Genomic DNA, 72,089 nt, shown 5'->3' with positions numbered 1-72,089 from the left:
CGATAGCAATCCACAGAAGAAAAGCAGTAGCAACAGTTTGTGGTGGAGTGGTGTTTGGTGATTGCTTGATTTCACAAGGGGAGGGAAGTTGCCTTTTCCGGCGACCCTTTTGGGTTCCTTTCCTGTCGTTGGTCAGCAGCAAACCAACGGAGCAACAATAGCTACAGTCGATGGTGGAGTGATGGTGCTACACGATCTGTAGGAGGCAAAGAAGGCTGCAATCGCCGACAAAAAGTCGTCGACCCTAGGCTTCTTCTTCGTTAATTTCATAGACGAGAGAGAAAAAGAAAGCAGTGAGGGAGTGATAGTTCATCGATGTACAAGGTCGATAGGCTGCCCTTCTTTTTATTTCTGGTCATCGACGGTTGTATATAATAAAATAAATTAGGTTAAGAGTGAAGGCTAGCAAGATTATAGGGATTATTTTTGGAAGTTATTAAACAAATGACTAAATTACCTTTATTTATTTATTTAATTATTTAATTTTTTATTTAATTTTGATTGGCCCACATTTATGCATACGATAACACAATACTTAGTTTAAACAAATGAACCTAACTATATATATATATATATATATATATATATATATATATATATATATATATATATATATATATATATATATATATATAATACTAAAGTTTGTTACATTCTAAGAAAGCATAGGGTGCTTCGAGTTTCAATAACCACTAATGGAGTCTATGAACTTAAATTACTTATTATAATAACAAGACAAAATTGCAAAAATGGTCCCTGTTGTATGCATTTTTTGGGGGTTTTGGTCCAAACCACGAGTTTTTTTGGCTTCGTGGTCCTTTTAGACTGGTTTGTTTGCGAAAATAGTCCTTGTAGTTAACTCCAGTTAAAAACAATCCGTTAACCCCCTCATGTGCCTTCCACATGAGGGGTATTTCTGTCTTTTTACTTCTAGGGACCATTTTTGCATAAGAAAATGGAACAAAATATGAATCCAACTTACATTACAATCAAGGTCAACTGAAAACCATCAAATGATTTAAAAGTTGGATGCTGAGAAGAATGTAAATTCAGTTGGAATGCACACAAACAACATAGCTAAAAACAAACAACACTATTTTATAAGCTTGTGCAGTAGTTGTGGTTGATACAAAGTAAAGAATGCTATAAGTAAAGAAACATAGGGTTTTAGTGATTCTTTCTTCATCGGAAGTTTGGTAAATTACAAAGAATATTGTTTCCCCAATTGTTCCTCCAAGGCCAACCAAAGCAGTTTTCCATGATCTGCTTGTCTTCTCACTTTTCATGGCTCCATATGACAATGAACAAAAATAGAGATACTTTCAAAGCTAATGCCTCTAAATGCCACTTCTTCAGATCAATGGGTCATAGATTTCATTGAGAATTCTACTTTACTCCTATTTAGGTGAGATTCCATCTAAGATACTCAGCATACACATAAAAGTATACAATCAAGTCCAAACTAAAATATACCTCAGAATCACTAATCTGATATCGTGCGTTTGATACAGACTACCTCCTCCTTGAATCAACATTTGGAAAAGCCTAGTAGTACCACCAGCATTAGAATGAGTACCATCATTACGCCTTGACACAGACCTCCCACGCCTTTAAGACGAAGGTGTTGCAGAACTAATCTCAGCTTGTTGCACGACTCTAATTGTACCACCAACATTAGAAGCAGTATCATCGTTATGCCTTGACACACCTTCCACCCCTTTGAGACGAACCCAGTACATGACTAATCTCAAACTTCACACGAACAGGCCGGCTGCTTCTACTACTTCCACTCTCATCATCTACCTCATATTTGTTATCCTTCCCCGAGAAAAACTCAATTGCTAGATCATTAAGACTAATTTCCGGGAAATCTGAACCCCTCACGGTGTTAACAAACTTGCGCCTCGGAGTAGGAATGTCACACCCCCAAACCAAGGATGGCGGAAACGTCCGGGGGTGGAGGATTTCATGTGTAGTATCATAACAACAATGATGAAAGTAAGCACAACCAACATATATATAATTGAAAGAGTTACATCATTGTATGAATTACATGTTTCAAAATCAATTACAATATGTTAAAAAAAACATGAAACGTTTGACGCCTTAACGTCCCATCCTCAAAATCCACTTGATTTCCTGTTTAGTGATTTCCTGAGAATACAAGTTGTTTGAAAAAGTGTCAACACAATGGTTGGTGAGTTCATAAGTTTTTGTATATAATTATGAAAAAGATTGTCTCGTAATTATATAGTTGTTCCAGAAAAATCCAATATTTTCCTTAAAATGAATATTGTAGTCTTGTATCCAAAGACTGAAACGTATGAGTAATCTTCCTTATTTACAGAAAATAACGTGAGTTTATTTCAATATAAACGCGTATGATATTAATGAAATTCTCGTAAATTCTTAAGTTTGTTAATACTTTTTGTGAGTTATTATAACCATACTATGACCTAGGTGGCCTGAAAACGACGTTCTTCGGGCGTCGTAGAACTGAAATGACACTTGTCACCATAGACCTGCCGGTCTAGCTGTTGCAAGCAGCTCTGGTGTGGGTTTGTCAAGCCCAATATAGATCTATATACAACTATCACGCTCTCCCTCCAGGAGACTCTGGTTACAATACAGGACTTATGATTTATGCGAAGCGAATGTCTCACAAAGTTATTAACGAATTTACACTTAACATAATGAAAGTTTCCCTTTTGTATAAATGTACCCTTCTGAAATGTATGCATTTGGAAATGTATCATAAACTATACCTATTATAGTTTATCAAAACAAGGGTAGTAATAGCAAAGTACGTAAACTATACTTAACATAGTTTAATAAAATGTTTGTGTGTAATGGGTATACTTCAATAATAACACTTTGTTTAATCTATGCTTTATCTAGTAAAAATCCATTTGTTAACTGGTGTATATCTAGATACTAACACAAGAATGTCATATATTGCAATAACACATAAACACATAATAATATACACCTTGCTCAACATGTTACAAGGTGAAATGAAATTGCTAGTGCTTTTCTGATTATAACATTTTCTGTAACTGTTATTAGAAAATTTGTAGAAAAATCATAAAATGTCCAAATCAAGTTCTGCAACTTCTGAGAGTTTTTAAAATGAGTCTAGTTTGTTCATAAATTTTTCCATAAATTTTAGTGACCTCTAACTTGTGTGAATAAGTCCATATTCACAGATTGGTCCGGATTGGTGTTTGAAATAATAGACAGTTTTGTAAAAATCACCATAAATTTTAGAAAAATCGTATCGAGATGTGCAAGTATTCATTTTAAAGCTAAGAACTAGTACTACTTACATCTAAAACAGTTTTGAAAACAAAAATGTTTAAGTTGTCCAAAACAGTCCGTGAATGGAGCCCAACTTTTCTGATGAAAGCTGTTAGAAAAATTTAGTTATGTTCTTGGTGTTTTAATTTGTATTCCCCCCCCCCCCCCCCCCCCTAAAAACTTGATAAAACATGTTCTTGGAGCCCAACTTCCGTTTTTGGGCTGTTTTCGTCAAATTCGAGGGTCGGAATGCCCCGAGTGATTATAGAAAGTTGAGAGAGATTTCGAGAGAGATTTGGGAGAGATTTGACATTCTTGGAGAGATTTCTCATACAAAGAGATATTTGGGAGAGATTTCACATACTTAGAGAGATTTGGGAGAGATTTGACATTCTTGGAGAGATTTCTCATACAAAGAGATATTTGGGAGAGATTTCACATACTTAGAAAGATTTGGGAGAGATTTGACATTCTTGGAGAGATTTCTCATACAAAGAGATATTTGGGAGAGATTTCACATACTTAGAGAGATTTGGGAGAGATTCTCGATAAGAAGAGATAGAGTGAAAACGATTGAGAGCGTTTTCGTGTGTGACGAATGTGAGCGTCCGGCTACGCAATGCAAGGTCCGTAAACCCCGTTATGCCATGTTTTGGGATCTTACACACTCCCGATGAGTATGCAACATTGTTTTATTGTTCTTGTTCATTGTTTAGCACTAAGGTTAAAGAAATTTAAACACACGAACTTTCCAAGTGATGTTTTCTCATTAAGATAGTGAGTTATACAGAAATTATATAATACAAACCCTATTATACAAGGTTTAATTGAGTTGACCGGTTTGACTCGTTGACTTTGTCCGGCTTAGACTTGACCCAAATTTGACTATTGTCACAAGGAAGAACACCCAAATCAATCTCTGTTGGAATCGGTCGTGAGAATCTACTAAGTTGGGGAAGAAGCTAGAAATAAAAAATGGTACATAAAAGGGGTTTTATTTTTTCTTAGTCCCTAGAGATAAAAAGACAAAAATACCCTCACATGGAAGGCACATGAGGGGGTTAACCGATTGTTTTTAACGGGAGTTAACTATAGGGACCATTTTCACAAACAAACCAGTCCAAAAGGACCACGAAGCCAAAAAACTCGTGGTTTGGACCAAAACCCAAGAAAAATGTATACCACAGGGACCATTTTTGCAATTTTGTCTAATAACAATTACTACTAAACTATCGTTGAAACTTCTTACGTGCAAGCTTGGAAATTCAACTAATCTATTTTGGTTGTGACTCACAACATAATTAATATATGAAAATACCTAAGATAAATTTTCAAAGGGTTATTTACATCAAATATGTAAAACTTTTTGTAATCCTTAAAGCTTATGGATCAAGACTTAGGGGCTGTTTGTTTTTTTTGTGAAGAGCTGCGCAACCACTTTTGTCTTTTCCGCGCAGACATATGCCCTCGCAGAGTGTTTGTTTTTTGGAAGTGCGCAGATCAAAAAACGTCTGCGCGAGGTCTTCCTGGCGCAGACATGAGTCACTGTCTTCAAAGGTCTTCAGACCTCATTTTAACAAAAAAAAAAAAAAAAGACCACCCGTTTTTTTTCTTTCTCTTTTTGCTGAAAATGCATTTTTAATCTTTATGACATGAAATTAAGTTTGAAAAATTAATTTATTTCAACAGCTGCAGACGTTAAAAACAAACAGTCTTCTTATTGCAGACTGCAGACATTTGGTCCACCTCTTCTGCCGCAGAGGCTTACAGATGTGGTCCGCGGACTGCAGACATTTTGACTTCAAAAAAACAAACAATACCTTAGACTTCTCTAAAACAGTGAAAAGACACAAATACTATAACGTGATAGTTAAATATGATCTTGAGACTAATTTCAAATCATTACTTGTGACACCAATAAATATTACCATATTAGATCAAATGCAAGAGAAAAGTTTTAGGCTTAGGCCAAGTTGTTTTTCATAATTCGACCCTCTACCTCACGTTTAAATCATACAATTCTCTCATTGTATGCACAATTAAAAACAAAGAAAAGAGAAAAAGGAATAGACTTCCTTGATATAGTAGTGATGAGATCGAATTTTGAACTTGAAGAATCGCAACTCTTGAAAAGCTGATTTCTATGCCGAAAATTGGCATTTGAATCCTTGCAGGAAACACAACTTGAAACTTCGAACATATTATGCCCTTTGAGAAACACGTGTTGCGTGTATTGACACATACGTCGTGCAAAACGATGATTGGCTAACGAGTTGCGTTAAGGAGCAACAATATGTCGCAAATAGGAGTAAGACGCGTCACACGTATCACCTAGACGCGGCGCGTAATATCGGATGAGATTTTTTATTCGCAAAATAAAACCGACTCGACTCGTGTTGATCATGTGCACGTCTTTTCTCTCCAATAAGTTTCTCCCTTCTGCTCCTACTTGGAAAGTTACCCCACACGTCTTTAACGACAAAGCCCTTTTTAAAAATCCACCAAAATGCTCGAAGATCTCATGATTTTTAACATGCAAAATAAATTGTCGAACGTTTCAATCTTTGAAAGTTAAATTTTTTGCAAAAAATCTAAACAAACAAAAAGAGCAAATTATAAGGTAAACAAATATCTAACCAAACAATGTTAGAAATAAAAGTATAAAACACATCAAACATAAAAGAAAATACAAAGTCTTTAACCAAACCAAACCAAATCAAAATAAAAGATAGCAAATTGAAGGCCAAATCACTCATCATCAGATAAGTCATGAACTCTTGATGGTCTCGCTCCTGGATGTCCAGCTGGAGAAATGGATATGGTGTCGTGAACGGTGAACTCCTCGCAATCAAAGAATGAAGAAATGAATCTCCAATCTATTGCATATTACTCCCCAACGAATCAATCTGTTTCTCTCTGCATCCTATCTATCCTTGCTAAATAATTAAAAAACCTAATTATTTTTTTATATGTAGATAATAGGGAAAATATCGATAATAGCCAAAAAAATAGGGGGTAATTTCAAAATTTAGATATGAAAATAGACATTTCCGGGTATAGAAATGCATTCCGCGAAGCTACCTTCGCGGAATCTACTGTAGCTCCGCGGAATGGCAAAATCATAATTAAATCAACGTAAAAAAAAAAAAAAAAAAAAAAAAAAAAAAAAAAAAAAAAAAAAAAAAAAAAACCCTTAAGATCCATTCGGCGGAGCTACAGTAGATTCCGCGGAATCTACTGTAGCTCCGCAGAATGGATCTTAAGTTTTTTTTTTTTTAACGTTGATCTAATAACGATTTTGCCATTCCGTGGAGTTCCGCGGAGGTAACTCCACGGAATGCATGTTTATACTCGGAAATGTCCATTTTCATGTCTAAATTTTGAAATTACCCCCTATTTTTTGGCTATTGCTGGTATTTTCCCTAGATAATATTGTTATAATAAATATATTTTTAATTTATAAAAGCAAGATTCTATAAAAACACCCACGTGGAAAGAAATATGATCGTCATTTATAGAAAACGGTTAGATTTATTTCCAATTAAGACAACCTGGAAAGAATGATGGAGGTCATTTATAAAAAAATGACCGTTATAAAAATGTTCCTTTTATAGAAATAACTTATATATCAAGGGCTATTCTGCAACTTGTCCTCTATAAAGAGAGAAGTAGATCGTTGACGCATAACACATTACTACTTCGCAAACCCTAGCTGAAATATCCATTATTGGCGTCTCTTTATGTTCTAACTCATGCTTTCCTTCGCGATTTCTTGGTGTATAGTTTTGCTTAATTTCTGAATCTTGTTTTCTAGTCCAGTTGTTTTCGTGTTTCTTTGTGATTTCTCTTTTATTCGGTTAAATTCAATGAATTTTATTAATTTAGCTACGGATTTATTGAATCCTCTTTGATTTGATGAATTGATTTCATCTTTACCTAGCGTAGTTTCGGAATCGTATTTGTAGCTCGGGAATTTCTGTTGATTCCTTTTGTTTATGTTGTTATTCATGCTCCCGTTCATAGATCTGGCCATAGTTGACTAAGCTTTTCATAGATCTGGTCTTATAGTTGACTTTATCTTCTAATTAACTAGCAGTGAGGATTCTATTTGTAATTTCTTCCTCTTTTTTTTTTTTCTCTCTCTCTCTCTTAATTTAGAGAGGTTTTGATGAACAATTTTCGGCTCTCACTGAGATTAGTTTATCGTTTTGATTTAGTCAATTGTAAGTAATGGCTGTAATCCTTTTGTGTTTCTGAAAACGGAGAGAGTTTATATCGGTGTATGAATTTGGAGAAGAGGGAAAGGATGATCTGTAAGTAATGTGTGGAATGGGTGGTTTGGAAAGAATGGAATTAAGCTTCTCCTCTTTCCAATTCCACCCATGCCGCTTATTACTTGTGGATTCTTCCCTTTCCCTTGACATTCACTTGGATTTCTCTGTTTCATCACAAGAAACGATGCCCACTTGATTTGGTTTAAGTTTCGCGATCTTGAAGAAGGTATTCATCATTTCCTTATTCATTATTTTCTAAATCATTTTCTTACATAATTTCATACAGTGGATTCAAGGTTGAATCTTTTGACTTCAATCCAGATTTGAGACAGGATTTCCTCCTTTGATTGTTATTAATAAGAATATGATATGATGTTGAGTCATCCATTTTTGGGATTTTGCAAATCAAATCAGGAATCTGAGGAGGGAAGGGGAAGTGTTCAAGAAGAAAGGTTTGCAATGTGAATAATCCACATCTTGATGAATCTTTGTTCACAATTGTTTTAAGAGGATGCAAGACTATTTTTATTAGCAAACGGGTCACAACCCACTTTTTTATTATTAATAATACTTTCACTCTAATTCATATACATAACCAACCACTATCTAATTTTAATCATTTATCAGTAACCTAACACACTCACACATTTATCAGATCAGTAGGTAGAGTTAACCTAGAAACCAAACGATTATGATAGTTAGGTTTAGAACTCACCCTTACATAAAAAAGACCACTTGTTCTCTCACATAGAAACATAAACTTCAATGTGATTTTGAAAAAGATCAACATAATTTTCTTTCTTAAGACCTCTACCTAATCCCTTATAAATTTGAAGACAAAAACTTTAAAAAACTATAAAGCATGAATAGTTTAATTCAAAAAATAGAAAAAAAAAACAAAAATATCCAGAAAAATATATTGTTTTTGTTCCTTTTTTTTATACACCATTTTGACCGGTTATTTTCCGGCCAATAGCGAAGGACATTATGAATGCCTTAAACTTGTTTTTTATATTTGCAAAAATTTGAACATCCTTAAAACATCAGATCTACCTCCATTCCAGCAAAATACTAGCATATGGCTACATGGAATAACATACAAGAAATCGGTGAGGTTCCAAATTGAAAATCTAGAAATTAAAGCCCTAGAAATCAAAAATCAAAGCTGAAGAACAATTTCTGAAACCCTAGGTTCGTGTATCTAGAACGATTTCTGAAAATTGAAAACCCTAGGTTTGTGTATCTTGTTCTTGGATTGAAAATCCGGAAATCGGTGGGAACCGGTCTTGATTCTCTTTTTGTGTACCTTCGATTCTCAAAGATGATGAACAGCTTGAACTCAAAGCTGCCACGGAAGTTGTTTGAAGGGTTTCGCTGTCCATCATCTTCAACATCTAAGAACCACAACAATCGGACCACCCTTTTCAGCCTTCGCCATCTTGGAACACCCTCGATCTTATACCACCTCACAACACAAAAACCCATTTAAGCCCCATCGCACCTCCACCTTTGCCTTCACCTAAGAACCACCACCTCGCCACCTTTATATCACCACCCTACCGAAAACAAACCCTCATCACCTCTACCGATTTTTAGAGAGAAAGGAAGAAGATAGAAACTTGAGTTGCCTTTGTTTGTCTTAGAATCCGGCCGAATCAAAAGGAGATGAAAACATATAGGGCGCAAGTTTAATTTGGTATTTTAATAACTATGGGGCTAAAGTTTAATTTCAAGTGGACTTAAGTTTCATCATATTTGTTCATCAGAAATCATTTTAGAAATCGTTCATCAGAAATCGTTTCGGAAACCGAAAAATTCATGTTTTGTCGGAGAGTCGTCGGAAATCTGCAATAGCAGGTTGCAATGACTTTTATAAATACTTACAACAAGTTCAATGGTAAATAGTATACCAAAAAAAATAAACAAAAACCAAAGTTGATTACCCTGATAGGTTATTTTCCTATTATTGTATCATAAGAAGCTTTAACCTATACTTATAGATTAGGACATTGCTCCTAACCAACAATATAAAGAAATAAGAAGCTTTAACCTATACAAATAGATTAGGAAGAACTAGGTTAACATTTTTTAATTATAACATTGCTCCTAACCAACAATATGAAGAAATGGAAACGGAAACGACAAGTAATTTTGTTAACATAGAAATAAATTATAAAGAAGATTTTTTTTTTTTTTTTCAAAAGAACTAAATATGAAATTAAGTAAAGAACTTTTGCAACTAGAAGATCATATGTTTTTAAACAAACAGATCAATGAATATGAATATCTCAAATATAATAATATTGGAAATATTGTTTTAGCATAATATATTAGAACGTATGAAAGTTCAAATAATTCAGATGTAGGTTATCAAAGAATTAGTAGATTAAGAAGACCCTAGTTATTATTCTCTATGAAGTACCTCATTTTAATAAACACGAGGTGGTTGATACTTTTTATTGCAATGTTTTTTTTCAAAAACACCCTATACTATTGCATTAGAAAATTCTAACTATAATATATCAAGAGTAATCATTAGAACAACCGATAATGTTTAATCAGTATATTTTAAATCTTAAAAGTTACAACATATGATCCTTTAAATTGGACAACTGTTAAATATGTATGAAAAATTACTTTAATTGAAAATTGGACAAATGTTAAAGATGAGATAATGACTTAAAAGAGTAATATATTATTCGATTTGTACACACTTGGTCATTGATTTTTTTCGTCTACATTTACCCCTTTCAACTTGTTAAACTGTGCATATTTAGTCCTTATGACCGGTCACTCAAGGTTAGCTGGGAAATATGACTTAATAGGGTAATATATTTCTCATTTTGTACACATTTAGTCCTTAATATTTTTGTACATATTTAGTCCTTAATATTTTTTTGTTTCAAAATAAGTCATTTTTGTTTTTGTACACATTCAATACTTATGAATGTTTTCTTTGAGTTTTTCTCACGCCATCTTACATGTGTAACGTCTCATTTTCACAAAAAAAAAATCATTATTAAATAAAGCAAAACTCCTTAATTATAAATCCATTATTAAGAAAAAAAATGTTTATTCCAAAATACATTTATCGAAACTCAAAGTAATATAATTAAAGCAGAATCCTCAATATTGTTGATGAGTGTGTACAGTCATGCATTCTTCTTTGTGACCAACGATAGAACCTGAAAACATAAACAACTGGGTAAGCACACAGTTTAGTGAGTTTCCCCAAAATACTCGATACAACAAACATATTATCATGCATAACAGACCCACACTCATCATATTAGAATACCTTGGCCCAATCAGTCATCGGATTGGAACGTCAACATGCAACAGGTCAAATCAGTAATTAGACTGGAATACCCAGGGTTTGTTGGCATGCCACTTTAACCCAACCGCTCTTCTCGAGTCTCCGTGCCTATAGCTTATAGTCGGACCACACTAGGTATCTTGGCCTACAACATATAGCAAGACCACCTCAACCTATCCCACCACCATATGACTATCCCACATAAGATGTCATGAGAAAAACCTAAAAAAATCATTAATAAGTACTAAATGAATACAAAAATAAAAATGACTTATTTTGCAATATATATATATATATATATATATATATATATATATATATATATATATATATATATATATATATAACCCTATTAAGTCATTTTTACCGGCTAACCTGGAGTAGTCGGTCATAAGGACTAAATGTGTACAGTTTAACAAGTTGAAGGGGTAAATGTGGACGGAAAAATATATTATCCTTTTAAGTCATTATCCCGTTAAAGATATATGAAAAAAATACTATAATTGAAAATTATTATAGATATTTTCAAGACTTAGAATGGGAGGAAATGTATTAATATTTAGAGACATTTCTAAGAGAAATTGTGAAAACAATGTAGGAACATATAAGTTGAAACAACTAGAAAAATATATAATAAGCTTGGAAGTTTAGGTATCAACATGGGAAGCGTATAATATACTAAGATAGAACATCTTGAAGAATATAATAAGCTAGGAAACCCACATGAAGTTTCTCAAATTTTAATCAATAATCACAAAGACAGACACATTATTTTCTAAATTTACTGTAAACCAGTGAAAAGACCTATGTGTGTATTTTTTTTTTAGATTTGTTGCTATTTTTTGTTGTTTACTCTAATGATATAGAACATGTTTGAAGGAAGTGTTTTTTTTTTTTTTTTTTTTTTAACTCTTTGATGATTTTCATAAACTTACATTTTCAGCTTAATTTACTATGATATTGTTTAAAGTGCAGTAGTGTTTAAACTTACATTTTCAACATAATTGAGCATTCATCAAAATATCGCCTCTCAAAAGGCTTGCCTACATCAAAACAAACTTCATATCTAAATAATTTAATTTATAAACAACGTTGTTTTTAAAGATTTTACTGTTAATAATAAAACATCTTTCATTCCTTCGCCCTTTTCTTTTAGTAGAACCCATATATTCAATCCCCTCCATTTCTAATTCTATTCTCACCTCTAACCACCAATAACTCCTTATCCCTCTCCTTCTCTAGCTCTGAAATCATGTATATTACCTTCACAAGTTGGATACAATACATAAGTGTTACATGGAGCAGAAAATACAACATCTACTTTTAAACTCATCAATTTCACTACACAATATTAAAATTAACACCTTGATAGTTGTTAGCGAGCCGTAAATGGAAGCGAGTGTATTATTAATGGGTCGGGATCAAGAAATCATTATAATTATCATCTTCAATGGGCCATACATCTACAATTCTTGTTTGCTAGTGATTCTGATCCGTATCTAACTTTCATATCCATCTTCGTATTTGGCCAAGTGATAATCTTCGTTCTTTCTTGGCTCCCCGATTACAATCTGCACTTAAAATGAAATCGATAGATAAGAATACTTTTACACATGTTGAGTCCTAATACAAACTAAGCGAACTAGTATAGTCCACATATATATATATATATATATATATATATATATATATATATATATATATATATATATATATATATATATATATATATATATATATATATATATATATATATATATATATATAGGACAAAATAGAAATAATACATCAGGTAATAGTGTTGCTTATAAGGCTGATCTTATCATCGTATGACCTTAGTTAGGGGTCTCATGAATAAAATATCTTACGTGAATTCACATTTCACATCTTCACTTTATTTGCCACTTTTGATTATGTATTTAGGTTGTTTGCAAGTTTGATGACTCTTTTAGCTAGTTGATAAGTGTATGATTCTTATTTTAACCAACATAGATTTCATATATAATGCAACCATGCTTTTCATAATGAAACCATGCTTTCTTCCATTTTCTGATAATGAAATTAAGAATCCAAAAAGATGAGATAATTTTACATCCACACCAAGTTTTTCATTCTCCACCTATCTGAGAACTTGATTTTGCACTTGCAATATGTGACATCCTCATTTTCACGGCCAGAAAAGACCGATTTTGGTTATGTTTTGTTTAAAAATCAGAGTAATGTTTTAAATAAAAGTGTTGCGAAATTTGTCACAAAACAAAATATGATAAAGATTTATCAAAATCATTTCCGTAGAAATGTATTTCATTTAAAAAGACTCGGGATGTCATCTTCGATACAGATCATAAGCATAAACAATACAACATAGGCCTTACTACATTATTCCATATTTACAGGCCTAAAATCCATTAATCTCTCATCCCAATACATCACATTTATGCTCATGCGCCACTACCTGTAATACAAGAAACTAAGTGGGTCAGGCTTGGGAGCCTGGTGAGCACATAGGGTTTTCAACCCACAATAAATAAGTTATTAGCTTTATCAAACCAAACAAACCCGATTACCCGTTCCCGTTATCCTCAATTTACGTCCCTAAAACATCTAACACAAGGACCTAGTCTAAGGACTATCATCGGGATGGAAACTACTGCTAAGGGGATTCCTCAACAATAAATGGCCTTAAGGCAACCATGTTGGGGATGGAGTACATCTGGTGAGCACACAGTTCAAATAAACACACAGTTCAAATAAACACCTACAGGTTGCGAGCCTGCTAGTGTTCCACTGGACTGTCTAGAATAGTCTGTGGTCGTCATCTATACTCCGCTAGATGACTAGATCATCAATAACATCTATAACGAGGCCTCTCATTATTTTATTTTGTCACACAGCAACTATTACATCTACCCATGTTTTACCCAACACATTTTGTAGATATAAAATAAATATACAGTTTAAATCATTGAAAACATGTATAAAACGTTCATCCAGCATAGATAGCAAGTATTCAGATAATATGCACACATAGCACACAATTTATATAAAATACTTCATATCTATGTGTAAGCTGAAAGTAACTATGCACTCACTTGATTAGGTGGTGACTCGGTACTTGAACAACACTTCGTTATATCAAAACAATTTTTCCTTGACCAAAACCTAGTATTAATACCACTAGAGTTTAGTTTTAACGTTAGTTGCGACCAATTAATAGTCTAGCTATTATTACTATTATATAAGCGTTAAATAACACTCAATATAACTCATAATAATAGCCCAAATAATTATTTTAAGGTCCTAATAATGTTACTATAATTAAATAAAATCTATATTAAATATAGTATAGGCGTAACTCACTTACAGCGGGTTTTTATTAAAAACCGGGCTTCGCTGGAGCAACGTTCCCGAGCCGAAAACTTTTCTTCTCGGAGCCGTCGGGCGCTCCGGGGCTTTCTTCTCGTGATAGGGAGGTTCCCTAGACTTGGGAGGGGTTTAGGGAGGTTAGAGAGAAGTTAGAGAGAGAAATAAAGGTTTGAAGGTGTGAGGAAATTATAAAGAGTTCATCTCTTATTTATAGGAATTGTATAGTAAAGTAGTCTCCAAGCTTCGTCCGTCACTTTTGCATATGAGCTCCGTTTTTTTCTGTCTTTTTACCGTTGAGTTCCTATTAATGAGACCTTCAACTTTCATTTAGACCTCGTTGGCTAATTCTCATTCTATCTCGGATTTACAAAACTGTATCGAATTCGCCGCGCTCGAAAAGTAGAGACTAAGCTTCGTCCATAACTTTCGCATACGAGCTCCGTTTTTGTCTGTCTTTTTACCGTTGAGTTCCTATTAATGAGATCTTAAACTCTCATTTAGACCTCGTTGGCTAATTCTCATTCTATCTCGGATTTACAAAACTGTATCGAATTCGCCGCGCTCGAAAAGTAGGGACTAAGCTTCGTCCACATCTTTCGCATACCAGCTCCGTTTCCGACTGTCTTTTTATCGTTTAACTCCTATTAACGATATCTTCATTTATCGTTTAGATTACTTTGGCTCAAAATCGACCAATCTAAAATTCAGATTTCGGGCTGTGCACTGCTATGCTAAATCTTAGAAAAACCATAACTTCTTCATACGAAGTCAGATTTGAATGTTCTTTTTATGCACACTATCGGTTTAACATATACTACGACTTTTATTTAGATCGCTAAGGCTAAATCTCGCTCTATCGTAAATTCACTATTTACGCCTCCCGGTATCGTGTCGATTCCGTCGCAAAACTTCGACGAGTCATAACTTTTTCGTTGTAACTCGGATTTCGATGCTATTTATATGTACAGAAACCTTGTAACATATACTAAAACTTGGTTGAGATTATTTATTCTTAATAATCTTTTGTCGAAAAGTCGTTTTCGACCCCTATTGCCTCTAAATTGACTAGCCCGGATCTACGGGCGTTACACAATACTAGTGAATAAATAACCAACATAAGTTATTAATATGTATGGTAAACCTTCATTGAGATTTGAGGTTTACCTATGCAAGGAAAAATAAAGCTTAGTATTGACTTTGGGGTTATTTCGTTGACAACCTGTTTTATAATGAAACTCACAATCATAATCCTTCACCACATCCAACCACCGACGTTGCCTCATATTCAGATTCGGCTGATCCATCAAGTACCTTAGGATCTTGTGATCGATATAAATAGTACAACGTTAAGGGCGAAAACCATAGCTCCCGCTCCAAATCATGTGTCGGATAATTCCCCTCACGAGGCTTCAACTGCATCGAAGCATAAGCACTAGCGCGACCCCTCTGCATCAAAACCACACCCAATCCCGTGATAGACGCATCACAATAAAAAACAAAATCCTCAACAACCTTCAACAGGGTCTGAATCGGTGCCTCTCACAATCTCTGTCTCAAGGTCTCGAATGCTACTTGCTGCTCAAGTCCCCAACGAAAAGTGGCAGTCTTCTTTGTTAGTCGAGTCAGAGGAACCGCTATCTTGGACAAATCCAAAATGAATCTCCGGTAATAACCTGCCAACCCTTGGAAACTCCGAATCTCAGATGGAGACCTCGGAACCTCCCACCTCATCACGACGTCGACCTTGTCCGGATCGACCAGAATACCATTCTAGTCGACAAGGTGCCCCTGGAACTGCACTTCGTGCAACCAGAACTCACACTTGGAGAAATTCGCATACGGTCTCTCCCTCCTTATGGTCTCTAACACCTCCCTTAAGTGCTCCTTATGCAGCTCCTGAGTCTTGGAATAGACCAAGATGTCTTCGATGAATACAATCACAGACCGATCCAACATCGTTCGACACATGTGGTTCATGAGATCCATGAACGCGGCTGGAGCACTAGTGATCCCAAAGGGAATCACCACGAACTCGTAACGATCATAACGAGTCTGGAAGGCCGTCTTTTGCACATTGCCCTCTCTGAACCTCATCTGATGATAACCCAAACGGAGATCAATCTTGGAAAACCAAGATAAACCCTGAAGTTGGTCAAACAAATCACCAATCCTCGGGAGTGGATAATGGTTCTTTGTCAATGGCTTATTCATGTAGCACCTGGTTCCTGGTACGTAAAAATTTATCTTAGTAATTGTCATTTTAGCCTTGGACTCGGCGAGTTGTAGGTCCGACTCGCCGAGTAGGGACACGGTCCGGGGGCACGTTTAAGTTGGCAACTCGGCGAGTCCATATTCTGGACTCGGCGAGTCCATATTCTGGACTCGGCGAGTCACCGCTGTCTGTTGAAACCCTAAATTTCAAGGGTTTTCACCCTATTTAAACACTCATTTCCACCCCAACCTTGCCCCCATTCACCCTCAGAGCTCCCAACATTGTCTTTGCCCTTTTCCTTGTGAGATTGAAGTGTTTTGGGTGTGTTCTTGAAGTTTTTTTGAGGAGAAAGAGGAGTAGATCAAGAAGAGGAGAAGGAGGCCAAGCATTTTTGTGACATCTCAATGTTTTCCTTGAGGTATAGCTCGTTTCCCCTCTTTTTTCGAGCTTGTAGTCCCTAATAGCTTCATGAAAGTCCTTTTTGAGCCATTCTTCAAGCTTGTTTGTGCTTGGTGGGTTGTAATAAGTTGTTAGCCTTTAGATCTAGGCATGATTCAGTCCCTGGAGCTTGGATCTATTGCCTTTATGGAGTCATATTGCATGAAAGTCCTAGATCTACCCCTTTTGGTACACTTTGAGCCCTAAAACCTTCATTGGTGATTATCTACACGTAAAGTTGGAAACTTTACGTGTAAACCAGGCCCTAGGAACCCAGATCTATGAATGGCATGGACTGGATTCAAGCAAAATCGCGTGTATAGTTTTTTCATGAGGCAGACTCGGCGAGTCGTTCATCTGACTCGGCGAGTCGGGTCGCGAGTCCCCGGGTTGTTCCCCTTTTTGTGTTGCGAGTTGGAGTGGTGAGTCATAGGGTATGACTCAGTGGGTTGGAAGTCAGACTCACTCATGAAGTCACTCGGCGAGTCATTGCAACGACTCGGCGAGTTCACGGCAATCTCCTTGTCCCAAGAACAACTCGGCGAGTCACAGCTTAGAGTGTTCTTCAGATGAAGATGAACTCGGCGAGTTGTTCATACAACTCGGTGAGTAGGATGAAGGACTATTGGCCTTGGGTATAGAAGGAAGACTCGTCGAGTCTACGCTTAACTCGACGAGTAGAGACGAACTTATGGTCAGACTAAAGGAAAGGAACTCGACGAGTTGGATAGCCAACTCAGCGAGTCTGGTCAACTGGCAGTTGACTGTGACTTGACTCATGACTTGTTAAGGGTAAATGGACAATTTACCCTGAGGGCGGTTAGCGGTAATTGATTAATTGTTTGGTGGGAATTACAGTCGGAGGATTTCCGAAGCAGCAGCAGACAGACCTTTCCCACACATATCAGTAGCTACTTCGAGGTGAGTTACCTTCCAGTAGCGGTGGGTCTAAGGCCACAATGTCGGCCCACCAGTAGGAAATGTATGATAGATGATTGTCTTTGTGATATCATCTAGGGTTGCTACTACTTGATATGTTATATGCTAGCATGATATGTTACATATGATAATAATAGAGTTCGATTGTTAGGACCGAAGGGTAGTCAGACACCCCAGATACGTCTGACAGTATATGATGATATGTTTGCACGCTGGCTTTTTACGTTATATGCGATAGAGGTAGTAGGAGGGGACTAGTCCCCGAGTTCGGTTGTTAGGACCGAAGGGTAGTTCAGGCACCCCAGATATGTCTGATAATATGTTATGTTATGATATATGTGATAGTAGCAGTAGGGGGTGAAATAGTCCCCGAGGTTCGGTCATCAGGACCGAAGGGTAGTCAGCACCCCAGAACGGCGTGACATGGGTAGTCAGCACCCCAGAATGGCTTGACACGGGTAGGTCGGCACCCCAGAATGGCCGTACCGGGTAGGTCGGGCACCCCAGAAATGCCCGACAATATGTATGATATGTGATTGTATGATATGCGGTACGATGGGGGAACTCATTAAGCTTCGTGCTTACAGTTTTCAGTTTTGGTTTCAGGTACCTCTTCTTCGAAGGGGAAGGAGCTGGCGCGGTAGCAGCCCATCACACACATGTTTCGTATTCTGCATTATGAGACCTTCCTGGGGATTTGTACTCTGACATTTTTATGTTATTGAAATGTTTTTCCAGACATGCGATATCTTTATAAAATTTTATGACCAGTAAACGTTTTATTCGAATGTTTTGCTAAATATATGTTTTCAAAAATGAAATTTTTGGCTCGTATTTTGGGGTGTTACAATTCAGCTCCCAGTAGTCAATACACATCCAATGAGACCCATCCTTCTTTTTCACAAACATGATCGACGCTCCCTAAGGAGAACTACGTGGTCAAATGAACCCTTTTTCTAACAGCTCCTGCAGGTGTGTAGACAACTTCTGCATCTTTGGTGAAGGTAACCGATATGGTGCTTTGGATATTGGAGCCACGCCAGGAACCAAGTCAATCTGGAACTCCACCTGCCTTTCCGGAGGCACTCCAAGCAAATCCTCCGGAAATACATCTGGGTACTCCCGCACAATCAGCACATCATCTACAGTCGCCTTACCCTTCTCCCAGGTATCCATAACATAGGCGACAAAACCGGAACAACCCTGATGAAGATAACGTCTGGCCTTAGCGGCTGAGCATAGGACCGGTCCGCGCTGAGCGACCTCTCCATGGACCACCAACTACCCCTCCCTCTTGGGGTCCGAACACGCACCATATGATGCTCACAATCAATCACCACCCCATTGGGGCTCAACGAATTCATCCCCACTATAACCTTGTTCTCGTGTAAAGGAATGGGAGTCAAGTGGATCGGATACTGCTCGCTGAACATCTCCAAAACACAATCTCGATGAACCCTCGATGCCCAGACTGATCGATCATTCGCAACGTCAACCTCTAATGGACAATCCATCTCCCTCAGAGCTCCGCCAAAACTTTTGCTGGGTCAAGAGATACAAAAGATCGGGTAGCCCCCGAATCAAACAATATCAAAGCATATATACCATTTACAAGGAACGATCCTAAAACAAAACACACAAATATAAGCAGAGAAATCAATGTAAATAAAGAGTTAAGGAGAAGATACATACTCTTCATCACATCTGGTGCAACACGTGCCTCCTTGGCAGTCAGTTGAAAAGCCATGCTCCTCACAACAGGCGCATCCGACTTTCCCTGGTGGCCATCAGTAATCCATAGGGTCGCTGGAGCAGGTGCTGCTACTGGTCCTCCTAATGCTAAACTCAAAAAATTGGCCTTCTCGTGTCCCTTCTGATTGCAATGGAAGCAAATCAGATCTGGTGTTTGGGTGGTGATGATAAGAACAGTGCAATCCTTGCTAAAGTGCCCCGTCTTGGCACACTTGTAGCAGCCCGAACCACCCGCCCTGCAAACCCATCATGCGACTTGCCGCGTTTGCCATAGCAGCTCCGATCCTGCTGGCCCTTCAACCTAGAGTCGAAACCCTTGGGTTTCTTTGCTGCAACCCTTGGGTTTCTTCGCCGAAACCCAACCGCCTGCCTATGCCCCACCTTCCTCTTCCCTATGTGCTCCAAATCAATCTCTCGTTTCCGCGCCCTGGATATCATGTCATCCAAATTCGGGCAGGCAAAAAAACTAATGAACTCCCTAATGTTGGATCTCAGCATATAATGATATCGGGTCTTCCTCATCTCCTCATCAGCTGAATGCTGGGTTACCAACAAAGCCATCTCCCTGAAACTGGTAGATATCTCCTTCACAGTCTTAGTCGTCTGCCTCATGGCAAGAAATTCCCTAGTTAACTGTTGTACCTCAACCGCTCATGCAAACTCAGCTTGAAACCTGTTCACAAAATCTGGCTAGTTCATTGCCTTAATGATTGGGGCTCCCAAAGTATAGCCGACCTCCTCCCACCAATCTCGGGCTCGCTTCCTCAAATATCCTGCAGCGAACCTCATCTTCGACCCCTCGGGGCAGAAGCTTGTCATCTAAGCACACTCAATGTCAACTATCCAATGCCTGGTTGCGATGGGGTCCTTCACCCTAAAGAAATTTGGTTCCCTGCATCCCCTGAAATCCTTGAAGGAGAGAGTGTGGGCTCCATATTGGCTAACGGCCAGATCGGCCCTGAAGATCCGAAGGCAATCCTCCATCAGCTCAATGATACCCTCCTTGATTGACCAAAACATCATCGGGGTCGCATCAAGGATGCCTCTAGTAACCTTAGATGTAATTAACTTGTGTATCCTCTTGTGAATTGGTTTGGTGCTCGTGCCTGAAGTAGATCCTCATCCTGAACCCCCTGCTCCATGACGTGTCACCGCCATACTGAAACATAACCACACAAAAAATTAGCAAACACACAAGAAGGTTCACACTCTTGAGTTCCCGAGATTCATTGTGGTCTTCCTAGTCTCGGGTTTAAATCATGTGCTTTTAGTATTACGGGCCCAATACTAACTTCCACGCCTATAATACCTTCCTCAAGGACTACCCCAACTCCTCTAAGTCTCTCTCCCTAACTAGTATATTCCTCATACTATAAGGCGTCCTATGCACCAAAACAATCTCTCAGGGACTTCCTAGGGCTCCCTTCCCCAACCCTTCTCTGCTATCAGCTGTAGAAGGAACTTCCTCTAATACCACCTAACTACTACCTTAACACAACTACTTACTACCAGTAATAGGTAATTCTTCGAATGACAGGTCCCACAATACAACGGTTGGACTCAAACAAGAGCTGCGTAATAGATTTAAACCTATCCTTCTAAAATTATCCAATCATAATAATATGTAATCCAACACATTCATCCACTAGTTACTTAGTACCAACAGAATTTCCGAAAGCACAAAGCATGCATCATTCAAGCATCAAACAATTAAACTTAGAACATAACATATACATGTCATCCTAACAAGTAACTGATATGATACTGGCATGTGAATCTAAAAGCTCAAACATATAGGCACATAAATATATCTATCCTAGCATTCTATCATGCAATTTTGAACAGATCCTTAGCCCCTAATCTAGCATGCAATTCTCATATCATAACATAAAACGTATAACATGTATGGGTATTTTGGGAAGATTTACTTGAGCTCGGCTGATTGCACGCATCACACCCTTTTTCTTTTATTAAAATCCTTTCATTAAAAATGATTCTTTTTATGGAAAATTTACCAAACCCTAGATTTGAGTCTAGGAACATCTGAGTGTATGCATGAATCCCTCAAACCAAGGCTCTATACCAACTTGTAACATCCCAAAGATACAAATAAAATTTTGTTTTTAAATTCATTCGAAACATACGATACTTTATTAAAACAGTCAAAAGTGTATCAGAGCAACATGTTATTAGAGTACAAATTCCAAAATCTCAAAATGCGGAAATCATAGGGTGATACGGTGCGATCAAGTCGGACCCTTCCCCTTCAAACTGGAAGTACCTGAAAGATAAACTGAAAACTATAAGAACAAAGCTTAGTGAGTTCCCCCAAAATACCTTATATCATACAAACATTCAGCCAAACATATTTGGGTGCTTGAAATCCCCTTCATTCTATTTCAACCGGATACTGTCAAGCATATATGGGTGCTTGCAGTCCCCTTCGGTCTATTTCAACCATATATTGTCAAGCATATCTAGGTGCTTGTCATCCCCTTCGGTCTATTTCAACAGGATATTGTGTCTATTTCACCCTTACCACTACCATATATTAACAAAACAAAGAATCACATAGTCATCAAGAAAACACGGGGATAACCGATAGTTGTCAAAAAGTCAACCATCATACTAAAACATAACCTAGTGGGTCGACATTGGTGCCTTCGACCCACAAAATACAGTGAAGGAAACTCACCTCAGACTGAAGGTATCAAATCACACTCAGTGGATAACTTGCAAAATCCTCTCACTAAGTCACAAGTATAAAACCCTAACTAGAAATAGTCCAACCCCTAATTCTTGACTTAAGGCAAAAAGGGTTTCTTCACCCTTGCCTCATTGGGCCTCCCTCCCACCAAGGCCCAAATCCATACAAGTCCAAAAAGGCATCCAAGCCCAACAACAAGGCCTTTAAGGCCCAATATAGCCCAAGAGAACCCGACATGGCATAAGGCCCAAAAGTGTCTTACTACAACAGGTGGGCCTGAGGACCAATCCTAAACAAGCCAAAAGCCCAATAAGACTCGAGCCCAAAAGTCTCCTAAGTCCACAAACTGCGTACATGCGGCGTACATGGCTCATATGCCCGACATACACTGATGATCCGTAATCGGGGCACTGGCCCAGTACGCACAATGTACTCTACAGTACGCCTGGCGTACTGGTCAATCAACCCAAAATTGCACCCATGTTTTAATCCATTAAGCTCTAACGTCCAAAACTTAGATCCAAGTTCATAATGGTGTCTTGAGCCATAAAGTTGCAAACTTTATGCTCTTGCATGCCTTATTGGACTCAAACCATGAATTAAGCCCTTGAACTTTCTTAGGTGGTCACTAACACATGATGGTTGAGCCTTAACCTTCAAGATATGATTTTTATGACTTAATGCACTCCCAAGAGTCCAAAAGGACAACTCAAATGGCCTGGAGTAGCCCATACTCCAAAAGACCAAGTTATGGGACCAAAAGATGCTAAAATCTTCCCTAAACCTAGATCTAAGCTTAAAATGAACAAGTTTCAGACTTTATACCTTCAATAGGCTAGAAATGATGCACAAACTCTGGATCTGCAAGCTCTTTCTTCTCCTTTGCTTCTCCTCAAGCTTCATTCTTCTTCAAAACCACAAAAGAACACCCAAACACTCAGTGCACTCAAGATGGATCGGGTTTTGAGATTAGCACTAAAAGGTAATGGAGGCTGAAAGGGTGATGCACTTGAAGGACTTAAGGATCTTAAATAGGGTGCAAACCCTAAAAATTAGGATTTGCCCCTGGCTTGAGTATGCCCACCGTACGTCGGGATCATCCCGATGATGTGCATGCAAGGAGTACGTCGTGCGTACCTAAAGTACGCCCAAAGTACTCATGAACCCTTCACCACGTTTTAATTGAATTAAAAAGAATAATAGATTAATTTCATACCTGGCGACTCGGGCACTACAATCTATTTTGTTCGTTCGAGAGTCTTGAGCCTTAATTTCAATATATTTCCAAATATTGCTAAGGGCAACATCTTTTGGAGGCTTCCTTAACAAAATAAAAATAGTACCACATAACACTCGTATCGACACTTTGTCAAAAGGTTTGTTTGTTTCCTTGTATTTGTGGATGGTTTCGTTTGTTGTATTTATTCCCTATGTTTTTCTATTGGGGATTAGACTTTTTTTTTTGTTCTAATTAGGTTGTTTTGGTTTTCTAGAAAATGACCAATGAGCTTTTTATTCATAGGCGAGGAGTCCTTTTATATTAATTTTTTAAAAATAAAATTTTATTGGAGGTTCCTTTTTTTAATAAAAAAATAAACATAATCAACATAGTTTATTATTTATAAATGTTGGTGATTTGTGTCACCAATATCATTTAAGTGTAATTAGATGAATTTGTTGACAAATGTGATCTTATCAAATATTAAACAAGGGCAGTGTGAGTGCATACTTTTTTGAGTTTGTCTTGATCTAAAGCATAATGTTATTTAGGTGTGAAGCCTCTGAACCATGAGGATCCAGGGGCATCACCCTTGGATGCGGAGTCTAAGGGTTAGCAACCCCTAGTGGGGTCCAAGGGGCAAAGTCGCTGGCTGGGGTCAAGTTGAAATTTTGAATTTGTTAATTTTGACTCGGGTTTTGGCCCTAATGTTAAACCCGGTTTAGTGACAACTTTTTTTTGTGGTGATTTGTAATTGTCTATATGACAGTTTTATGACAAGGAGCTAAGATCCTGATTTTGGTCATTTTGTATTTGGTACATAAATCATAACTTCTCTTCATTCACCGTTCTTGAAACTTGAAACCTTACTAAGTTTTATCTGATTTTAAATTTCGATTGTATCATCGAAATACTTTAATCTGAAAGTGCAATGACGAATCTTAGTAATCCAAACCATTGAAACCCCGACTTTCTGACAACAAACCAAGAAAAGAATGACAACTACCACACATACATCACGAAGAACGATAATGTAACATCACAAAAATTTCAACAAATTTAAACTTTTCAAAACAACCCATTTACTAATAAAAGTGTTTACAAAACCACTATTCCCAAAACATGATTTAAAATTAGAATCTCCCAAGATCTAATCAGTAGTAAAACCAAGGATGTGTACAGGCGCGCCTTCGCGTTGCCACAACCGTCTGAAGCGCCTGAAACGATAAACTAAAACTGTAAGAAAAAAGCTTAGTGAGTGCCCCCAAAGTACCACCACATACACATAACAAGCAAACAAGATGTCAGGTCTGATCATCCTCGTGATGGAATACCCCAGACAGAATGCCAATATACAATGGGTCCACAACCTATCGAGGTTGGATTACCCCCGACCCACAACCTATCGAGGTTGGAATGCCGATACATACTGGGTCCACAACCTATCGAGGTTGGATTACCCACGACCCACAACCTTTCGAGGTTTGAATGCCCATACATTATTGGTCCAATCAACCATCGGGTTGGAATACCTCAGGCCCCTCAACCATCGGGTTGGAATGCCAATCTACAACGGGTCCTATCATCCTCAGGATGGATTACCCTGTGGCCCATTCAACCATCGGGTTGGTACCCCCCCCCCTCGGCCTGTTGGCTTATGCACAAAGTAGTAAAGCCTCAGCAACTGACCAAATATGTGCATATAGAACAGATATCACGTAACAGTCTATAGCGAGTTAGACAGATCTACTGATCACTAACCATATCATCGTCCTATATACTATGATATTGATCTAACATATCACTACAGCACAATAGCATACATAACAAGATATCAAATCTAAAGGGTCGGCCTTGGTACCTTCGACCCATAAGTACATTGAGGAAAACTCACCTCGCAACCGGACAAAAGCTGATGAGGTCCCGACTCCGAATCCTAACTCTCAAACCAACACCTACTCCAACCAAAATACCAAACATAATCAAACTCCCCAAAATACCCTCAAGGTCCAACTTGGTCAACCTTGGTCAAATTCAAAGTCAAATGGTCAAGGTCCAAAAGTCAATATCTCTTCCTAACAGAGTACACCCTGTGTACCAAGAGAGTACACCCGACGTATTCTGATGTTGACCAAAAGTGTGGCGCTAACCGCGTGCGCACAACATACCACCAGGTACGCCCAACGTACGTAGCCCAGTCCCAAAACTCCATTAAGAGCTTATTCCATGAAGTTCTTACATCCAAAACTCATATCCAAGCCAAAAACGATGCCCTAAGTCATAAAGTTTCCAACTTTATGAATTTGCATGGCTATAAAGTGCTTAATGTCAAGAACCCTAAGTTCTTAACCCAAGAAGACATCACAACTCTTGTATGAAAGGGATAAAAGGGATAAAAGGGCCAAGATCACATTTTTAAAGTTCATAATAGCTTTATAATGGATAAAGTTTCCAACTTTATCCATTAGAATAGTCCCAACAAACAAGATCTAGTCTTTAAGTCTCAAAAGGATCCAAAACTTCATCTTTTTCAAGTTAATCCATTAACTACAAGTCTCCAACTTTTAGATCTGAATCAAAATGATGTTATATGGATAAAGTTTCTAACTTTATCCATAATAAGGTCACATAATTTAAAGATCTAAACTTTATGCACTAAAATGACCAAAAGCTCATAACATCCAAAACTATTTAGATCTAACAAATGCATCATCAAGATTCAAACTTTATACTTGTAGAAGATAAATCAAGGTGAACAAAGTCCAGATCTACAAGTTCCAATGCAACTGACACTTCTCCAAGGTGAACTATGCATACTCCAAAGCACTAAAAACACCTTCTTGTAACATTTTGTTTATTTAATAAATAAATAGATAAAATTGATGAACGAATAGTCGCACTAAATCCATATTATTTAGTGGATTGTTGGTTTTGGGGAGCTGAATGTTATAAATTAGATTATTCGAGGGTTAAAGTGTAATTTCGGGACTTGTTTCGCAAAGGATTTTAGAAGTCAGGGGTGTTTGGTATTATTGGGACTTAATATGTAAGGATTTAAGGAGGCAGGGATTGATTGGTAACATTTTTGACTTGATTTGGTAAGGTTTTTAGAAGGCGGGGTTAAAAGGGTAAATTATGGCCTTGTTTTGAAAGAAAAAGGGAGACTGAGGGGCCATTCCTACCATTATGGCAACAAGTTATAGGACACGGGTATATAATCCTAACACCACCGGTAAACCCTTATCCTAAGGAACCCCTCTCCAGCCGCCAACCTCTTTTCCTCCACTTCCAGCCACCACCACTGGTGTTAGGATCGGAATATCACTGAGTCGAGTAACCCGTTTCGCCGTCGGAGAACCACCAGGCGGGAGTTGTGTCGTTGTTCTGCCATCAAAACACCACCATTACTATGTCGCCTGACGTTGTGTGTAGTCGGAAAACCACCGGATGTGTCGTTGTCGCCTTTCCTACCATGGCTGCTTGACCGGGAAACAAAAGAAGCCACCGTTGTTGTCTGTCGTCATTGTTTATGTTGTGGCTGAAGAGGAAGATCGATGTTGGGATGTCGAGAGTGAGGAGGGGCAGGCCATTGCTGCCGTTAGCTGATGCTGTTGCTAGCTGTTTCGCTCACCGCCATCGCTGCCCACCACATGTGGGTGTGGGTTGGTTTTCGAGTAAGAAGCAAGTGTATGTCTCTTAGGATTCTGTGTTTGTTGTGTATGGTGTACTATCTAGCCAAAGTTCACGGAAAAGTCACAGCCACCACCATGAGGTGGTAGTTGCCACCATATACCATCACTGGCCACCACAAGGGTGGTTGTGTGTGTGTTTTTATTAGTGTGTGTGTGTGTGTTTTTATTAGTGTGTGTGTGTGTTTGTGTTTTTATTTGTGTGTGTCTATTATTATTAGTGTGGTATTATTTGGATTGTGTTGTAAGTTGTAATTGTGTCGGATTAATCAATAGAAAAACTCATAACCACCATCGTGAGGTGGTGGCTGCCGCCACTAACCGCCGTGTTGGTTGGCGGTGGCCTCGTCTGTGTTTTGACTTATTTGGGATGCTTGGACAAAATGGGCCTGATGAAACCCTAGTGGGCCCAATGAAACCCTAATGGGCCCAATGAAGCCCTAATTGACCTAAAAGCCCAACCATGTGACTAATGGGCTAGTATTGGGTTGGAAACCCTAATTAGGATTTGGAAAACCCTAATGCCATGAAACCCAAATTTTGGGATTTATCGGGATCGCACAGGAATTGTGTATTAAACTTAAAATATTAATTAATAATCATGTGCAAATTAACCAAAGGCAATATTGGAATTAATGGGTTAAGTCCTTAATAGATTAAGTCCTTAATAGGTTAAGTAGGAACACTTAACCCTAATTGTCATTTCATGTGAAAACCCTAATTTTCACTTGGGCCTTGAGTTGGGCCTTTCTTTTGGGCTTTGGTGATTAGGTTACTGATGGGCTAGCCAAGGACAAGTAAATGGACTAAAATAATTAGATGGGCTGTAGGATAAGGCCCATTGGAAATGCTAGGGCCCAGTTTGGAAAATTGGGCCATAATTGGGCCTTTATGATTATGAGATATTGGACTATTGGAATGCCAAGTATTTAGACTAGAATAGGTGATCAGGCCTTAAGGTAAGGCCTATGTGAAGGGTTGGACCCAATTTGGAAAATTGGGCCATATGTTGGGTTTTGGCCCATTACTTGACTATTGGGCCTTTGGAGTGTGAGTTGGACCTTGGGCTTGGAACCCAATTATTAATTGGGTATTGTTTGATGTTGGCAGTTCGGGAATTTGTCAACCAGCAGCTGGAGTTTCATATGCGGGACTTCAGCAGTGCCAGGTGAGTCTCCTCACCATACTAATGGGTCGAAGGTACCAAGTTCGACCCATTTTGTATTATGTGGTACACTAGTTGATGTAGTGATATGTGGTATGTCAGTTAGTTATATGCTATATGCTATGTTGTTTATTTATGTGATATTTGCATGAAAGACCATGGGGGGAGCCCATGACACTTGGATGTAAGACCATGTGGGGGAGCCCATGACTTTTCAGGTAAAGACCATGGAGGCAGCCCATGTCACTTGGATGTATGACCATGTGGGGGAGCCCACGGCTTTTCAGGTAAAGACCATGGGGGAGCCCATGACACTTGGATGTAAGACCATGTGGGGGAGCCCATGGCTGTCTTGCAGGGAAAGACCATGGGGGAGCCCATGACACTTAAGTGTAAGACCATGTGGGGGAGCCCATGGCATCCTTATGCAGGGATATATGGTAGAGATAACTTGTATAGCTAATATAATATCATGTGGTATATGGTAGAGATAACTTTTACATCTAATGTGATATGTGTTATGTGGTAGAGATAACTTTTATAGCTAATATGTGTTATGTGGATTGTATGGGGGGTATGCTCTGGGGAACTCACTAAGCTTTGTGCTTATGGTTTACAATTTTGGTTTCAGGTATCATCGATTTGAAAAAGGAGGGTTCGGATTGATCGCAGTGCACATACCTATGATTTCCGCAATTAATGATTTTGGGATAAACTCTGATAAATGTTTTACTTAATGATGATTTGAAATGTTTGAAATAAATGGTATCAATATTTTAGCTATATTAAAAATGAAAATTTTACCATTGATTTTTGGGTTGTTACACTTCTTTTAGCACACAAGGCTCAACTAAGGTTAGGGTTTCATGGAAGGGGTGTTGGATGGGTGGAGGCTGAGAATGGAGTGGGTTTGGGGGAGTTAAGGAGTTTAAATATGGCTCAAACCACGAAAATAGGGTTTGAGCACTGATTGCGTACGACCAACGTATTCAGGGTGCCTCAGTACGCCCATCGTACGCCCCTCCGTACGCCCAACGTACTCAGCATAACCCAAAATTGACTAAACTTCAAACGAGCATAACTTCTTCGTTCTAACTCTGATTTTGACGTTCTTTATATCCACGGAAAGGTAATGAGAAATTCTACACTTCTTTCAACTCATCATTGCCTTAAAACTTTCCTAACAAAAAATCCAAAATTTATAAAAGCCCAAACCGACACTTTACCGAAATACCCCTTGGCGCCAAAACACGGACCAAACTCTCGGATCATCCAAATTATACCCACACCCAAATGAGTTTAAATATCTTTTTCTCGAAGACCCTAAACCTGATGATACTCGGTCTTCGCATCACCACCCCACATAAAAAAACGATTCAGAATTAACATTGCACATTAATACAATAGTGTAAATGTGTAATTCATACATCATTCCTTGTATTTTAAGGAAAAAATATTTTATGGGTCAATGATACCCTCTAATATGTCTTTAATTTGAACCCATTTTTGCTTCCCAACTACTTTTATTTTAGCTTTTCACCTTTTCATTTTTTCCTTGTCTCGCCTGCAATATAAACGTTTTTTTTAAACGGTAAAGTGTACATATACAAATTACAAATTAAATAATACTTCTCTCTTCTCTAAGATGAATAAGAGACAGATCTAGACCAAATTTCGTTGTTGTTTTTTTGTTTTTTTTTGTTTTTTTTTTTATTTTTTTTTTTAAGTTCTTGCATTATGAAAGTAGATATGAAGAATATTTATTTTGAAACACATATTCAAATAAATTTATAAAAATAATGTGTATTCTGGTAAAAACATTATATTCACCACTATGAAACATAAGTACATAACCCATTTTAAAAGGATAATAATATAAAAATACTCCTACCTTCTTATTTATCAAAAAAAGGCATAGTAGTTTATGATCTTATTTTACATATTTAAAGTTAAAAGTTAAAATAAAATTTATTAAATAATTATTTACATATAAAAATTACAGCTTTATGTCAGCTACCAACAAATTCAACAAATATAATTTAACAAAAAAATCATCTTGCAAATTGTCAAATATAGGCTCATAATAATATTTTATTTTAGTTTAAACTTTAAATGGTACTAGAAATGTATTAATATTCCTTCGAAAATTCCGCTAAATCGTTGTGAAATGGTTTATTGTAAAAATGCTTAGTAGTTTATTATCATAGGTATCTTTTTTTTTTCTTCATCAAGAACCAACAAGATAGAATATATAAAGCTTCTATATAATAAAAACAGAGTTTACATAACAACTTATTTAAAATCATATGTAAAATTATTTTTAAGTTAAAAATATCATATTATCACGGTAAATAACTAAATATATTGGTATGAAAATGAAATATGATATACACATCATGCATTAGAAGTTGTACACTCTACACAAACATAATACTTCGGTTCCTCTCCCTTCAAACGCGTTTTTGACTGACATTGCCTATAAAAGGCCTCCAAACCCCAGATGAAACCCGTGTGGTTTATAAAGCAAAATACACGATGTTAATTTTCTAGGGTTCCATCTTCGTTTCCGCCTATCAAATGATCGGAAAACGTTTTCCGATGAGTGTTCTTTCGATTTCTACCTCCTTTTATGGTATATTCTGTAGAAGATGGGTTTAAGGGAAAGGGAATAAGGTTCGTTGGAGCTGTTGGAAGTGGGTATCTCGGAAGAAATCATGAGCAGATCTATTCGGATAACGATTTGAAACCATCAATCGGATCTATTTTCTTCCGAGACCACCCATTCCAATGTCTCCCCCGGACTATCTCCCCCTCCCTTCTTATCCTTTTGTTCGACTGTTTGAAATTTGTTCTTGAAGAACAAAAATGGTGAGTATGACGTTAGTTTCCACGCTTGTTTATTGGCTGTGATGATTTTCATTCGATTTAGAATCGCTTTGTACGTCATTAAAATCTTAAGTAAAGGTTTTAGAAGGTGTTCGTTTGATGATTTATGGAGACTATGGATCTGATATTTTTCATAAATATTTGTTCGATTTCGGTTTTATTTCATAAAATTTGGTCCTATTTGTATGTTTTTTTATAGATGATCAGTGACCATTGTAAATCATTGTTGTGAGGCATATATGGACTGTTTTAATTTTGATTCTTGAAGCTTCAAACACAACTGAATCATTGGTAACAACTCATGTGCTTCCGATCTGTTTTTGCTCCTCATATTAAGAGGTTTCCGATGAACCTAAAACTGTGTTGCGGGAGGCTATCTTGGGGGACCATGGATTGTATACGAATGTAGAAGAAACTTTAAATGCATTTGGTCAATGCATATGTGTTAATTGTATGGATATTCATGCATTGAGTCGTTATTGCCACCACCCTAATGGCCTCTTACGATTTACTAGCGGGGTCGACGGCATGAGTGGACACATTATTGACATTTCAAAGCCAACTTCCATAGGGCATGAAACCGTATTACATGAAGGGATGGCTTTGGATGCTGTGTTGCTTGATTATGTTTTCAAAGCGCCTATCACGACCGTCAAAAGTATCTCTCATAGTTGTCGTATGGCTTTCTCCCAAGCGCTGCAATCAGCTCTTAACAAGGTGGTCGCGCACCCCGAATCTGTTGAATCATGGGTTAGGCTGTTGTTGCTCCCCCGATGTACTTTGTAGGTGTTTAGGCCTACGAACAGACAAGAGCGTAGGTCTGGGAACAAGAAATCGTCCCAAAATCATTGTAATATTGAATTCTTTAGCTACATTGGGGAAAAAGAGCGGTATTGTCACATTAAATGAAAATATGTTCGACAATGCAAGTCTTGGCTCATCGCTCCAAAGCGTTGATCAGTTACGGGATGGCAGAACGAAGGGCAACACCAACGTTCGACAATGTCTTCGTAAGGTTGCTGATGAGCATTTTACAGCAGCAGTGAAAGTGTTGTGCTCCTCTGGTGTTGCTTCACATGACATGGACACTATCAAAGCATTAGAGGCTAAACATCCATACAAGCCACCCCCATCCATTCCGAGCACCATTTATTCTGAGCCTCCCCTTATAGCAGATATTGATAATGTCCTTGCTTGTATTAAATCGTTTCCTAAAGGAACTTCTTGCTGGAGAGACGGTTTGAGAGCTCTAACATATTTTGGATGCTCTATGTTAGGAAGGATCTGCTATAGCCACATATCTCCTACATGCCATAACCGCAGTGGTTAACCTGTGGTTAGGAGGAAGATGTCCATCATGTCTGGCGGAATTTGTGGCGTCTGCACCTCTTACTCTGCTTCTAAAACCTGACAATGGAATCCGTCCTATTGTCGTGGGCACTATATGGAGGCGTTTGGTCTCAAAGGTTGCTATGAAAGGAGTTGGTAAAGAAATGACGCAATACCTTAACGACTTTCAATTTGGAGTATGTGTGTCGGGTGGTGTGCTGAAGCTTTACTTCATAGTGTTAATAGGGTGTTGAGTGCACGACATGATGACAGATCTTTTGCAATGCTTACTGTGGATTTCTCAAATGCCTTTAATTTATTAGATAGATCTGCCTTACTTCACGAGGTCAGGATGAGGTGGCCTTCCATTTCCTTATGGGTCGAATTCTTATATGGCCATGCAGCAAGGTTGTATTTGGGAGATAAGCATATTTGGTCCACTACTGGGGTCCAGCAAGGTGACCCTTTGGGACCACTTCTTTTTGCTCTTGTACTGCACCCACTTATACATCAAATTCGAGACAATTGTAAGCTTCTTCTTCATGCTTGGTACCTTGATGACGGGACAGTCATTGGAGATTCAGAGGAGATGGCTAGAGTATTGGACATCATTAGGGTGGCAGGCCCAGAATTGGGGCTTGAGCTGAATATCAAGAAAACTGAGCTATTTTGGCCTTCATGCGATGGTAGAAAGCTTCGTTCAGGTTTATTCCCTGGAGACATTGGCCGACCGTCAGTGGGGGTGAAGCTTCTTGGGGGAGATGTTAGTAGAGACGTGAGTTTTATTAGCGGGTTAGCCATGAAGAGGGCTGCCAAGGTTGTTGATTTGATGCGCCTTCTACCACAGTTACATGACCCCCAAAGTGAGCTTCTTTTGCTTCGATCTTGCATGGGCATCGCCAAATTTTTCTTTGGTCTGAGAACGTGCCAACCCTCTCACATGGAAGAGGCTGCTCTGTGTGATAGATGGTTACGTGAGTCGATTGGAGATATTGTGGTTTGTGGGGGTCCATTCTTTGGGGACCTTTAATGGCGATTGGCTTCGTTACCAATTAAATTTGGTGGTATGGGGTTGTACTCAGTAGTAGAGGCTTCCTCATATGCTTTTGTTGCCTCACGGGCTCAATCATGGGTGTTACAAGACCACATCTTACGAAATAGCGGCATATGTGGTATGGATTCAGATTATGTTTGTGCTTTGGCGTGTCTTCATGATACGATTCCGGGCCTTGACTTCAGCGGTTTCACTAATAAGGACACTGCCCCTCCAAAAGCCCAACATTCATTGGCGAGTGCCCTTTTTAGTAAAATTGTTCAAGACATAGAAGTTCACTTCGACATGACGATTAGACAGAAAGTTATTTTTGAGTGTCTAAGGGCCCCACATGCTCAGGATTTTTTTTATGAGTATTCCTATTGACGGTCTTGGCCAGCATATGTCGCCAGTGGAGTATCGTGCCATCCTCAAGTATCGCCTTATGAGTTATGATCCCTTTATTTCCGGCTGACGAGACTTGCCCTGTTTGTTGTAAGGCGTGTTTGGACTCGTTTGGGGAGCATGCAGTTCATTGTAAAGAGCTCCCGGGTTTCAAGTACCGACACGATCTGGTTAGAGATGTTCTTTTTGACATATTTAGACGCGCTGGGGTTTCTGCCAAGAAAGAGGCACATGTGAACTTTCTGACTGACCCATTGGAAGGAAGATCAACACTTAGACCAGCTGATGTTTTAGTATTTGGATGGGCTGGAGGAAAACATGCATGCATGGATCTAACAGGGGGGTCTCCTCTCTTGTGGGCTTCGGGAGTGAAGTTTTCACAGTGGGGCAAGCTGCTTTAAAAGCTGCATCGAGCAAAGTGTCATAACATAAGAAAGCGTGCATGGAAAATCAACACACGTTTATACCCTTTGCATTTGATACTTTCGGTTTCCTTGCGCCAGAAGCTGTGGAGCTACTCAATAGAGTCCAACGGGTCATGTATTGTAATGTTATGACTCCAAGATCTATAGATGTTGTTTTTAAAAGAATTAGTTTTGTCATCCAAAAAGGGGTTGCGGCACAGCTTGTTGCTCGTTTACCCGCTACGTCTATGTAATTTTCAAGTAAAAACATTACAATGGATGTTTATTTAAAAAAAAATCTTGACTAGTGCTTATTATTTGCGTTCTTAGAATCCCATACTTTTCATTCACTCCCATTAAGAAATCATACAAACATTCATTTTCTCGTATTATGTTAGATTACTTTTATGATGTCGCATGTATCCTTGATGGGAACAAACCAGTGTTGGAGTGATTGAACAAATTTCATCACATATGCTTAGAGTTTTGTGTGGTAGGCCGATACCTTCATGTCTCCTTTTTAAATTGTGGTTACTCTTCTTCTGAGTTCGTATGCTCTTGGGGCACTCTCTTTTTCGAATCCTTGCTTCAAGTTGTACTTGATTTCCTTTTCCATAACGTCCGCTAACTAGCCACCCTCGAACCATTGCATTGCATTGCTTGCAACCGATGGCTTCTTTAGATTCTTCTTCTGGCATGGAGAGAAAACGTCGCTTAACATGTTGCTAAAGTTTAGCTCCTGATGATCGGTCAGCGTGAGGAAATAAGGTGACAACATATCGATGGGTTTTTCCATAACGCAAGTGATTGAGAGTTTTTTACCGACTAAAATCCTAAATGTGTAAACTTACAATAAAGTCATCTTTTATCTAAAGTAGATGGAATTAGATATGCCTTTGGTGCTGTTTTTTTTTTTTTTTGGGGTTATTTGAAGGTGTATTAAATAAGAAACCATCGATATGCCTTTGGTGCTGTTTTTTGGGGTTATTTGAAAGTGTATTAAATAAGAAACCATCGACAGTTTTTCAAATTTGAGAAGTTGATTACTTTAGCGACACCAATTGTCTCCAAGGTTTATGTTATTTACTTGTGAAAAATGTTTGTATGATGTTGTAAATAACATAAACCGTGCACATTCATGTAAAAATGAAGATTGGAAGCTACATAGCAATAAAAACATTTAACAATTTAATCACCAAAAAATAAAATGCCCCCACAACCAACATAGCGGAGGATGGAAAATCATAAGGTGTCACAAGAGCAAGGAAGTTGATGCAGGGGCAATTACTTCCAAAACCAATTAAAATCACAAACCGATTTAAAATTTGAACAAATTAACATCACCTTCATATCATAACTTAGGGTACCTTTATTTTTTACTTCTAAAATCAATTAAAACCACAAACCAAAGTCATGTAAGATTATGATCATATTTTCCCAACAATTACACAGTCATACAGGGACCATTTTTGCAATTATGTCCTTTTTTTTAATTTTATAATAGTGGAAATTGGTTCCCATGTAGAAAAAGCAATTTCAAATAAATTAGAACAAAACAATTCATCAAAAACTATTTATTTAGGATGCCTTTTACAAATAACTTGTTGTCTATTTTGATGATATCCTAATCTACAACAAAAACTTTCATAATTAAAATGAATTTTGTACAATTATCATATAATGGAGTATGAAACCAATCAACCACTAGCCAGTCTCTCATATCCAAAAGAATCAACAAATTAGCTAATTTACAATCATATTTAATGCTCACAATCTTGATGTTTCATAGCATATGTGTTGGGTTATGAGCAATACATCAATCTTATGGTGTACATGCAAACCCTAATGCTTGGATCTAGTTTTTTTAGTTGTACATGCAATAATTATCCAAAGCTTGCAAACCCAAATCTAGCATACAACAAAAATCCAAATCAACATAAATAAACTAGTTAGAATGTTACCTTTAATTGTTGTTTGAAGATCTTGAGCTTTTGAGAACCTTAGCACCTCAAATGTTGTGTCTCTAATAGATCACAAACACCAAAGCAAGTGGGAGAAACTTAGAGAGAGAGGGGGGGAGGTAATTTTGGCTCTTGGAACTCTTCTTAGGGTTGGTGTATCCGAAATCTTGAAGCCTAGGGACCCTTTTTATAGGTGAGGAATTAAGGTTTCAATCAAAGTCCTCATCCTGTTGCTTAGGCTCTAAGCAGCCCACAAGAACCTTCCAGAATCAAGCCCTTGGATAAAATCTTATAGGCTATCCATAAGGATTTCGTCCACCCTATCTTTAGGGGTTCCCTAGTCCACTTTGCAATTATCTAATAATTACAAGTTCAGTCCCTTTAACTTAGTTAACCTCTTTTGACCACAAAATTAATTCTAAATTAATTGCTGACAAATGTTATTTAATTAATATGATTTCTCCTTTAATATATTATTCATATAATATATTAATAAACCATAATAACCTCTTTCTTTATTATTCATCCATTCAAGTTGCTTTGGTGAAGACAATCCAAAAGGACTATGCTACAACCGGGTCACGCACATACCAAATATAGTTATGGGTTTAGACACTAATCCAACAATTTGAATATTCAATTTTTTTCTTTTATTTATTTTTATAATTAATGTGAAATAAATAATGTACCTTGTAAAATTACGTTCCAAGATCCTTATCTTGATTGAAGTCTAACATGAAATTAGTCAACTTTTTTAGAATCGGCAATAGCTTCCTCCAATGTCATCTTGCCTTTCCTTGACCAATTTTGACCCATTTACAAAAAATGGGTGAATCAGTTTCCAAAACAGTCGACAAAATGGGTTTTCTGCGTCAACACCGAATGTCACTTGAAAATCTTGAGGAAAGAAACTGAAAACCCTAAACTATATATATATATATATATATACACACACACACACACACACACACACACACACACACACAGAGAAACAGAGGTTGCTGAATGAAATGAGTAATGACTTCAAGTTGTGTATCTTCTTGGCAGAAGAAACATGGGAATGAGGAGTTTTCAATTTTGTTCCATGGCTATAAATTTTTTTTGTTGACGTGACAGGTTTATTGAAACAATGTGTAACCTCAGATATGACAAAGACCATTGCTTCGAGCTTTTGTATCAGACAACTCCAAACATTTCAAACGATGAAAGTCTACCACTTTTTACAAATATATAAAAAATTGAAAGCCAAGCAAAAAAGTTACCTGGTAACGGATGATGGAATAAGAAACGCGTTTTTGTGAGATAAAGTCCAAGCACCGGGTATTAGAATTCTTGTTACCTCTTGAAATTCATCTGCAATAGAAAACCAAAGAGAACGAGATACAGATACAAACAGTAATTACATATACAAAACAAAGATATGAAAATGTTTTTTTGCTTCAAATCTTAATAATGGTATAAGTATATTAAACTTTGCTTTAAATATTGAGAAGGGCATTAAAAACTGTTGAAAAAGGTATAAAAGAACTTGATTTTTGTTCTAAATCTTGGAAAATCAACGGACTTGATTTTTTTGTTTAAATAGTGAATAGATGTTTACCTGTACTTTTTGTTATCTCTGTCTATTTCTACTGTCTCTTGCATGGACTGCATATATAGTTAAAGGAAGCAAAAAAAAAAAAATATTAAAAAGTCTAATTGAAAGTGTATTCTATGTTAGAGTGTTCGTTAAGTTAAACACCCACAAGAACTTTAAGATTCTTTAGGACATTGAACTAAAATAAAACCCATTTACCAAAACGAAATTTGATCTATTAAGTAACTTTTAATCTACCCTCTTCCTCTCTAATAAGAATTAAAATATATTAACTAATCTTGAATTGAACTTCAAAATATGTCTTTGTATCTCACATAAAACAATCATCCTTTAAACTATTTGATTTGGTTGCAATGTTGGCTAAAGGCTGCCAGCAGACACAAATAGACCTGACAATTGTAACACCGTAAAAATTAAAACAATTTTTCACTTTTGAAAAAACATTTTTAATTAAACAATTCGTTCACAAAACGTCATAACATCAAGTTTTCAAATCACAATGTCTCCCAAGATCAAAATACATCCAATTCCCATATGTGTGTACGAATCAAGCCGGCGCCTTCCCGTGGTCATCACTGGTACCTGAAACACATAACACTGAACACTGTAAGCATAAGCTTAGTGAGTTTCGCCAAAATACCACAATAATCACATAATAGCCACTCGACGCTGTAACTTTGTTGACCCCCTGGTCAAAGTGTCTCAGTGGGGCCCTCCAGCCCCAACTCTCTGTGGGCCCTCTGGCCCTAACTCTAGGGACCCGAAAGTCCCAACTCTGAATCATGCATATCACATATCACAATAAATCACAACACATAATAACATGCAATCACACCGACATATAACTCTATAATACTCTGTCTCTTAACTCTGTTACCACACTAGGTAAAGTATACTGAGAAGACTCACCTCGCGTATATCGATAACTCGCAAATCCTAGAAATCACTCGCGCTCGATACCCCGAGCTATAATCCTCCTATAACACAATATATCTCTAATTAACAATTTCACAACTAAGGTTGACTACCCCTATCAAGTCAACACTGGTCAACTCTGGTCAACGGTCAACTTGACCGGACTCGGCGAGTGCACTAGAGCGACTCAGCGAGTCTATACGTGTCCACTGATTCCCTGGGATCCTCTCTCGACACGTCGAGTATTTTCCCAACTCGACGAGTTCCACCTGGCATGAGTTGCGGGGCCACCACGACTCAACTCGCCGAGTCTCAAGAACAACTCGGCGAGTTCCAGCTCGACTCAGTCCACCTGTCAACCCTCTCTGACTCTCCCTGACTCACTGAGTCAACCCCTTAACTCGGCAAGACCACTCGCTGAGTGATTATGGACCATCTTCATGCTACTCGCAGAGTCTGTTCTTCGGACTCGGCGAGGCTATGCCATGCATACACTCAAACTCACTCCTGAGGTTAGATCTGTTCCAACAACTCATAGATCCAGTCCTTCCAAGCACATACATCACGTAAAGTTACAATCTTGGTGCTCATGCAAAGGTCCAAAGGCCTTATTTGATGATATGGTCTCTAGAATGCTATTCCAAGCTCATGGCCTCCATTAACACTCAAAAAGCTTGAGGGAAAAGAGTCTCTGGACCTCTTTTGGTCCAGATCTAGAGCACCAACACAAGAAGAGGCCAATTACTCCATGGATCATTCCTCAAAGAAACCCTAACTCTTAGATTTACACCAAGGACTGAGAAAGGAACAAATGGTTACCTCAAATGAAGTCTCTGAGCTCAGAAATCACTGGATGAACACCCTATTTGGTCTCCTCTTGCCTTGATCCTCTTTTATATGCAAAAACACCCACAAATAGTCAATGATCTTCCTCTTCTCTCTCACAAAACGCTCAAAGACTCTTTAGGGTTCTCTCTGGGGTTGGTGGCCGCAAATGACGACCATAAGCCCTTTTAAATAGGTCTCATACCTTGGAAATTAGGGTTTCATTAAACAGCGTGGACTCGCCGAGTCCACCTTTTGGACTCGCCGAGTCCGGACGCGAACCCGTGCCCAAACCGCGATCATACTCGGCGAGTTTGAGCTCCAACTCGCCGAGTCTCCTCACAAATCACCAAAATCTAAAAGAATAAATAATACCTGGGAATTCGGGCTGTTACAACAATGGGGCGGGTTTAGAGCGAATCGACCTTGATCCAAACCCTTTTAACAAATTTCAAAATCTGATCCAAACCCGCTCCGTAACCCGCAAGGTTCTGAATAGTCAAACCCATACCCTTATCCACCGAATCAACATATATCCAAACCCGTCCCGTAACCCGTAGGTTTTTTGAAAAGTCAAACACATTTTTCGTAAATCTTAAAATAACATTTATCAAATAAAACAAATGTTAATTTAGTAAACACATTACGTAGTCAAGGACTTTTGAATGGAATTAAAATCATTATTGTAATAACTTCTGATTGATTTTTGATCGCTGATTGCATTGATAAATAATAGCAATTACAAACTTTCTTTCGGTTGATAAATGACTTTATTGATATACAAATGAAATTGGTGATTGCTTGATGGAATACAAATGAATGACATCATGATTCTTAGTAGATGATTGGAAGTCTAGAAATCGAGTCATCGAGACCTATGTAAAAATAATTTAGCCTTTGGTGTTTTCTCTTTGGACTTTCGATTGGAATTAAAAGTAAACTTTAGGTAGTATTAAATATAAATATATAATTCTATAATTTATACGGGGCGAGTTATAAACGGAGAGGATCAATGATGATCCATACCCAACCCTTTTAATAAAAGGGTTAACGGGTACGAGTCGTTAACGAGTAAACGAATCAAAAACTATGCACCAAACCATATAATTCTTAAGGGTTTGGATCGGATCAGGGTCAAAACCCAATCCATTGCCAGACCTAGACACAAAAGAACAAAGAAAAAATGGCAAAGTACAAAAAAACCATTTCGTTACCAACCTTTAAAATCCATAATGAGAAAATTACTTTCATAAAAGCCATTGATAGATGATTTGTTTTTATATTATGGCCACTGTATATATTTTCATTTCGGCCATCATTGACCTACAAAAATAGGTTACCAGTTTTGACTTGTTTACATGGAAAGTCCATTAAAATTTGGTCACCCATTTTAGGTGAATAACGGCTTAATGAAAAACTAATGATAATAATTTTTTAGGTAAGAGTCTCTCAGTCTCCAAACAAATATAATCTAGTAATGTATCATCTGGTAACGTAAAGTGGAATGAATACCTTAATTGGGTTGGGCATTTCAACGAACGCCTTATAGGCATCTTTCTCATCCAAAAGCAATTAATTTGTTGAGCCTTTAAATCTCCCAAACCGGTAATCAGTGTCTCTAAGTAACCTTTAACCCGCAATTTTTCAGACCACAATCACAAATCTAAAAAAACGCAAAAATTTAACTGCCCTCAGAATGATGCTAATTCGATGATCATGGAGACCAATCGAAACCAAAGAGAGAACGCAGAGCAGTAGAAAGGCGATCAGTTGTAAGCACCCACGATGGGAATTCGAGGATCAATATCAACAAGCCAAACCGCTGCAACCACACACAAGAACTGGAAACTCAATATCCAAAATCGGAAAAAAAGGTTCAAAGTCAAACCTGGTAATCATATAATCTTCCAATTTGATAGTTAGAACACGATGCCAGTGAGGGGAATCGAAGAAAGCTATTGTCGATCGATCTCAAAAGCTGTTGGGGTGCATGAGAAAAAAGGAATGAAAAGTAGAATAGTCTGTGGAATTTATTTGCAAAATAGAAAAGGGAACGACCGACGGTGGTGGTATGTTGGAGTAATCTGATTGAGGAATAGAAACGGTAGAGGGCACAGTGAAGAGCAAACGATGAGAAGAATACACTGCATCAGCTACACACAACCTCAGTAAAGTAAAGGCAGTTCGACTTGGCTCAAAACGGTACACTACAGCTAAGAATGAATTAATTGTATGTATAAAACGGAATCGAAGAAGAAACCGACCTAAAACCAAACTCAACATCTCTACCAATCTTCTTCATTGCCACTCTTCTTGATCCCTAGAAGTTCATCAACACCTTGATAAGTTTCTATTGTTGTCAATGCGGTGTGAGGGGAAAGAAAGAGTGGTGGTGCATTGGGCCTTCGATGGCAGTCGGGGAGAAGCAGAAGTGAACATAACAACAATGAAAAGTAAAGGAGGAAGAAGGAGGAAATAAGGAAAAGCGAACGAAATTGTATTGGAGGAGGAGGGCGGCAAGGCGGCGACCAAAAGGGATAAGAAGGAAAGGAAAAAAGAGAAGTATTGGGGCGCTTTTATCAGAAGGGAAACTTCAGTGGCATAACTGAAAGAGAATAAAATGCAATGTAGCTAAGCTTTTAAGAATTGATAGTATATACTATTGAGTCAATAATACATGGACTTTTCTAAATATTTCCTTTTACGAACCCCATAAGCTATAAAACTTAACATTCTCCTAGTCTTCGTTTTCACTCGTACCAATTTTATATATATATATATATATATATATATATATATATATATATATATATATATATATACAGAGAGAGAGAGAGAGAGAGAGAGAGAGAGAGATAGCCCTGTCAAAAATACCTGTTACTCGAATTACCCACCCGATTTTTTCGGGTAACGGGTAAATTGGGTCGGGTAAATCGGATATCAGGTTAATTTTTTCGGGTAAGTGGGTAACCCGAATTTTTTTCGGGTCGGGTAAAGGGTAAGTTATTTGGGTTTCGGGTATACCCGATTTACCCGAAATATATATAAGAAATAATGTCCCTTTATGAGTTTATCTAACCCTCCCAATTCCCAAATCCCAATTTCCCTCGTTGAGGCTCGTTCTATTTTACCCATGTCAAAAACCCCTCGTACCTCGTCCGCTCTTTGTTGGTATTCGTCACCAATGGATGACTATATTGAAGTAGAAGATGAGACGACTGAAGTTGACAACCCAACCAATGATCAAGTTTTACAAGAAAAATAGAAAAAAGGGTAAATTACACCATTGGTCCCTCGTGCACATGCCAGAAAGCATGTTTAGTCCCTATTTCCAAAATTTAACTCGTGCAGTCCCTCGTTGTTATTTATCTTGCATGGTTAGTCCCTATGCACGTTAACTGTTAACTCCTTCCGTTTAAGCTACCCACGTGCCTTGCACGCAGGGGCATTTTCGTCTTTTTAGGGTTTGTGTCCATATTTAATGCCGTTACACCTTAAATCTTATAAAGAACACTGCAACCCTCTTTTCCTCTGTATCCTCTCGTTCGTCTCTTCCCCTCGTTCGTCTCTTCCCCTCGTTCGATCGATTTCTTCCAAATACATAACAATGATCGATATTAAATGCAATTGTGGAGCCACTGCAGTGATTCGCACATCTTATAGCAAAAGAAACCCTGGGAAACTCTATTATGCTTGTACAGTAAAGGTAAGGTTAATGATTTTAATTTTCGTTCTTCGTCTTCTCTAATTTTGCCCTAATTCTTCATCTACTTTAATTGGTTCAGGGACCATTATGCAAGTTCATAGGATGGGTGAATGATTATGATCAGGACTGTGATTGTATGGCGTTTAGGATGAAACTTGAAGAACAAAATCGCAAATTAAAGCTTTACCTAGTTATTAGCTGGGTTTTTTTTGTTTCAGTCCTTATATATAAAGTGTAGGTTAAGTAATGAAGTTGTTAGTATTTTGGTATGTGTATATTGTAATGGAGACTCTTTGTAATGTTATTTGTATTAACAAAAAAATTTCAATTTTAGTTGCAATATATTGTGTAATCATAATGTGGTATTATCAGTTGGTGTTCAAATTTTAATGAAAATGTGGTATTTGCAACATATGCAATATACCATTCAATACTAGCATCCAATATAACAATTAAAAAGGACAAAAACTCTAAAATATCCAAGATAACCATTGACCATTAACATAAAGGGACATCCAAAATAACAACATAGTCTTATGGCATACAAATAGTTATCCTACACAGCAACAAAGTATCAAAATACAACACATAACAACAAAGTAATATGGCAATAAATGCCTAACAAAAACATAGTTATCCTTCATGATCATGATACCAAACTACAAATTCTCAAAGCATGGGGCTTTTTCCTTTGTTCCCAACTCCATTTTGTACACCACCACTGCTACCTGCTGCACATTCTCCTGTTGTATTCCCTGCTGCACCTTCTCCTGTTCCATTCCCAGTCTGTGATTGTCCCTTGCAGGTCCTTCCATTGTGGCCCACATTTCCACATTTTGTGCATGTTACAGATTTCCATTTTGTGGACACTCCATCATCTTCTGTTGCAGATCTTCTTCTCTTTTTTTTTGGTCTGCCAATAGGGACACGATACTTTGGTGGTATCAACTTGGTAGGACATGTGCTTTTTTCCCACAATAACCTCCCATTAATAGGTTCAACTTTGAAGACATACATTTCTTTCCATGTATTGAGCCAATAAGTTGGGTGTACCCATGTCTCAGGTATTCCAACATTTTCATTGTTGAGCCTCATATCCCATATAGCTGCTATACTATGTTTGCAGGGTATGCCTGTCAGTTCCCACCTATTACATGAACAAGTTTGTTGGTCCATATTAACCACATACTGATTAGTACCTTCACTTGTAACCTGGTACTTCCCATTGCCACAGAACACTGCCCTACACTGTGCTGCCCTTTCTTTAATTTTTTCAAGGGTCTTAGTGGCTGTAGGAGTTAATGGGCCATTAGCTTTATCAATTTCTTTTTGAACCATGACAATTTTCCTCATGATATACTCCCTAATAAACTCCAAGCAACTGATAATTGGCTTATCACGACCCTTCACTATCTTGCTATTCAAACTCTCACACATATTATTCAACACAGCATCACAATGTGCCCTCCCTAATAAAACACAACTGTATTAGATTATATTTAAAAATTATACACTTATAAACATAATATTATATACCTGAGAAGTGGGATCTGGACCAGTGCTTAGGTGGAATAGAATTAAGCCAGTCATATGCTTCACTGTTAAGTTTCTTTAGTTCTTCCATGGCACTGTTGAATTGTGGTATGGTGGTACATGTTGCACATTTCCAAAGACAATCCTTGAATTCCTTGCCCCTCCATTTACGTTTCATGTTCTCATGAAGATGCCTTAGGCAATATCTATGCTCTGCTGCTGGGAAAAGTTTCTCAAGTGCAGGCAATAACCCCTAAATTATCAAAAGAGTGAAGTTGCTTATTGAATTGTAAAACATGCATGTGAAAATGAATGGAGAAATTTATTTACCTTCTGTCTATCTGATATGAAAGTGAAGTTGGAGTTTGCATACAAACCAAGATCATCTCCTAAGTTAGTTAAAAACCAGGTCCATGAATTAAAGTTCTCTGCTTCAACAACTGCATATGCCAAAGGGTATGTGCAATTGTTCCCATCTAAACCCTGAATTATCATGTCAAACACAGTAATACGCAAACAATTAACTATGGTCAAACATTAATCAAATACTAAAATATGATTATGCACATACCACTGCTGTCAGGATCATACCATGGTATGGACCCTTCATGAATGCACCATCAATCCCTAGTAAATCTCTTTTCCCTGCTGCAAATCCACTTTTCAGTGGACCAAGACAAATGTATACTCGTTCAAATACCCTGGTCTCAGATGCATAACATGGTTCACTTTGCACTTGAAGTTTGACTGTGGTGTTTGGATTTCTACTCTGCACCTCCTGTAAGTAGTCTCTTAGACATGAGTACTGAGCAGCAAAATCTCCCCTAATTGATTCCAGGGCTTTCGTTTTCGCCTTATGAACTTTCATGTCTGACAATCCAAGTTGGTATTTCTTCTCAAGCATCTCACATAATGCTCTAAGTGGTATTTCTGGGTTTGCCTCAACTGTGTCAACAATCTGTTCAGAGAGAAACTTGTAGTTACATGCCCTAATTTTCCTTGTTTGAAGGCACGTATGTTGCTTTTCATAGGTCTTAACAGTCCAGTTAATGTCTTTTTTCCACTTACTCACTAGTAGGACCCATGGGCATTTATGAATAGAACCATCTTTCACTTTCTTTTTCTTTTGACTTGGTCCCACTTTGTCATTACTTTTGCTGGTCCCACATGTTTCTAATATCCCAAGGTTTGGTATTGTCCCTTTGCAAACCACTCTAATCCTATTTTTGTCATTCTTGACGAAGTCTAACTCCCTTCTACTCTGTATGGAATGAAGATAAATTTGTTGATTAACTTCCTTGGCTGTGCTAAAAGTCTGGTGGATGTAAAATGGATCTTTGACAGCAGCTGCTTCATTCTTATGTGCTCTTCGTAAATCTCTTATCTTCTTCCTTTTTTTACTAGCTTCACCCTCATCTGATGAAGATGCAGATACAAATTCTTCAGTGTTTATAACCTCTAATTCTTCATCACCTTCTACTGCTTCATCTCGATCATCAGGAAAACTTCCAACCCACTCCACCTCTTTGTCAATGTTGAGGTGAAAGTTCTTCATATCAACCTCTGGATCATCTAACAAATTATCTTCATCAACTATGTAATCGCTATCTTGACTGTATTCACTATCTTCAGTGTCATCACTATCATGACTGTCTTTACTAGCTTGACTGTCTTCACCTGCTTTTTCACTATTTGGTTCATCTTGTTCCATAGGAGTCCCACCAAAAGGTTCACACCATTCAAATGTATCACCCAAACCATCAACATTAGGACATGTGCTTCCTATCATTGGTTCAGTCAAAGGGCTATCAATTCTTGGTATATAGGCAGGGGTTGACTCAACTGTTTCACTCAATGTAACAAGGGGTTGTTCCAAGGTTGTTTCAAGTAATGTACTAGGGGGTTCGTCCATAGTTTCTACATTCTCAAAAACAGGGGCTTCTTCACTAGGACAATCCCCTGAATTTGACCATGTCAATAACAAGCTTTTACGACAAAGGGACTCAGGAATTTCGTGTATCTTTATCTTTGCAGGGTTTGGGGACATTTGATACGTATGGAGCTTGGTTTCCCAAAACTCTGTATACACTTCTATCACCTTGTGTTCATACACGTATGACCTAAAGTGGTTTATATCTTCGTCACAACCCAAAGCATACAACCCAAAATCTAAATCCCAGGTTGGTCGTTTGAAATGATAATAAATACTTTTACCTGGTTCCACACAATCAAGCAATTCCATTATCTCGTCCATATCATGCACCGAGAACAAGTCACTATCAATGCCATCAATATATTTCATCTTCCCCTTTATGTATTTGCGGCCTGGAAACTTCGTAAAAACTCCACCATAGTTCAATCGTATCGAGAACATACTTGGATTGTCAGCTGCGAACCCAAAAAAAAATTACGTTTTAGGAACGTATAATGGATGATCAATTGAAAATGTAGAAAATTTTACCGTATGAGCTTTGGAGGTCGTATTCCTCCCATTCTTGCCTAATCCTCCAGTTCACCATCGTAGAAAACTAGGGTTTTCTCGTGCAATGCTAAGGGTCGACGGAGGATGAAATCAGAAATGATCGGTTATCGAAGTCGCGCCATACTGGTTCATGTATAAAAACCCTGAAAAGACGAAAATACCCCTGCGTGCAAGGCACGTGGGTAGCTTAAACGGAAGGAGTTAACAGTTAACGTGCATAGGGACTAACCATGCAAGATAAATAACAACGAGGGACTGCACGAGTTAAATTTTGGAAATAGGGACTAAACATGCTTTCTGGCATGTGCACGAGGGACCAACGGTATAAAGAATTCAACTCAAGATCGAAAGTTTGGAAAGAATACTTGATATCTCAAATATTATTGAGTAAAAAATCTCAATGTTCAAAGTTTAGCACGACATACTTATTTCATTATATTTATTTTTAGGTGCCACTAAAAAATTAAAAAAAAAAATTAAAATCGGGTAATACCCGAATTACCCTTACCCGATCCATTACCCGACTTACCCGAATTTAATTTGGGTAGGGTAACGGGTAAATTTTTTTATATGAAAAACCCGAATTACCCGAAACCCGAAAATTTTACCCGATCAACACCCATAGAGACAGATGTTCACGTTTTAAAAGTAATTATTGTGTGATTGTATGCATAAATGTGGTCCAATTAAAATTAAATAAATTATTAAATAATTAAATATAATATTAAGAATAGATTAGTCATATTACGTATACGTATTAATTAATATCCAAAATAAAAAACTGATATCATTTATTTAAAGGATGGATTCCTGGCTTTTATCTCAATAAACTTAAACTCCGCTCCGATCTTTTTAGGAGGCGACAGATCATCCTCCACCAAGCCACCATTGCCGTCCACCTCCATATCGGATTCAATTCTTGTTTTTTGTGCATCTGATCCATCTAGTATGACGCCGATTATACGATTAGATATCAAGATGTTGATATTCATCTCGTTCTTGTTGATATTCATCTCGTTTTTTTAATCAACTCTGAAAACAAAAAAAACTATTGGATTTGTGAACGGTTGAGGTTTATAACATATAGCGAAAATTGATATTCACGATTTCAAGTCTGCAAGGTTAGTTTAATTTCAATTTTTTTATCTCTAAATGACACATATTTTGATTTTGATTTTACTTTTGACCGACAATTGCTTTAATATCTAATTATATTTAATTCCTAGATAGCATCTTAATTTGCGGTGTTATGATAATTATTTAATTTGATAATGTTTTGATTCAATATGACAGATTATAAATTGCATTCCAATTGTTTTCAGTTTATATTAATGGGTATTTGTATTAATTAAATCACAAAATAGTTCGTGTGATAATGGGTTTAATTTCATACTTGTTTTATGCTTCACTGTGTTTTAGTTCACTCTAACATCCTATATATTCACGTTTTTGTATCTCATATGAGTTTTTGTATTTGCTTTTTTTTCTTTGGGCCTATTTTGTTTGGTAATTTTTATGATTAAGAAATCGATACTTACCGATCGGCTTATTTTATGATAATGTCAAATAAGTGTTTGTTGAAATGCCTAAAAAAGAATCTAATCATATGATATGCATTCTCTCAGAATTACTAGCAACTCGTGTGGTTTAGAATTGTCCTTACGTATTATGATCATAATGTATTGCCCTAATTATTAATTACAACTCACATTGCTAATTTTAAATGTTGTATGCATTCTGCCAAAGTTTAAAATGTCATATTTTGTTAGAATTAAATGGTAATTACACTTTAGATTTAATGAATCTTTTAGAATTTTTTTTTCTTATTATTTTTTTGTAATAAATGTTTTTGTTGAAATGTCACTTATTCTGACAGAATATGATTTTATGACAGTTATTCTCATAAAATGTTATGATCAAGGACACGAATGACTGACGTGACGACATTACAAAAATCACTTGAGGAATGAATCAAAGATTCATCACACACAAAATATAAGAAAGTTTTTATTTTATTTTATTTTAAGAATTACACTTATTATTTTTTCAGGATGTTATTGTTCAAGAATGTTTTTTTGCATCACAATCATACAATGTAATTATTTGATATATTATTATTTCAAAAATCGGTTTTGTGTATTCCTTCATAATATACTTTGTTATGTTTTCTTCTTATTTATGTCTTCTTAAAAGATGTCATAAACCGCCATTCTAAAAGAATGTCATTCCGACGGAATAAAATCCGGTATAATTAAAAATTATGTTAAATTTGAATTCATTAAAAAAATCAAAATTTTTAAATCAGGAGAATTACTTATCTCTAAAAATATGAAATTTTCCTTTTTTAAATTTATTTCAATTGACTAAAATACCCTTATAGTGAAATTAGATTGTATTTTTCAATTATTTTTAATTCAATAATATTTATTAATCAATTTCTTAAAATATGCCCACAATCATTTATACATTCATATAATAATTAGTTTTAATAGAATATCTAAGTATATATATATATATATATATATATATATATATATATATATATATATATATATATATATATATATATATATAATTTTTAGTTTCATTCTTTTCTATTTTAAATATGAATAATCCATCGTACGTTACACCATCTCCAATGGTAAATTATTTATACCTTATTATTATTGATTTTTTTTATAACTTATTACCAATTTGAGCGTATAGCTTGTTTTTTTTTATTGGCCACTCAATATATATTGGGTGGTCAATATACTTCTATGCTTTGTCATTAACACCTTATACTTTAGTTATATTTCATTTTACCTTCTAAATATATTTTAGTTTTAAATATTTATTTATTTATTTACTAGTTAATTATTTATATTAAATATATAATGGCTTTTCTTTTATGGAATATAAAATTATAATGATTATATAACTTGTTCTAATATTTTTTTATCACTATTCCGTAATAGTTTTTTCGTATTAAATTTTCCGAATGATATTTTATAATATATTTATTTTGAAACAATATATTATAATATATTTAATTAAAATAAAATATAATGTGTGTTTAAAAAAATTATTAAATAAGGGGGTTTTATAAAACATTTTAGATAGAGATGGATAAATTATTTAAAATTTTATAAAAAAGCTATTTAATGAGGTTAATCATTGGAGTGGTTATTTAATTATAGGTTAACTTATTATAATGATAATGTGACAATAATTTTAAATCTTAATATGACTTAACCATTGAAGATGCTCTTAACAAATTTCATATAGACAAAATTATGTAAATGATCGATTTTGTCATAAAGATTATGTCTGCAAGAAATTTAAACCATAGGGACCATCTATATAAAGAATTTGTCATATGGACCATAGTTAGTCAATTTTGTCAACCGTGAGGACCATTTATGTATATGGTCCTTTATTTTATATCCTAATCATTTATATTATATATTATAGACAAAACTGCACAAATGGTCCCTGTGGTTAGCTGAAAATTGTCACTTTGGTCCAAAAAGGTTTGGACTAGCACCAAAGGTCCAAACTTTTCATTTTGTTGTGAGTTTGGTCCGTTTTGCTTTAAACATTTTAAAAATGACGATTTTGCCCTTAGTTTTTTCTTTTTTAGTTTTTTTTTATTAATTTTACTAATTTTTTTGTCAAAATAAAAAAAATTGAAACTAATTCTCCCTCTCTCTCTCTCTCTCTCTCTCTCTCTTTACACATACCCATCTTCATCTTCTTGAAAATCAATCCACAGGAACAAAAAAACACCAATAACAAATAGTTGAGCTCGTCGGTTATCAATGGAGATAGAGAAAACAGAAGGAGAAATCATTATCTTGGGTTAGTCTTCTCCATTTAATTTTAGAGATGTTCGTCTTCTCCATATGTTTCCAGATCTGTTTGTGTTTTCCATCATAGTCAGGATCAGTTTACAGCACCACCCCCTTCTCAGTTTATCTTCTCCATCTATGGCTCGATTTTCAGATCTGTCACCAGAAAACCCACCTCAACCACACCCTCTAGTACCATGGTAAATCTACAACATATCGTCTCCAATCTTCGATCTTGTCGCCTATTTCCAAATCTGTAAATGTCGCTCTGTCTGGAAACTCGAGCCACAAACGCCGCCTCGCCTCCATCTCCGTTGATCCTCGTCTCTCTCTATCTTTCTCCATCGAACGTGAAGACCGTCGCAGACCAAAGATTTGGCTAACTAAGGTCAGCGATTGGTTAGGATTCTCAGATCCGACGAGTTAGGGTTTCAGAATAACGAGTATCAAACGAGTTAGGGTCTCCCAAATGATGATCTTTCTTCTTCTACGTCAGAAACCCTCTGTCGTTGTCGTCCTTCTTCATCGTCGAAAACCCTCTATCGTCAACGTCTGTGGCGGAGTTCGTATCTCTACTTCTTCGACGTTAGTGGTGGTTGTGGTAACAGATCTGCATATGGTGGTGGATCGGCAAGGGCTTCTCATTCCCTCCAACGCTCCCTTTCATTCCCCTTCTCTATCTTCATCTAGAATAGCCACTGTAGGTTACAGGACATTTCCGGAATTCAAACTTGAGAAGGAGAGATGTGGAGGCAGCGAGCTACGGTGGAGACGGTAACCGGTGGTGGTGGTGTTCATGTTTACCAGAGGGAAAAAAGATGGGGGTCGGTAGTGAATGGATGATAACACAATTATTTATTTATTTCTTTTTTGTTTAATTTTAAATCAGAAATATAACAAAATAAAAAAAATAGAAAATGAAATTAATGAGGGGCAAATCGGTCATTTTAAAAAAGTTCAAAGCAAATTGGACCAAACTCGTAACAAAATGAAAAGTTTGGACCTCTGGTGCTAGTCCAAACATTTTTGGACCAAAATGACAATTTTCAGCTAACCACAGGGACTATTTGTGCAGTTTTGTCTATATTATATGTATGGATGATCTTTGTTTTATATATTATTTTCAATATAAGTTACATATTCATGGTTATAAAATTACTATAATTATATATACATATTGGATAAAACTTATTACATACTAAGATATACATCATTATTTTTTCTTTATTATTGTTTTTTATATTTTATATTCAGCCTTAATAAAACAAATTCATTGATTAAATAGAACGATATTTTCAAATATTATATTTGTAATCATCTTACTTTTATCATTTACATGTTTTCTAATATATTTTACAACAATATAAACGGTATAATATAAATGCTTAATAATTGTTTGTTTTTTTTTCACATTCAACCGTCTTTTTATATTAATTACAAAGTAGATCTTTTACTTTTGTATAAATTCAACAAAATCCAACTAACAATTTAAGTTGGTGAAATCATTCTCAAAAATCATTTGATATATTTATGCGCTAATAACTCGTATATTACAAAGTAGATCTTTTACTTTTTATATTAATTACAAAGTAGATCATGATAGTTGTGCACTAGACTGTATTTACTAGGGCACAAAAAACATATATTTATGCGCTAATAACTTGTATATTACAAAGTAGATCTTTTACTTTTTATATTAATTACAAAGTAGATCATGACAGTTGTGCACTAGACTGTATTTACTAGGGCACAAAAAACGTATAAAATTCAACTTTTATATAAATGAAAACGAACGAAATAAAAGTTGAGCCTAGTTTGAACAAAACATAAGCATCCAAAAGCCTTGAGCATAGAAAGATCTAGCTTTTGATTGTATAACATCTTTAGGGAGTTTTATTATGTAGGACTTTGGATGGAATTCAATTCATCAAATAAACAACAATCTTCACACATTCACTCTAATAAGCTATGCTCAATCCTAATTGAAAGAATAAATCTCTAGCTATTTCAAGTAAGTGGCGATGTTTTCTTTCCACTAAACTGTTTTGTTGTGGAATATATGACATGGATGTTTGATGGATAATGTCATTCTATTGAAAGAAAGATTGCCCTTCATTAATTGAGCCTAGTTCATAAGCATTGTCTGAATGAATGATCTTTACTTGTTTTGAAAATTATGTTTTCACAAATTCAACAAATCCTTTTGTTAGTGTAAAAGCATGACTTTTTTTTGTTCATTAAATGCACCCAAGTATTCCTGCTATAACCATCCACAATTTTAATGAAATATTTATATCCATCATGAGAAATATGCTTGTAAGGCCCCCATACATCAACATGGATAATTTCAAAAGGAGTATTGGTGATTAAAATACTTTTTGGAAAAGGAAGTTTATGTTGTTTAGCTTTTGCACAAACAGAAAAAGGATCAACATGATGAGAAGAAGAAATAAGAGAAAGTATTTGAAGTTTATGAAATGGAAGATGGCCAAAACGTCTATGCCACAACAAAGATTACAATCAGGTTTGATTACAAACATATTGAAACAAGCTGGAAATTGTAAATTGAAATACAAAAGTAGATTGAAGAGTATTATGACAAAAAAAACATAAAGATCATTCACTCGTTTGCCAAGTGTGCCAAAAACAAGTCTATTCTTCAATGAGGGGTCCTGCATTAAACACTTGAATCAGTAAAGATTATCAAGTTTTGTAGTTGAGAAGTGAGTTTTGTTATGGAGAGTAAATTGTATCTGAAACAATGCATGAAGAAAACACCATGAAGAATGAGGTTTTGATGAAGTCTTACATCACTAAAAAAAGTAACAGGAGTAGAATGACCATCAGGAAGACCAATGTGAATTGGCTGAAGTAATTTGGTCATGGATAAGAAAATAGAACGATTAGAACATATGTGATTAGTTGCACCAATATTAATAATCCATGATTCACCAGGAGTTAATAAAGAAGAAGATTTGTAAGTATTTGTAGCAAATGCACTGAAGGAAATTTTTTACCTCCATTGTTCAAAGAGCCTTCTATGATTGAGGAATGAATTTGATTGACTGATGATAACTGATTAATAGTGTTAGTACTCAACAGTTGAAGCAAGTGTTCATATTGTTCTGGTGAAATAGAAGGAGCAGACATGGTGGTGACATTTTGAACTGTAGCTTTAGGATCTTCTCTTTTGGATTTTGTGAATTTGAAGTTTGCAGGGAATCCAACCAACCTGTAACACTGAGCTTTTGTGTAGTCAGACTTCTTACAATGATTACAAAAGATTTGTTTCTTGTTTGTAGAAGTTTTATTTGAAATATGCATAACAACAACATCTAAATTGAAAAAAGAAGACGTAGTAATACCTCTTTTTCTTTCTTCTTGAATGATCATTGAATAAACTGTAGACACAGTTGGTAATGGCTTCATCATTAATATCTGACCACGAAGAATTTTATAAGACTCATTAAGTCCCATCAAAAATTGAATGAGTCTTTGATCTTCTAAGAACTTGTGAATTTCAGCAGCAGATGTGCAGGAGCAAGGTGGAATTGCTTGAACGATTCTTATTTCATCCCGAATTTTACTCAATTCGGTGAAATAAGTCGAAAAATCTTCAAATCCTTGTGACATAGAGTATAGGTGTTGTTGAATCTGATAGAGTAAAGCATCATCAGCTTGTTCATAACGATGATTCAGTTCAATCCATATTTCTCTTGTAGTTTGAAGGAAGAGTAAGCACTCTGCAATATTTTTGTGTATATAATTTAGGATCCAACTTATCACCATTGAATTACCTCGAAACCAATTGGAATATGATGAATCAGATGAAAGAGGTTGTTGAATTGATCTATCCACAAATCCGATTTTTTTTCTTAGCTAAAGCAATCGTCATCGATCGCTTCTATGAATGAAAACCAACGCCATTAAATATGAATGTTAGCAAAAAAGAATTTGGATTATTAGAAGAATTAAGAAACTACAGACTGGATTGATCAAGAATTGAAGAATTAATAGAATTAGATTGAGACATGCTGATTGAATTTGTAACATCCCAAAATTCAAGACTAAAAATTTTCTTTTAATAAAACATTACTTAAAGCAAAATCATCAATCCAAATATAATCAGAGTATTAATTTCCAAAACACATGTTCATTATCATAGTAAAACATTCCCAGGGTGTCTAATCTATGGTGTGTGCCATGCGATCACCCCGAGCTCATCCCTCCGCTCCCGGAAGTACCTGAAACCAAAACTGAAAACCGTAAGCACGAAGCTTAGTGAGTTCCCCACCCTACCACATACCATGCATAACCACATACTGCACATACTGGGCCACGCCCGTTATCCTAGGCCTCGACCCCTACCTCGGGCCTCGCCCGCTACAACGGCCCCGCCGCTCCAGGCCCCGCCTGGCATAGAGCCCCGCTCGGATACAGATCTGTTTCACTTAGGCCTCGCCTGTCACAGGGCCTCGCCCACAAACATATAATAGCACATAAACATATCACATCACATCACATAAGCTAAACACATACTAACGGATCTTGTCCTAAGGCCTCGCCTATCTCTGGGCCCCGCCCTTGTCCTGCTACTGATGAGTCATGGAACCCCGTCCATACTCCTGCTGATGGTGAGGTACGGGGCCAACCCACCCTCACTCCTTCCCTAACTTGGGCCTCGCCCCTGATCTGCTGCTACTGAGATGTGGAAGACCATCCACACTCTGCTATTCGTGAGATACGGGACCTTGCCCACACTCACCTCCCTACCAGGCACATACAAGTATCACACAGACAACAAGTATAAACTATTGGTGAGATACGAGACCCCAAAATACCCACCCTCACTCCTTCCCTAACTTTTTATCGGGCCTTCTTCATCTCCTCATCCATGACATATTGCGGTACAAGAAGATCCCTCTCCCTGAACTTGGTGGTGATCTCCGCCACAGTCTCAGTGGTCTGCGTCAAATCCTAAAACTCCCGTGCCAACTGTTGCACCTCAATAATCGGCGAAAACTCCGCCCTGAACCTGGCCGAGAAATCGCTCCAAGTCATCGCGTCCAACGCAGCATCATCCCCCAAAGCATGACCAATCTCCTCCCACCAATCCCTCGCTCTGTCCTTCAGAAGACAGGAAGCGAGTCTGACCTTGTCCCCCTCAGGACACCGGCTTGTACGGAATGCGTTGGCAACATCAGCCAACCATCTGCTGCTAGCGATGGGGTCCCTAGCCCCATGACAATCTGGTGCCCCGCAAGCCCTGAACTCTCGAAATGTCAAGGTACGCGCTCCCATCAATGCCATCATCTTAGTACGAAAGGCTCCCAGCCTCTCATCCAAAATCTCCAATATACCCACCTTGACCGTGCCAAAGATCACAGGAGTCTGAAGTCCTGCTCCAAAATCTCCAATATACCCTACTAACAGATCTTGTCCTAAGGCCTCGCCTATCTCTGGGCCCCGCCCTTGTCCTGCTACTTATGAGTCATGGAACCCCGTCCATACTCCTGCTGATGGTGAGGTACGGGCCCAGCCCACCCTCACTCCTTCCCTAACTTGGGCCTCGCCCCTGATCTGCTGCTACTGAGATGTGGAGCACCATCCACACTCTGCTATTGGTGAGATACGACACCTTGCCCACACTCACCTCCCTACCAGGCACATACAAGTATCACACAGACAACAAGTATAAACTATCACATAAACCATTCCTTGGGCACCCGCCCTCTATCATTGGACCTCGTCCCGAATATCGTACTAGCATACTGTGCCTAGGGCTAACCCCCGAGTCTTCTACTCATAACTACATGGGCCGACATTGTGGCCGTAGACCCATTCATACAAAGGGAAACTCACCTGCACTGGCTGAATTGGCTGATGAACCCACTAGTTGCTGTCCGGTAACTCTCTAAACTCCTGCTCCACTCGCTCCCTAAGCTACCAATATCAATGCAACACTGAGTCTAACTGACCCCCGAAAGACAACCAAGTCAACTCTGGTCAAAGTCAAAGTCCTGGTCAAAGTCAACCTTCCAGGTCAACCCTAATCGCCGAGTCACCCTATTGACTCACCAAGTTCATATGTTCAGAGTCCTTCTATTCGCGACTCGACTCGCCGAGTCAGTCCATGACTCGCCGAGTCTACCGATTTCCGAGTCCTGACTTGTCCAACTCACCGAGTCTCCATTCGACTCACTGATTCGAGTCTCAACTCGAAGGGTTTGGGATTCCGCGACCTGACTCGCCGAGTCCAAGAAGAGACTCGCTGAGTCCAAGACAAACTTCGACAGACTCGCCGAGTTGTTCATCCAACTCGCCGAGTTCCTGCCCAACTTCATCTGACTCGACGAGCTGTTCATCCCACTCGTCGAGTTCCTCCAAATCTTCATGCTACTCGCCGAGTCCACTCAAAGGACTCGCCGAGTCCATTCAGATCTCCATACATGCAGAGGACTTTTGAGTCATGCATGGACTCCACACTGTAGATCTACCCTTCCCAAGCCTATTCCTCACGTAAAGTTGCAAACTTTACGTGTAGAGAAGGAGATCTAGGCAAAATACACCATAAACTAGGGTTTAAGGCAAAGAGGCTCCATAATCAACTCAAGGGCAGATACTTTATGCTTCTCAAGACCATAATATGCTTAGATCTGAAGTAGCAACTTCAGATCTGGCTTCTGACTCAAAAGGGGTAGCTAATCATGGTTAAAAGCCCCCAAAACTCACAACCATAATATATCTAAAGGAGGTAAACGACTTAATACCTTCAATAACTCAGAAAGTTTCCCCAATCTTCAGATCTAAGGCCAATCCTTGAAGCTTCAATGATTCCCCTCTTTCTTTTTCCTTCAAATCCCTCAAAAATGGCTTGGAAGCTTGAATGGGCAACAATGGGGCTTAGAGTTCGATGTTCTGGGTGAAAGAAGCAGTAAAGGAACCCTAGGGGAGAGAATGAGACGTTTAAATAGGCTCCAAGTCCCGAATTTAGGGTTTTCCTCGCACAGACTAGACTCACCGAGTCCCCTTGGCCGACTCGTCGAGTCGGTCACTTACTCCTCGACCCAGATCCCGCTTGGACTCGTCGAGTTCCTCCTTGGACTCGCCGAGTCTCCCCTTAAAGTTAGGGGTTTCTTTCCTTTCTTGGCCTTCAAAACTTTGGGTTTTATAACTCTCCCCCACTTAAACTAAACTTCGTCCTCGATGTTTTCTATGGCCCACCGCCTGCGATCTGCATCCAATATCCCACCAATTATTCCAACACTAGCTGCCTACCTTCGCTGGCCTTCCGCTCGGTCATTCCGACTAACACTAATCCTTGCGGATAATAGACTCGGGTAACCCTGACCCTGAACATCCTGGAAACACAACTTACTCACCGACAATCCTTCTGGTACTCACCGAGTACTGCACTGAACCTATAGGGGTTCACCTCTTCTTTCCTTGCGTGAATTCCTTGCCTTCCCAAGGTAAAGCTCCATAACCAACTATTTCCTCTGTCACTGTGAAGGTCCTATCCTTCACCAACTCCATCACCCCCGCTATTTCCAGTACGGGTCATCACCGCCAGTAACCACTGACACTCCTCTCTGTCAAAACTTGGTGCCGAGCACCCCTCGATTCAACTAACTGAATTCCACCATACACTGCTTACCCGCGGTATTACTGACTGAAAATTCTGCTATTCCTTGTCTGTCTTCCGGATGAACTGAGACCACCCTGGTCCCTACCAACCTATCAATGTATGGATTACCGGCTCCCACCGGTAGCTAGTCCCAACACCACCACTAGTCGCTCCTAGCGACTTCCGAAGAAACTTCGACCACCTATAACTGCTCAATCTATTCTGCCATTTAGGCACTACAAACATGGGATCCCCGATCCCCTAACTTGACACTAAGGTCCCTACCAGGTCCCACCTGCGCTGCTAAAACTCACGGGCCTCGCCCACGGGTCCCACCTGCCTCTATCCTTCTAGTCCCACTAGTCTAATCACTCTCGCTCGGGCCTCACCCACGGGTCTCACCCAACCATACTACTGAGCAAACCTGCTCTCAGGTCTCATCTACACTGCTAATCTCATACGGGCCTCGCCCACGGGTCTCACCCAACTATATCCTGGAACGGCCTCTCCCAAGGTCTCACCTCTCTAGGGCTATACAGGCAAACTCCCTATCATTCTCATCCACTACCTATTCCTGATCCCTATCTGATCACTAGGAGATAAGGGCCTTGCCCCAACTCCGCTAACCAAGCTACTAAGGAATGCTACGGATTACCCGTAGTCTTACATCACCATCCATTGCTGACTGCTAGTGAATGCTACGGCTGCCCCGTAGTCTTACAACACTTCCACCACTAACTGCTAGTGAATGCTACGACTGTCCCGTAGTCTTACATCACTTTCTACCACTGACTGCTAGTGAATGCCACGGCTGCCCCGTAGTCTTACATTACTTCCTACCACTGACTACTAATACAAAGGCACCCATATGTCATTAGCTCTCAAGATCCTCATTCCGACTCCCTCGAGTCCTACAGGCGATCCACAACCTGAATTCCCAACCACGTACTAACCATTACCATCACATGCACTAGCTGATGGGGAGTTTCTCAAACTCCCAACCCTGAAATCCTCAATCCATCAAATGTTGAACTACTTCTTTTCCTTCTCGGAGGTCGCACACTCATTCTGGGTCTGCGTGCTCCTACCTTTGCACAATCGGAGGATTCTCCCCCACTTTGATCCTGCTTACCCCTTGTTGCTCAATACTCAAAAAGAAATCCCAATCCTTGCTACCATTCCATAATCAATCTGCTGAGGAACCCAAGCTTACCATAGCTAGGGATCTAACCAATCCATCTCTAACACTATACAACTCCGATCTAGCGAGACATACCAAGTCCCTCCCAAGCATGCTACAGTTACTGCATCCTATGTAACCTTCTCCAATAGGGCACATCCCCTTACTACCATTCAAATATCCAAGGTATGTAGATGGCATATAACTCGATCACAATCAACCGCTCAAAAATATAATACTCATACTGATAATGATGCAGAACCATAATAATATAATCATGCACAAATAAAAGAACTGAAAATGGAAATCGCATACCTGCAACGTCCGGTGCTAATCGCGCCTCCAAGGTAGTCATATGAAGAGATCTGCCTCCTACCGCAGGCGCCTCTGCACGGCCCTGACGGCCGTCTGTGATCCTCAAAGTTGCAGGGGCAGGTGCCATCACCCGTCCTGCTGAAAACAAACTGGCGCACTGGGCCTTCTTGTGGCCCCGCTGATTGCAGTGAAAACATAACAAGTCTGATCCCTGTGAGGTGGTAACAGTACAATCCCTGCTGAAATGACCAGTCTGACCGCACTTGAAACAACCAGACTCACCACCGCTACCACTCCTGCACGCGCCCCCGTGCGCCCTGCCACACTTCCCACACCGACTGCGGTCCTGATAATCCCTCGATCTCGAATCCGATCCCTTGGGCCTTTTGCCCGAACCTGCAGCTACCTGAACCTCATCCGGCTTCCTCTTCCGGATCTGCTCCAAGTCAATTTCCCTCTCTCTAGCCCGAGAAATCATATCTTCCAGCGTCTTATAGCTGGATCTGCTTACGAACTCCCTCATGTCATCCCTCAACATCTCATGGTAACGGGCCTTCTTCATCTCCTCATCCACGACATACTGCGGTACAAGAAGACCCCTCTCCCTGAACTTGGCGGTGATCTCTGCCACAGTCTTAGTGGTCTGCGTCAAATCCTGAAACTCCCGTGCCAACTGTTGCACCTCAATAATCGGCGAAAACTCCGCCCTGAACCTGGCCGAGAAATCGCTCCAAGTCATCGCGTCCAACGCAGCATCATCCCCCAAAGCATGACCAATCTCCTCCCACCAATCCCTCGCTCTGTCCTTCAGAAGACAGGAAGCGAGTCTGACCTTGTCCCCCTCTGGACACCGGCTTGTACGGAATGCGTTGGCAACATCAGCCAACCATCTGCTGCTAGCGATGGGGTCCCTAGCCCCATGACAATCTGGTGCCCCGCAAGCCCTGAACTCTCGAAATGTCAAGGTACGCGCTCCCATCAATGCCATCATCTTAGTACGGAAGGCTCCCATCCTCTCATCCAAAATCTCCAATATACACTCCTTGACCGTGCCAAAGATTACAGGAGTCTGATCTAGAATATTGCGCGTAACCTCGGCGGATATCAACTCCCTCATTCGCTCCTCGATCTGCTTGGCCCCTGAACCCGAGCCTGATCCCTCTCCGGCGCCTGATCCGCCCGCTGGTCTCTCTCTCTTAACGTCACCATGCTGAAAACATAATACATCCACTATCAGAATACTCATCACTGCTGCGAGACCAAACACACTCCTACCAGGTTCCCGGTCTTGTCTCGGCCTCTCCCGAATCAAGTACGGATCCTCTGCTTTCAGTAGTACGGGCCCATACTACCTTCCACATCTATCCTTACTTTCCTCAGGAATTGCTTTGACTCCACCAGGTCCCTTACCTACTACTACTGCTCCCAGCACTATCTCATCCTAGGCTTGCTCTAGGGAAACCTCTGACTCAACTCAAACCAGTCCTCAACTGCGGGAGGTCTCCTTGTGATGCCAATTAGCCATCACCTGGATACCATCACATGTGACGAGGCTTAGATAATCCTTCGAGTAAAAGACTCGTCCCTACAACGGTTGGACTCAAACGAGAGCTGCGAAAAAGGGCCAAATCCAGCACTCTGAGATTATCCAACCCTGATCACATGTGACGTGACGTATCCACCTAATGGCTAACTCCCATCACTCGGAATCCCATATTGCACAAAGCAAGCAGCATTCAGACAAGGGGAAAATCTAACCACAACATACTCAAGCAATCATATCCAAATAGCAAGAATCTGAACTAGCATGCAACACAAACTCATAGACCCACACAAACTCATAAACTCAAGCATAACCTAAACAGGATATCCTACTATTGTCTAATCAGCACTATCATGCAGCTCAAAACACATATAATAGGCACATAAGGCATTATCCCTAGATCCTTAGTCCTAATCTAGCATGCTGTTCTATCAACTGATAATCATAACATAAACTTGTATGGGTATTTTGGGGTACTTACTTGAGCTCGGTTGATTGCATGCACCAGACCCTTTTTCTCTTTTCAAAGTTCTTTTCTTTCTGAATTATTTTTGCTTTTCTAAAACTGTTTTCTTTCCCAAAACTCTCTTTTTACAAAACTGTCTTTTCATTTTGAGATCTTCTATACCAATTCCTCAGTTTGAGTTCAGACACACCCGAGAGCATGTATGAATCCCTCAAACCAAGGCTCTGATACCAACTTGTAACATCCCAAAATTCAAGACTAAAAATTTTCTTTTAATAAAACATCACTTAAAGCAAAATCATCAATCCAAATATAATCAGAGTATTAATTTCCAAAACACATGTTCATTATTAGAGTAAAACATTCCCAAACTGTCTAATCAATGGTGTGTGCCATGCGATCACCCCGAGCTCTTCCCTCTGCTACCGGAAGTACCTGAAACCAAAACTGAAAACCGTAAGCACGAAGCTTAGTGAGTTCCCCACCCTACCACATACCATGCATAACCACATACTGCACATACTGGGCCACGCCCGCTATCCTGGGCCTCGCCCCCTACCTCGGGCCTCGCCCGCTACCTCGGGCCTTGCCCGCTACAACGGCCCCGCCGCTCCAGGCCCCACCTGGCATCGAGCCCCGCTCGGATACATAACTGTTTCACTTAGGCCTCGCCTGTCACAGGGCCTCGCCCACTAACATATAATAACACATAAACATATCACATCACATCACATAAGTTAAACACATACTAACGGATCTTGTCCTAAGGCCTCGCCTATCTCTGGGCCCCGCCCTTGTCCTGCTACTGATGAGTCATGGAACCCCGTCCATACTCCTGCTGATGGTGAGGTACGGGCCTAACCCACCCTCACTCCTTCCCTAACTTGGGCCTCGCCCCTGATCTGCTGCTACTGAGTTGTGGAACACCATCCACACTCTGCTATTGGTGAGATACGAGACCTCGCCCACACTCACCTCCCTACTAGGCACATACAAGTATCACACAGACAACAAGTATAAACTATCACATAAACCATTCCTTGGGCACCCGTCCTCTATCATTGGACCTCGTCCCGAATATCATACTAGCATACTGTACCTAGGGCTAACCCCCGGGTCTTCTACTCATAACTACATGGGCCGGCATTGTGGCCGTAGACCCATTCATACAAAGGGAAACTCACCTCCACTCGCTGAACTGGCTGATGAACCCACTAGCTGCTGTCCGGCAACTCTCTGAACTCCTGACCCCCGAAAGACAACCAAGTCAACTCTGGTCAAAGTCAACCTTCCAGGTCAACCCTACTCGCCGAGTCACCCTATTGACTCGCCAAGTTCATATGTTCAGATTCCTTCTATTTGCGAATCGACTCACCGAGTCTGTCCATGACTCGCCGAGTCTACCGATTTCCGAGTCCTGACCTGTCCAACTCACCGAGTCTCCATTCGACTCACTGATTCGAGTCTCCACTTGAAGGGTTTGGGGTTTCGCGACCTGACTCGCCGAGTCCAAGAACATACTCGCTGAGTCCAAGACAACCTTCGACATCTATCCGTACTTTCCTCAGGAATTGCTTTGACTCCACCAGGTCCCTTACCCACTACTACTGCTCCCAGCACTATCTCATCCTAGGCTTGCCCTAGGGAAACCTCTGACTCAACTCAAACCAGTCCTCAGCTGCGGGAGGTCTCCTTGTGATGCCAATTAGCCATCACCTGGATACCATCACATGTGACGAGGCTCAGATAATCCTTCGAGTAAAAGACCCGTCCCTACAACGGTTGGACTCAAACGAGAGCTGCGAAATAGGGCCAAATCCACACTCTGAGATTATCCAACCCTAATCACATGTGACGTGACGTATCCACCTAATGGCTAACTCCCATCACTCGGAATCCCATATTGCACAAAGCAAGCAGCATTCAGACAAGGGGAAAATCTAACCACAACATACTCAAGCAATCATATCCAAATAGCAAGAATCTGAACTAGCATGCAACACAAACTCATAGACCCACACAAACTCATAAACTCATGCATAACCTAAACAGGCTATCCTACTACTGTCTAATCAGCAATATCATGCAGCTCAAAACACATATAATAGGCACATAAGGCATTATCCCTAGATCCTTAGTCCTAATCTAGCATGCTGTTCTATTAACTGATAATCATAACATAAACTTGTATGGGTATTTTGGGGTACTTACTTGAGCTCGGTTGATTGCATGCACCACACCCTTTTTCTCTTTTCAAAGTTCTTTTCTTTCTGAATTATTTTTGCTTTTCTAAAGCTGTTTTCTTTCCCAAAACTCTCTTTTTACAAAACTGTCTTTTCATTTTGAAATCTTCAATACCAATTCCTCAGTTTGAGTTCAGACACACCCGAGAGCATGTCCGAATCCCTCAAACCAAGGCTCTGATACCAACTTGTAACATCCCAAAATTCAAGACTAAAAATTTTCTTTTAATAAAACATCACTTAAAGCAAAATCATCAATCCAAATATAATCGGAGTATTAATTTCCAAAACACATGTTCATTGTCAGAGTAAAACATTCCCAGCCTATCTAATCAATGGTGTGTGCCATGCGATCACCCCGAGCTCTTCCCTCCGCTACCGGAAGTACCTGAAACCAAAACTAAAAACCGTAAGCACGAAGCTTAGTGAGTTCCCCACCCTACCACATACCATGCATAACAACATACTGCACATACTGGGCCACGCCCGCTATCCTGGGCCTCGCCCCCTACCTCGGGCCTCGCCCGCTACCTCGAGCCTCGCCCGCTACAACGGCCCCGCCGCTCCAGGCCCCGCCTGGCATCGAGCCCCGCTCGGATATAGATCTGTTTCACTTAGGCCTCGCCTGTCACAAGGCCTCGCCCACTAACATATAATAGCACATAAACATATCACGTCACATCACATAAGCTAAACACATACTAACGGATCTTGTCCTAAGGCCTCACCTATCTCTGGGCCCCACCCTTGTCCTGCTACTGATGAGTCATGGAACCCCGTCCATACTCCTGCTGATGGTGAGGTACGGGCCCAGCCCACCCTCACTCCTTCCCTAACTTGGGCCTCGCCCCTGATCTGCTGCTACTGAGATGTGGAACACCATCCACACTCTGCTATTGGTGAGATACGACACCTTGCCCACACTCACCTCCCTACCAGGCACATACAAGTATCACACAGACAACAAGTATAAACTATCACATAAACCATTCCTTGGGCACCCGCCCTCTATCATTGGACCTCGTCCCGAATATCGTACTAGCATACTGTGCCTAGGGCTAACCCCCGAGTCTTCTACTCATAACTACATGGGCCGACATTGTGGCCGTAGACCCATTCATACAAAGGGAAACTCACCTGCACTGGCTGAATTGGCTGATGAACCCACTAGTTGCTGTCCGGTAACTCTCTGAACTCCTGCTCCACTCGCTCCCTAAGCTACCAATATCAATGCAACACTGAGTCTAACTGACCCCCAAAAGACAACCAAGTCAACTCTGGTCAAAGTCAAAGTCCTGGTCAAAGTCAACCTTCCAGGTCAACCCTAATCGCCGAGTCACCCTATTGACTCACCAAGTTCATATGTTCAGAGTCCTTCTATTCGCGACTCGACTCGCCGAGTCTACCGATTTCCGAGTCCTGACTTGTCCAACTCACCGAGTCTCCATTCGACTCACTGATTCGAGTCTCAACTCGAAGGGTTTGGGATTCCGCGACCTGACTCGCTGAGTCCAAGAACAGACTCGCTGAGTCCAAGACAACCTTCGACAGACTCGCCGAGTTGTTCATCCAACTCGCCGAGTTCCTGCCCAACTTCATCTGACTCGACGATCTATTCATCCCACTCGTCGAGTTCCTCGAAATCTTCATGCTACTCGCCGAGTCCACTCAAAGGACTCGCCGAGTCCATTCAGATCTCCATACATGCAGAGGACTTTTGAGTCATGCATGGACTCTAAACTGTAGATCTACCCTTCCCAAGCCTATTCCACGCGTAAAGTTGCAAACTTTACGTGTAGAGAAGGAGATCTGGGCAAAATACACCATAAACTAGGGTTTAAGGCAAAGAGGCACCATAATCAACTCAAGGGCATATACTTTATGCTTCTCAAGACCATAATATGCTTAGATCCGAAGTAGCAACTTCAGATCTGGCTTCTAACTCAAAAGGGGTAGCTAATCATGGCTAAAAGCCCCCAAAAATCACAACCATAATAGATCTAAAGGAGGGAAATGACTTAATACCTTCAATAACTCCGAAAGCTTCCCCAATCTTCAGATATAAGGCCAATCCTTGAAGCTTCAATGATTCCCCTCTTTCTTTTTCCTTCAAATCACTCAAAAATGGCTTGGAAGCCTAAATGGGCAACAATGGGGCTTAGGGTTCGATGTTCTGGGTGAAAGAGGCAGTAAAGGAACCCTTGGGGAGAGAATGAGACGTTTAAAAAGGATTCAAGTCCCGAATTTAGGGTTTTCCTCACACAGACCAGACTCGCCGAGTCCCCTTGGCCGACTCGCCGAGTCGGTCACTTACTCCTCGACCCGGATCCCGCTCGGACTCGTCGAGTTCCTCCTTGGACTTGCCGAGTCTTCCCTTAAAGTTAGGGTTTTCTTTCCTTTCTTGGCCTTCAAAACTTTGGGTGTTACAGAATTGAAAAAAGAAATAAAGAATTGGAAAAATGATGATGAAAAAAATGATTTAAAAAAATAAATTCAGAAAGAAAGATCGAGAACCGAATATGATACAATGTTAAGATCGAGAGAGAGAGAGAGAGAGAGAGAGAGATAGAGAGAAATTCAGCTCATTCTTTCATTGACTGAATTCATTAAGTTACAACTGAACCATAGGAACTATTTATATACAATGATCTATCTAAAAACTAACTGTAACAAATAGTAATACATAAATGACTAAAATGCCCCTGAGTCTATAAGAGACAATAACAGCTGTAACTAACTTCCAAGTGGGAGACTATAAAAGGTGATATAATCAGATTTGTGAAATTCTTCGAAGAGACGGGATGGATTTCAAAGGGTTTTAAGTCATCTTTTATTACTCTTGTCCCAAAGACCAAAGATCATGTCATTCTTAGAGACTATAGACCCACCAGCCTCATTGGCTGTATGCACAAAATCATCACCAATATTCTCGCTTCTAGGCTAAAGGTGGTGATTGGTAGCATTATAGATGAGACATAATAAACATACATGGATGGCAATAATATTCTTGACGGGCCTCTAATTATGAATGAAGTATGTATTGGATTAAGTGTCTAAGCCCATAACTATAATTGGTATGTACTTGACGTGATAGTAGCATGGTCCTTTAGGGTTGCCTTCACCGGAGCAATTTGATAGGATGGATATTTGAAAAAGAGGTTATTTGTGATTTATTAATATATTATATGAATAATATATTAATTGAGAAATCATATTATTTAATTGGTATTGATCAAGAATTAATTTGGAATTAATTTAGTGATCAAAAGAGACTGATTAAATTTACAGGGACTGATTAGGTAAATCAATGATACTTATACTTTTGGGCTAATGATCCATGTTGATTAGTGATGGACTAAATCTATGTGAGAGTCCATGAAGAGTTAGTCCAAAGGGCCTATCATATGGATCATTGGAATACTTAAAGGCTTAAGTAAGTTAGGGTTTTATGTAAGAAAACCTAAGAATTCCACACTATAAATTGAACCCCTAGCTTCCTAAAATCGGCCAAGCTATTCTAAGGTGAAACCCTAGCCGATTTTTGGTGCTTCCTATCCTATATCTCATAAGCCTCCTCTTGCTTTTGGTGTTTGTGACTCATTTGAGGTATCACATTTGAGGTACTAAGCTCTTGAAAGTCCAAGAACTACAAGCTACAACAAAGAGGTATTCATCTAACTTGTTTTTTATTTAGTGAATCTCAAAATTGTATGCTAGTTAGGGTTCATGCTTTGGATAAATGAAAATTGCATGTATAACTTTAGAAAACTTAGATCCAAAGCATTAGGGTTGTATATGCACCATATGATTGTTATAGTGCTCAAAACCCATCAGTATGTACTTGGACAAAAATGTCGAATTTTTTTTTGTTTAAAGTTGATTTCGAAAAAGCTTTCGATTCAATAAACTGGAGTTTCCTAGACTTAATCATGGAGCAGACGGGGTTCAGAATCACATGGAGATTATGGATTCGGGGGTGCCTCCAATCCGCTAGGGCCTCAGTTATTGTTAAGGGTTCTCCCATCTGTGAATTCCCGTTATCGAAAGGAGTCCGACAAGGCGATCCTTGTTCATATTTTCTCTTCATTATCGTAATGGATATTCTTAATATAGCCATGAGAACCGCATCTACAAAGTCCATTTTTAGCGACATCAAACTTCCAAATAATGGTCCTTTGATCTCACATCTACTCTATGCCGACAACGTTATATTTGTGGGTGAAGGGACTCATGTTAATATAAAAAACATTGCCAAGATTCTTAGATGCTTCCAAGTCTCATTGGGGCTTAAGGTCAATTTTCATAAATCAAAAGTAATTGGGTTATGTGTAGAAAACTGTGAAACAAGGAGGTGGGCGATCGAACTCAGATATCTAGTGGAGTCTCTTCTGTTTATGGACCTCGGAGTTTCGGTAGGGGCGAACATGTCACGCAAGAAATATTGGCAACCTGTTATTGAAAGATTTCAATCTAAGTTATCGTACTGGAAAGATAGACATTTATCTTTTGGTGGAAGCGTGAAATTGATCAAATGGTTCTTGGTAGTTTGCCGACCTGTTATTTCTCATTATTCAAAGCACCTGCATGTGTTATTGAGGAATTAAAGAAGTTGAGAAGAAATTTCTTATGGGGAAGTTCAATCGCTGGAGGAAGATGAATTGGATAGCGTGGGATAAGGTTTTATCACCAAAAAAAAGAAGGTGGTCTTGGGATTGGGTCGCTCAAAGCGCAAAATCTGTCACTGTTATGTAAATAGCTTTGGAGATTTCATATTGAACCAGATTCTCTGCGGAGTTTGGTCATTTATGGGATCCATAATTTAGAAAGAAAACCATGACAAAACTTCTCTAAAAAACCTTATCACATGTATGGCATAATAGTTCCAAATTCTTTGGAGATCTTGCTATGATGAATATTTAGGCTGATGATATCTTCCAACAACATGTATTCTCGGGGAACAAAACGCTGTTGTGGAAAGACAAGTGGTTCTCCCACAACACACTTCAGGAACTATTCCCAAATTTATATGCTTTAGAATCCCAGAAATCTTGCTTCATTTCTGAAAGGAGAGAGGGCGGAGTCTTTAAATGGGCATGGAAATCAACTCCAAATTCCGATCAGGCTAATCAAGGCTAATCAAGAACTAGTCAACTTGAATTTGGTTTTATGTGGTTATAACTTTCTGCAGGAACATGATAAATTCTGGTGTAAGGTTTACCCAGACGGTAAGTTCACAGTGGAAGCTTTGCGGAGATGTGTTGACTCAAAAATCACGAATACAGGAGGCGAACCATTTATATGGCTTAAAATAGTCTCGATAAAGTTGTCCAACTTTGCTTGGAGGGCGAAGGTGTAACAACCAAATTTTCACATCCAAAAATTTCATTTTTTATAAATTACTTTAATTAAAACATTCGTAGGAAAACATTGTCAAATCAGAACATCTCATAAAACTGTATATAATGTCTGAAAATCCCAATCATAATATAGTGATAATATCATAGTACAATCCCAAGGAAACTCCTAATGCGGAATCTGAGGTGAGTGTATGATGTGCAGCTACCGCGCCGACTCCTTCCCCCTCGCTGAAGAGGTACCTGAAACAAAACTGAAAACTGTAAGCACGAAGCTTAGTGAGTTCCCCCACAATACCACACACCATACAACATATTGTCAGACAATTATGGGGCGCCTGACTTACCCAGGTCAAACCATTCTGGGGCGTTTGACGTACCCAGGTCAAGCCATTCTTGGGTGCTTGACGTACCCGTCGGTCTATTTCACCCGACTACCGGGGACTATTTCACCCCCTACTACTACCACATAATCACATAGCATAACATAATATACTGTCAGGCAATTCTGGGGTGTCTGACTTACCCAGGTCAAGCCATTCTGGGGTGCTTGACGTACCCGTCGGTTTATTTCACCCGACAACCGGGGACTATTTCACCCCCTACTACTACTACCGCATAAACAAATATCATATAAGCACATAACATAACAGGTAACAACAAACCTAAATGAATATCACAAAGACAATCATCTAACATCCAACTCCTACTAGTGGGCGACATTGTGGTCGTCGAGTTCATCTTCAATCTTAAAGAGATTGCCTTAGACTCGCCGAGTCTGTTCTAGCACTCATCGAGTCCCATGAACTCCAGGTCTAAAACTAAGTCCAATGCGTTGGGTCACTCCTTTTGTCCTGCTACCACCCTTCCAACACCTAACTGAGTTCTTTTGGCCCTTAACAGATATGGGACACAAAGCCTTGGACTCGTTGAGTCCCAAGAACGGACTCGCCGAGTCGATAACGTCCACACTCAAAATCCTCGATTTCTAATGTATAACACTTGACCAAATGGTAGATCCAAGCCCCTAATCTTGATCTAGCATGTAAAGTTACAAACTTTACGTGCATGCATGGAAGAATGAGCCCAAATGGCTCAAAAAGGAACTCCCAACATGCATGAGGCTTTCCATGGGTTCCAAAACAGTTGCTTTCTGCCTTAGGGTCCCTCAAGAACCTTGGATCCGAAACCCTAGCCCTCAACCATGCTTGCAATCATGCTTGGTAGCCAAACTGGGTCTTAGAAGCCCTAACTTCCTTCAAGAATAGATCTATAATAATAATGAACAAGGTGTAAGCTTTATACCTCAAATGCACTGTGGAAGATGCTCAAACTCGGATCCCTCTAGCCTCTTCTTGTTTCTTCAAGCTTTTCCTTCCTTTCTTAGATCACAAAAGCACCAAAATCACTCAAAAGGCCTTAAATCTTCACTCACACGATTGAGGTTCGCTATGGGGGTCTTCTGGGAGCAAATGGGACGATGGGTGACTGAATGAGATGTTTAAATAGGGTGCAAACCCTCGGATTAGGGTTTTTGTCCAGTCAGGGCCTACTCGTTGAGTCTGGGACCCGACTCGCCGAGTCCATCACTAAAATTTCGCGTCCCGCCCCGCTTCTACTCGGCGAGTTGGTCCTTCAATTCGCCGAGTCCAAGGCCAAAAATGCAAAACACTTAGATAAAAATAAAAAGAATTACGTACCAAGAACCAGGTGCTACAAAAGGAAGGGATGATTCCGGTTGCAGCTGCTCTGTCAATGAGAGGTGTTTAAACTGACTCGTTGATATGCAAACTTTGTAATATAGGTGAAGAATCTACAGACCATCTGCTTACGAGCTACTCATTTGTTTTAGAAGTCGTTAAAATGATTCTTAACTGGTGCGGAATTCCTCAAGGGCAATTTACAAAGGTGGCAGAGTTGCTAGATTTTGGTGTCCGATGGGGAAATTGCCTCAAAAAACGCAAAAGGCTATTAGCCATTCTATATGGGCTTATTTGGCGAATTTGAAAGGCTAGGAATAACATAATCTACAACATGGTTCAATCCCCACGACGTTAGTTGACGATGTCATCTTATTGGTT

The 72,089-nt window shown here is 38.8% G+C and overlaps 2 protein-coding genes and 2 long non-coding RNA genes across 4 annotated transcripts; 2 read left to right on the top strand and 2 right to left on the bottom strand.

The window, feature by feature from the left end:
- Positions 1-6,970: 6,970 nt before the first annotated feature.
- On the top strand, positions 6,971-9,343 carry LOC111912602 (uncharacterized). The gene is made up of 2 exons (XR_002857217.3): positions 6,971-7,797; positions 7,893-9,343. It is a non-coding gene; the product is annotated as an uncharacterized LOC111912602 (long non-coding RNA).
- A 33,651-nt stretch (positions 9,344-42,994) lies between these two features.
- Positions 42,995-43,774, top strand: LOC128133028 (uncharacterized). Its single transcript, XM_052770035.1, has 2 exons — positions 42,995-43,435; positions 43,515-43,774. The coding sequence occupies exons 1-2, from the start codon at positions 43,211-43,213 to the stop codon at positions 43,671-43,673; spliced, it is 384 nt and encodes a 127-aa protein (XP_052625995.1). The 5' UTR covers positions 42,995-43,210; the 3' UTR covers positions 43,674-43,774.
- Positions 43,775-44,355: 581 nt separating this feature from the next.
- Positions 44,356-45,595, bottom strand: LOC111912601 (uncharacterized). Its single transcript, XR_008231224.1, has 3 exons — positions 45,540-45,595; positions 45,299-45,444; positions 44,356-45,221 (listed from the first exon to the last, which is right to left on the bottom strand). It is a non-coding gene; the product is annotated as an uncharacterized LOC111912601 (long non-coding RNA).
- An 8,337-nt stretch (positions 45,596-53,932) lies between these two features.
- Positions 53,933-55,069, bottom strand: LOC111912615 (uncharacterized). Its single transcript, XM_023908360.1, has 2 exons — positions 54,298-55,069; positions 53,933-53,952 (listed from the first exon to the last, which is right to left on the bottom strand). The coding sequence occupies exons 1-2, from the start codon at positions 55,067-55,069 to the stop codon at positions 53,933-53,935; spliced, it is 792 nt and encodes a 263-aa protein (XP_023764128.1).
- Positions 55,070-72,089: the final 17,020 nt, after the last annotated feature.

Source organism: Lactuca sativa, chromosome 3 (assembly GCF_002870075.4).
Source record: "Lactuca sativa cultivar Salinas chromosome 3, Lsat_Salinas_v11, whole genome shotgun sequence".
Classification (NCBI taxonomy): Eukaryota; Viridiplantae; Streptophyta; class Magnoliopsida; order Asterales; family Asteraceae; genus Lactuca; species Lactuca sativa.
The sequence above is the reverse complement of the archived record's forward strand: the minus strand, read 5'-3'. Positions and strand labels throughout refer to the sequence as shown.

What these genes read in the sequence shown, in the direction of transcription:
- LOC128133028 (XM_052770035.1), top strand. Translation starts at nt 43,211, where the DNA reads ATGCCGTTACACCTTAAATCTTATAAAGAACACTGCAACCCTCTTTTC. An exon ending in ATTATGCTTGTACAGTAAAG is followed by an intron (nt 43,436 to 43,514) that starts GTAAGGTTAATG and finishes TAATTGGTTCAG; the next exon opens with GGACCATTATGCAAGTTCAT.
- LOC111912615 (XM_023908360.1), bottom strand. Translation starts at nt 55,069, where the DNA reads ATGGTGATAAGTTGGATCCTAAATTATATACACAAAAATATTGCAGAG. An exon ending in AGGCTCTTTGAACAATGGAG is followed by an intron (nt 53,953 to 54,297) that starts GTAAAAAATTTC and finishes TGTTTAATGCAG; the next exon opens with GACCCCTCATTGAAGAATAG.